Here is a 72,089-nt window from a genome sequence, read left to right on the forward strand (position 1 = left end):
ACCATTTAGTAATAATCACTTTGTCTATAAAATACATTTTAGATCTGAGGAGTCAGCAAGTGCATTATTTAAACCACCTAATGGTATACTATTTGCAAAAGGGTCAGGGTTTATTAAAGCATTATTTTTCATTTAGCACAAAGTTTGAAAGCTGTGAATTTGAAATATTCTTCTCAGCAAGAAAGAATTAAAAAAAAAAAAAACAAAAGGCTTTGTTTAAAAAGGGTGCTTTGGTGTTGGGTGGAATTTTAAAACATGGTGTTGGGTTTGGATTTGATTGGCGACCTCAAGAAATAGGAAAAAAAATCTAGTGTTGGCTTCTAATCAGTAAGTAATTCACACTTTTGGACACCTTCTTAGTTCATCCCTGGTGGATTGCACATCTTTGAACAAAGATTCCTAAGGGCTCATTAGAGCATTATCTTCCTGAAAGTAAAATCGTTTCCCAGATATGAGAGAAGGCACAGACGGAGCACTAGGGAATATTTGATTGGCAAGTAAGTTGCCCAATTGATCAGACTTTAAATGGAGTTGATTGGTATACAGAAAAACGCATTCTATTCATAAATGCATCTGAACCATGAGCTACAATGGGCAACAGAGACAGACTATACTAGCAAAGTAGAGGTTCTTTCCATATATTCTCGGGTAACAATATGAGGAAATAATAACAGAAAAAAATCGATTTCTGATTGTCTTTGACTATATGCCAATCTTTAGGTAGCAAAGTTGACTGGAAATCTTGAACAAGGAAATGTACTTTATTTTACATCCTCAGAAATGTGATGACATGAAATCTATGTTTATAATGGGGCAATGAAAATATATCACCTCTACTAAAGATACTGCTTTGGTATAGGAATACTATTTAGTGGAATCTAATACCTCTGCAGACATGGCCACATGAGAAACAGGTCATCTGACCTATAGAACCTAAGAAGATTTTTTTGGCCTACTGATATTTTCCATGTCCATGGATTGGGTGATGTCCTGTGCCAAAATTGACAGAATGGATTTAATACACACACAAAAATTTATTACTATCCAAATAACACTAAATCTTCTGAGTCTTCTCTCAATAGAACCTCCTACCAAATACCATTTCATTATATATTTCTATTAGAAGTCAAGGGAAAACCTCACTGTTTTCCTAAAGAATCACCTCTGATAGTCTTAATCGTCCATGGCAAGAGTCCTTGACTCTCCATGCCAATTCGTAGAGATTATAAGCATAGTTAATACCTTGGGCAAAAGATACCTCTTTCTTTTTCTCCAGTAATCTTGTTTATTGAGAGCCTTGAGGAGAAGGAAGTGGGGACAAGGTTCAGAAGATTTGTCTAATCATGTTTCTTTGAAAGAAACACTCTAATTCCATTAAATGGAAAGAAAAAGAACAGCCAGTAGAAAATAATATCATGTTTTCTACAAACATGAAGGAGCTAAAGAAAATTAAGTACTTAGCAAAGCATTTGCTATAGTTGGCACTCAACAAATGATAGTTTCCTACTTCCATTTTTCCTTTCCAAGTACAATTGCTAAAACTTGAACAGAGACAACATGTTTCAACTCTCCTGGAAAAAGAAACCAAAAAAAAGTGAAATTCATAACTTTTTGACAGTTATGATCTCATAGAAGACACGAGAAATAATGCAAAAAAAAAAAAAAAGAAAAGAAAAGAAAAGAAAAAAAACCACCAAAAACCACAACCTTATGTGAGACATTATTGTAACAAGCAAAACAAAACGGGCTTAATTCAAAGGTACAGGAACTTGGGTAGCAGTGATACAGTTAATGAAGAATTCATGATAATGAACAAAGATAACACCAGATGCGGCTATACATATAAATAGCGTAACAGAGTGATAGTATGTGACTTTGGAATTAGAAAGACCTGGAAAATTTATTTAATCTCTTTGAGTTTTAGTTTCTTCATCAGTAAAACAAGGATGCCAACTTTTTTTTTTTTTAATTTTTTTTTCAACGTTTTTTATTTATTTTTGGGACAGAGAGAGACAGAGCATGAACGGGGGAGGGGCAGAGAGAGAGGGAGACACAGAATCGGAAACAGGCTCCAGGCTCCGAGCCATCAGCCCAGAGCCTGACGCGGGGCTCGAACTCACGGACCGCGAGATCGTGACCTGGCTGAAGTCGGACGCTTAACCGACTGCGCCACCCAGGCGCCCCAAGGATGCCAACTTTTAAGGTCACTATACGGACTAAATGAGATACTATTGGTAAAAAGCTAGGTAATATCTAGTGAATACTAACAACTCAATTCTCTCTGCTTTCCCTTCATGTTAGGAACATGCACTTCAAATCTCCCAAACTGAACTCTCTCTTCCCAATCTCTACTCTGCAGCTGACCAACCACTTCCAATACCTTATGCCCACTATTGCTTCTACCATTTTCTGGATGTGGAAGTTCTTTTCTCCTACACCTCCAACCTCCTCCAAACTACTGCTTCGTTTTGCAGTCCTAGCTGTCTCTCTCTTCATTATTTGCACATCTCAGACTGAATGGTTGCAGCTTAACTCCAGGACGCCTCTTAAAAGATTTGTCCCCCATTAGCCTACCCAAGACTTGAAGTACATTGTGTCCTGATCCCACTCCTCAACCTGGGCTGCAGTTTCCAGCGGGTCCTGTGTCAGAGATGAACACACCTATGAAAACGACATGCTACATTAACAAATGCTTGACCGTTCTACCCTAAGAGAACTAGGCTAATCTGACGGATTTACAAGCCTGTTTTTCAGAAATAGACTACCCACCGAGAAGACTAGCTAAGACTAGAATACACTGGGAAACTTTCCTGCAACTGAGTAGAAGGGGCCAGGAGTGAACCAAAATAACTTTTGTGACGATGCATCCCCAGAACTCCCCCTGTTCATCAGGTTTATGCTGCCATTTTTTGAACATGTGTCCCATGAAGAGGCAATTTCTGAATGCGCATGTCCAGAAAGGAGGACACCTCCCTCTGTCCTTATTTCCAATTAGCACATTCCATTTAGCCTATATACTCAGGACACCCTGACTCCTTTATCCTTAAACTACACCCACCCCAAACTCTTAGGGGAGGTGGGTTTGAGAAATTTTGTCTTATCTCCTTGCTTGACACCCTGCAATAAAATCAGTTTGCTTATGGCACATTGGGCAACAGCCCCTTGTCCAGTTATACCTACAGTCAGCCTAAGTGTGCTCCTAGGGTCATACCAAACTACTTTCCTCTAGCCTTCCTGTTTCTTTCTCTTGGATTTCTATAGCATTATAAGGTGGTAGATCAAAGGACTGTAATTGTAAAGCAATGAGCAAAGTCTTCCATGATATCTTGGAGAATAAATTAGTAAAATGTGTACTTAACAACTGTTTCCTTTGTGGGCTTTCACATGCTATGCAGCATTGAATAATAACTGGATCCCTAAATATATTGCTGCCCATTTTTATATCAATGCCTTAAATAAAAACATAAAAACAACACTGACAAAATATGTCAATGACACAAAATTACAAAATATGATAAAATAATGTGTGGGCCAAAGTAACAAAACAACATTTAATGAGGATAAATGCTAATGTTATTTGGTTCCAAAAAAATGTTTGTAAACTCATTAATATGAAAAACTAACTGAGCCCAGGGCCATATCAGACAAGTTAATACCCTTAACAAATCTTCAGTCAGCAGTTTTCCATTTTTTAAGTTATCTGGGACAGGTAGCTCACTAATGTCCCAAATAACCTATACTTTTGAAAAAAAAATATAGTAAGACGAGTCTCCCTAATATTGGGTTCATTTTTGCCTTATTTTAACATATATCACTTAGTTTAACTTCTACCTTTGGGTAGCAGCTGTTCAGACACTTGAAGAGAGCTCTCAAAAGAAATAGCTATAACATCATTTCTTCCTTATTCTGCCCTCCCCAATTCCTTTGATAGTCCTTCACAGGACATTTCCTTAAATCCCTTCACTATTCTTGTTTTTCAGCCCAGAAACACTATAGCATATCAATATGGCTCCGAGTGTAGGATGCAGAAATAAATGCGTATTCAAGTGACAGTTTATTTCCCTTGTAACGTAAATGTGTCATATAAAGGGACAGCTTACTCCATCTTCAGAGTTTTTCCTATGTCTGCTGTTACTTAAAAATAATTAGCTCTAGATAAACTGAATGCCAAAGAGACCCACTGTGGGGTGGTATATTTTGTTCTCCTTCATGAGCTTATTGTATTCAAAGCTTGGCCCATTTCAGGGAGCTACTCAATTTTCCCGGGTCTCTCATGTATATAGGAGATATACCTGTCATTAAACTTCTGTTTGTTTTTCTCCTGTTTATCTGTTATTGTGGCGGGTGGGGGGCGGTTCTTGACCAAAAACCAAAAAGGGTAGAGGAAACATTATTCTTCCTCCCCTGCATTTCCTTTAGCCAACTCTGGGATATAGTGGATCATCATTTAAGCAAATTCAAATGGCATTGGTAGAGGTATGATATCTAGACCTTAGCAATTAATATCCCTACTACACACTATCTGGGTTATACCATATCTGGAATATTATTTCCATTCTTAGAAAATAAATATTGTTGCCTTGATGAACCAGTGTGCATTCAGAAAACAGTAGCCAGGAGGATAAGGATGGTCTCAGGACCATGTGACCCGTGGAACTGCTGTTACTACACGGCATCTCAGGTCAGAAAAAGAGGAACTCATCAGAGATGGCGCCCCCAAAATTCTGAAGGATGACACCTGAAAGAGAGTTCTTTATTGTGGTCCTTGCTGACGGCAGAATGAGACAAATGAATGAAAGCTACAGGGAGGCAGAATTTGGAACAGCTTCTTTGAAATGTGGTACATTTGCTGTCACTGCAAATATTCAGGTAGTGGTGGTTTTCTATTTTGCAAGGAATGATATGTTAAGGATTCAGCTATTAGATGCCAGTTTGAGTACATCTCTAATTTCCCTCCAAAAGCTAAGCTACTATGACTACTAGGACCAAAATCCCCCCATCAGTTCAAGAGAAAACCAGGTATACTGGTATTAACTCAGAGATGGAAAAAGAATATGCCTATGCAACACTCCTATGAATCACAGAACAAGGTGTCCTGGACTTGTCTGTACTATTAGCCCATCTCCTCTCCTGGTCCACTTGAATGCTTCCCTCTGGAAAGTCATTTCCTACCAATCTCTCCTGAGACTTTCAGTCACTCTGCCCCATCCCCCCTGGTGTCTGATGCTCCCAGAAGCTTCAGCTGAAGCTACAAGGAAGAGACGTTTAATTCTCTCAATGAATTATCTCACCATTTTAACCTCTGGAGGCCCTTCTGAAATTTTTTGTTATATTAAGTGTTAATTTTTCAATGAAATAGTACATGGCATATAAATCACTAAGAAAAATTATGTGTGTTAATATACATCCATACATGCATTTAATCATGCCTTTACAAACATTTGTGTCAGATGTCACTCTGAAGTCATTTCTCAGAGCACACAAAAAGTAAGAATTTTCATTTCTTCGGGGTTTTTTTTAAGTTTATTTATTTTTCACAGAGAGAGAGAGACAGAGAAAGAGAGAGACAGAGTGTGAGCAGGGGAGGGGCAGAGAGAGAGGGAGACATAGAATCCGAAGCGGGCTCCAGGTTCTAAGCTATTAGCACAGAGCCGGAGGCAAGGCTTGAACCCACAAACTGTGAGACTATGACCTGAGCCAAAGTCAGACACCCAACCGACTGAGCCCCCCAGGTGCCCCTTCTCTGTTCTTATTTAGTAAATTAAAAATTAAATTAGTAAAAATGAAAGTTAGGTATGAAATAATAAAAATGTAAAATTCTAACATGACAAGTTGAGTCAGCCGATAAAGAATAAAGTTCTGAGACACATACATGCATCTGACAGACCTGATTTATAAACATTTTTAAACATTATTTGTTAAAAAAGTATCATAGTTAGTATTTGATGTACCTGTCCCTTTTTGTTTTTTTCTTTTTAAATTATGGATTGCCTGGTGGTAGACAAGTATTGTATTTCTTCTTGCCAGGAAACAAAACCTAAAAAACTGTAATACCAAATGGTTGCTAGATTTATCATTAGACGATGATTTGTTTCCATAAAGTGAGAAAGGCTGTAGTCATTATTATAATTATTTATTATTATTATTATATTATATTATTATTATTTATTATATATATAATTATAATTTCTCTCTCTAACCATCTTAACCATGCCTTGGTATATAATTACTAAGGAGACTATAAAGAGATAAACCTCATAAACAACTCATACAGAGAGAAGCTCTTACGGATGCAGGCCTTTGGTTTCTTGACCATCAATCTCCCCAGAGCATGCACTGGTGAGAAATACTGGAGTGATGAAGTATATAAGGGACCCAGAGAAGTCAGGTGTGATTTTCACACTGCCAGCCCTGCTTCTCTTATTTAAACCAACAACAAAGGAAAAGCATGAAGCATCTCCAGTAACAGGTATGCTCTAGATGAACAATAATTATGCCCCTAGACTTAAATAATGGCAACACCATTACTGACAAATAAGACAATAGGACATGTAACTGGACATAGCTATGACTTGACTATTGTGTAATCTATGAGCTAGTATTTTATTTCTAAGATTATGCATCAACATAGTTCACTCTCAGTTGAATTAGTCCATTTGAATAAATTGTTCCAGAATGCTACCTCGCCAAACTAATTTTGTGCAACGGCATAGATTGCATGCTTTTGATATATTTGAGAAAACAGTGGAGCTAACTGATCGTGGGGTTCCACTAAGCAGAAATATTTCCAGAACAAACACAGCCAAGAGAAATAAGTATGTCTGCCTGATAAGGGACCTGTAACAAACTTGAAGAATGAGAGGCATCAAAGTGAAACTCATCATATTGGCGACAGGTATGGCCGTGCAGGCACTAATGAACCATCTGAAATTACTGGGGATTGGTTATGCATGGGCTGCTTTTGTTCAGAACACAGTCATCCTGGATACCTGTGGCAAAAATTTAGATTTTTTTCAGTATGAGTGATAATCATAAATATTTATATTACTATGAATAATAAGAAAACGGGGGAAAGAAAGGAATATCTCCTAATATTCTGCTCACAGTAAGGTGGAAGCCTGCAGCTTTATTCTCTATACAGCAAGACCAACAAGACAATTTTCTGGAGCTCAATTATAAGTACACTGCATGGGAGTGTAGATTGCCCAGAACATTACGTGGTACATACACTGTATAAAAGTATAGACTGTCCTGAACATTAGTCTCCTCTGCTCTACTTGTCACTTCACTTCTGCTCCTTCTCTTGTCTGCTCCAGATCCTGAATGCTTCTGATGTGTGGCAGAATCAGTTCCTAATGTATTTCAAAGCCAGAAGCACCTATCTGTTCAGTGAAGCACATTACAATGTCCTTAGAGCCCTTCACTGCCTCTCCATTCCCTTCTGAAACCGTCACCAAATATTCCTTCTATCTCTGGACTCTTCAGCTCCAATTTGCTTCGCTAATTTCATCCCAAGACAAAGACAGGTCACGATCTAGTGGTTAGAGCACGAGGTGTGGCAGGGGCTTGCTTGGTGTCTCTGTTTCCCGCGGAGGGGACTGATTCACCGCGCGGCCCTGGGTGAGTTACTTAGTCTCCATTGCCCCACGTGAACCTGAATCTTAATAATACCTACCTCACCAGGGGTTATGAGAATTCATTAATAAACTATCATTATCGGTCTTCATTATGCACCTGCGTGTAACCCAAAACAATCCCTCTTGTCCTAATTGAGCAGTAGAGTGTGTGTTTTTTCCCGTGGTTTTATTTTTTATGTGTGGGGAGGGACCATCGCGTGTTCTCTCCACTCCTGCTCAAGACAGCTATTAGGGCCAGACTGCTTTTCTGGGTAATTTGGCTTAGTGGAATTTTTTTAAGTCATACCGCAACCTAGATGTTGACACTGAGAAATTAAAATGATGATTATTAGGCTGGGTTCCCATCCATCGCAAAGTGAAAGGCTCATTTTTCTCTCTTCAAAACTGCCAGCTAGCTGGCCCCTTTGCTTCTCAAAGCAGGAAAGTTTTAAAGAACCGAGGAACATTACCCAAGCCACAGTGCAATAACTCTAATAAACTGCACCTGTGGATGACTCTCTGGTTTATTTATATACTGTATCACAGGTCATTAACAGAAAATAACCCACTGAGATACAACATTCTTGTTTACAGTGAGGTTCTGGTGGTGACAGCAGGAATATAAAACACAAAATCAACAGGGAACACTGAACTAATAAAAAGACAAGGGTCTATAAAGCATAGAAAAAAACAAAGCCAACTGTGCAGGCAAAAATAAAATAAAATAAACTTCCATCATAAAACAATCAAAAGCTACGGTATATTTATAGAGACAGGGGAACCCAAAGACCCACTGAGCTGGAATATTTATGGGTGTCAGATTGAAAGTCAGGAAATCTGTGTGCAGTTGGGAGTGAAAGCTTGATCAGTTGGAGATATCCTTAGAAAAACAGATTTGTTTCACCTTTTCTTTTTTTCTTTTTTTCTTTTTTTTTTTTTTTTTTTTTTTGGTTGTCCTTAGCAAACTTTCCAACCAATAAGCCTTCAGATATCTGAGTTATTAGGCTCTGGAATTAACGTTCCAAAAAGTTAATGTATGATGAGTTTAGAAAATGCTTGCTAGCATAAATTCTTATGCTAAAAAGTAAAATTTTGACCACATTATGACTATTATACCACTTCTCTACCTTGATATTGTTAACAGCGGAGTCTTTCTTTACAAGCAGTTGATCACTTCTGGTAGTATAATTTCAAGTGCTATTGAGGCCATTTACCTCAATAAAGCTTCCCTACTCCCAAATCATACATAGTATTTGAAATTCTATCATTTTCTATATAATGCCACCTCCCTCTACCGCTCATCTCTTAAATGATAATATTTTTAAGATGAATAACGCAAAGTTCACAGCAAAGGCTATTACAATAACTATTTAGGTGGTTCTGGAAGAAAAGGAGAAAATAAAGGAAGGAAGGGAGGGAGGGGGAATGGAGGAGAGTTGGACTCTGAAAAGCACAGGTTTTACTTCGCAGTTATCCTTGACTAGTTTAACCATAGCCCTTGCAATGCAGGTATAGCTGCAGTGATGCAAACAGCACATTAATTTAATCGAATTATCTAGAGAGTTGCTGCATAACAATTCTTAATCACCTTGATAACAGACCTGAAGTTAGTCTTGTTGCTTCCAGATTTGTATAGTTTTGCGTCTTCAAGACAAGAACCTAGTTTTTAAACAAATATTTTCTACTGCCTGCAAAACAAAAACAAATGGAAGGAATAAAACGGGCCCTGGTTCCTGGGAGCTTGTCATCTATTTAGAAGCTAAACTCCATGAAGGCAGAGACTCTATCTCCAGCACTTGAAATATGGTCAGACACATGGTAAATGGTCAAGAAATATGCACGAGAGGAAGGAAGGGAAGAAGCACAGATGAGAAATGACATGAGCGCTACAGAAATCTAAAGACAAAGAGAATGTCTGCACATAAAGAGTCTAGGTAAGTGTCACATATGATGGCTCAATAAGTGATAGCTGTTCACTTTTTCCAATGGAAGCTGATGTTACTGAATATTTGTGTAGAATGTAGCAAACTTTCTGGTTTAACAAAAGAAGGTTGGGTTAGGATATATAAAGATTAGCAAGGGAAAGCAATCAAAGTAGAGCCAAATCACCCGATCTTGGGAACCATGAGGCCAAAAATGCATAGTACTCTGTGTGGGTAAGTTTTGTTACTACCTGCAAAATGATCACAGATCAGCCATCTCCAATACCAGAAGTTTCTATAACATGCCACTTTTAAGATCTTCAGTTAATAAGAGCCACAGATACTGAAAATAGGCCAATCCTTATGAATTTATAAATTATTCACATGTGCCTCTGGATCCTAATTAAGCAAGAATGACCCCAGCTTTGTAGGATTAGAAGGGGTAGTTCATGCTGACTTGTAGTCTTTTCTTCACAGTCAGTTTTGAAAATAACAAACCAAGACGGTGTCAATTTAAACAAAAAAGACTCAGAAACCTACTTCAGTGTACCAGGATGTAGATTCTGTCAGGGAGCTCACCAGTGGAAGCTGGGAAATTGCAAGAACCCAATGTATTTGAACAAATGGAACAACCAGTTCAAATTGTTTTCCTTTACACAGGCAGAAACGGAAGCCCAGAGAACTCACGTGACTTGCTCGGAGTCACAGAGCTTATTTGTGGCAATGTTAGGCCAACTCTTCTGATTCTTGGCCCTGTATTTGATCTGTTTTCCTTTGTTTATTTTGGTTCATAGTGATTCCATTAAAGGAACTGGACCCACTAGCAGCTGCTCTCTAGATATTTTCTGATTTGAGTCTTTAGCCACGAGACATACATCTCTATCCTTGTTTCTAGTGAGAGATTGAACCGGCATCCATGTGCTTGTTTCTGAGAAGGAAATCATTTTGAGTTGAAACACAGCCAGACTGAGGAAGTCCTGCTGAGTCTGAAGGAAGTTCACTCATCCTTTGCAAATGCTCTGGAAGGAAGAAAAAATAATTCTTCTCTTTGCAGTTTTAGCTAGCAAATATTGGGCAACAATCCATTGGATTATTTCCTATGCACCTGTATGTAAATAATCCGAATGGAACTGATTAACATTTAAATGCTAAGTTACTGAAGTATCCAGGGGGAAATTGATTAGATTAACTTGATTTGGTGCCAATATGGTAAGTGCCTTAATGTTTTAAACAAATCGAGGCAGCAATCTGTGATGATTTTGAAACATTACATTTTTTAAGGTCCTCATTTTGAAATCTAGAAGAAAGTAACCAATTACAAACAGTTTGTTTTCCTTCTCCTTAGTGTCAAATAAATTTTTAGGCTTATTTTTATAGTCACGGCAATACTAGCCATGGGTCATCACTGTGTTCCTCTAGTGGGTTATTTCTAACCCAAATGGCTTTTTTTTCATCATTTGAAGAAACCAAATGCCTTTGGGGCTCAATGTGCTCAGAAAATATGTAAATGATGGCTTTTCCCTGTCAATCCAGGAGTGACAATTCAGTAAGCCCTTCATCCACATCATCTGTAGCATAATAGCATTTTAATTTAGAGTGAACCTTTTTGCTTAGCTCATATGTATCTTGTGCATTTTAAGAGAAACTATTTACAGAGAAGTACAAAAGTCCCTAGAGATGCAACGTCTCATTTTCAATTCCGTTGGCAGGAATACTAATTACATTATCACATATTCAGCAGCATTCAGCAAAGTTATTTATTCATTCATCCTTAAGACCTGGGATGTGTACCAGGTCAGTTTCAATAGCAGTACCTTCAGAATCTCTGCTGATGGTCCACACAGATAATTAGGTATAGAGTTGTGGGAAAAATCTCACCCCAAAAAGCTCAGCCTGGGAGATTTGCCTGCTTCCTCGTTCTTTGAGTGAAAGAGGAAATCCAATAGTTGCTAGAAATGAAGAAACATTTATCACCCAACTCGCTCATCTCCACAGGTTCTGGTTTCTTAATTGAAGTTGGATTTTAGCTCTTAGAATAGCAAGTGAAATTGCTGACAATTAATACTGAAGTCAGGGTGAATGGTATTCTGAGAAGATTGTCCTCACTATGGTAAAAATATTCAGAATTTATGTATGGAACAATTTTGCTCCTCACATGACTTTGAAAGTGAAAATTTCCTGTTTAACACCACAGGCCTTTGAAAACTTTCATAATCATTCCTTAACAATGATTTATACTGCACACATCTTTAAGAATCTTGCTTCATTGAGATGTTGAAGACACTAGAAGAATGTAAATGTGTTTATTTTATTACAGGTGTCGGATTTTTTCTGGGAACGTTAACTCAAAGATGTAGAGAAAAAGAGTACCTGACCCAAAGACTAGACCTTGGAAGAAGATAGTTCTGTAACACGCAAACAACACGGCCCCCAAATTGTCCCAATTTGATCCCCCAAACTAATGGTAGCTTTGCTACCCTATGCCAGATCTGCAGGAGTGCAAAACTGCCTTCTGGTCCATCTACTCAAAAGGTGAAGAAAAGGAAGGATCTCATGGACCACAAAACAAATTCCTGGTGAGATCATTAGAGTTTGCTTTTGGATAAGGTTTGGATTTTCTATGTTTTTGTCCCAAGGGATTTTGTGAATGATTTTGGACTAGATGCAACATCTGGGCAAGATCCCATCCCATCCTGTGTCTGAGCACCCCTTCCCTTTATTATTGAAGATTCTGTCTTCAGTCCCTACCACAGGGCCTAGAGGAAATTCAGACGAAGGAGAGGAGTTTCATTTTCAAGGTGTTGCTGCACATTCAATGTCAAAAAGCAACTGGAAGCCCAATTAGAAACCTAACTTTTTGCACATCTTTAATGTCACTTTCCCTTGAAATAGAAGATAAAAATGGGTAGGCAGAAGAAACCCCCTGGGAAATATTTCTAAAACCTAAATGCTACAGAAAATTGTAACATTACAAACCTATTCCTTAGAGATTTAAGATTCTCAATAAAGATTCCAGAATGCCAAAGATTTCTTGGTAGCAGCAGATGAGAATGGAAAGATTCCCCACCCCCCATTTTCTGAGTTCCTCAATGGTTATTTTCATTAATAGTGATTCTGGGGTCAAAATTTCAGCTTTCTTATTACAAGCAAAAAGGCCAAAGATAATTTGGCTTGGGCAAAGAATACAGTCAACCTATCCTTATAAATATTCCTAACTTTTATACTGGTTTTCTTTTCTGGCTTCCTTTAGTGCATTCCTCCATTGTAAATGTAACAACTCACACAACACTGAGTATGAGATGAGTAAGCTATATTCTCTCAAGCTGCTGAAGACAGGAGGATATTTATGTAGGCATACAGAGGTTTCTCTTCTGGAAACAGAATCTCTTACCAATACTGCAGTGGGGCCAAAAACATAGTGCTGGAAAATGAAAGAGTATAAAACCTGTGTTAGAGAATGGCACAGGACAAAGCAAGTAGGCATGCCATTCCTGGGATAGTAGGGGCTGACAAGATTTGAAAACTTATGTAGAAGAAACAAAACATTCTTTTCATAAAATAATCAATAAATACTTGATATATAAAGTCAACTTTTAGTGACTGCAAATGGTTGCCTAAAATGTGCAAGTAGCGATAATGGTCAAAAATGGTGCCTGAGCAAAGACTCGTATGATGTAACATCTAGTATGGAGATGGACAAAGGAAGAGGAGAACTTAGACATGACAAAAACAGGACATGCCGGACTGAACTCACACTGAGTTCACTCACTTGAACAGAACTGCCTAATGGTACCTCCGATTCTTTAATGAGGAATGATTAAAAATAAATAAATATATCTTTTCGAATCTGCTGCATATGACTATGTTTGAGTTAACAATGAAACATTTATAGTACTTATTCTATGGTATGAATTAAGACATGCTGACGGATCATTTCTCTGTTTGAAACCCCACAGCTATCTGGATTGGCAGGGACCCCTGATTATTGCAGGGAAGGTTCTGGTGTTGCAATTACGCAAACAAGGAAAGTTCACTTTCCAGAGGGTCCTGTATTATATGTTTCTATTTATTTTATGATACCAGCCAGAGAGAATCATGTGAACCATGAAAGGCTGATCTTTTTAGCTGATAACTCTCCTTACAGAGTAATTCTACAGAAACGAATTCCAGCAGTAATTCTTTTGACCACGTACTTGTCTTTTGAATTATTTATTTTTAACATTGTCTAAGTTCATTTGAGACGGAACTATTTAGTGAAGGTATGGTGTGTATGTTTATGTGTGTCACTGTGTATGGATATGAGAGACAGAAATACCCTATTAATATCAGGCAATTGAGCTCTGTAGGTACCATTCCAGGAGAAGCTGAAGTAAGAAAATAGTAGCCACATTTTGGATTTGGACTTTTTTTTTTACTATTTTGCCTTGGCAGTAGGTAAGAGAAAGAGGGGTTATATCTAATGTGACCTCTGGATTAAGTATTTTTCAATGGCATTCTTATATTTGCTTTAAGAAGTCATTCTGGAACATCATGGTTAAGTATGTGGAGTAGAGCATCATCAGGGTAGTTTCTTAGATGGAATTTGGGCTCCCAAGTGAAATTTACCTTTGAGAATCTCTTCACTCACCTAGTATCATACCCTTTCTCTCAATAAGTCCAGCACAACCAATTTTTCTTCCACTAGAATAACAGATCTCTATTTCCTTGTCTGGGCATCAGATGAAATCATTTACACTCACTTTTAAGGGCCCTGTTGGATAGGGATGTGCTCTTTAATCACAAGAAAGAAACATACTCACAACATGAAATGCTTGCATCAGGAAAGGGCTAAGGGGACTATGTTCTCATGACACACTCCCATGTGGACATTTCCACATCAAGTAGAATGCCGGGTGAGATATGGGTAATTATGAAATTGATTATTGTGTATGCACGCACACACCCACACACGTGTCCATTGTCTTTAACTGAGCATGTAGAGTAAGTACGCTGTGTGAGTGCAACCCCAGCATAATGGATTCAGTTTGGTCACTTCAATGGTCAGACTTTTGTAGAGACTGTTCTCCAATTGAGTATTGGTTTCTGAACCACACAGACATTGCCTAATGTTTATTCAAACTTATCAAGCCTAGAATATTCTTTAAACTTCTTCTTATGGTAGCCCCCACTGTTCCACCTGCTGAGACTCAAACAAACACCAGTGTGTCTTAGGAATGTTTGTTGTTGCTGCTGCAGTTAGATGTTTCCTCAGGGACCCTAGGAATAGCAACAACCTAGGAAACTCCATCAACGTTATAGCTACCTGCTTGAGCTTTGGTTAATCTTCTAGAACTTGGAGCTGAGGTACAGGGAGTGGGTGGTAACACACCTGAAAATTTAATTTGGAAGAGATCAGAACACTCTTTCTCAGTCTTACCAGTAAAGCTCCTGGCTTGCCGCACCCTTCCAAACATGCCCAATCCTATTCAAAATAAGATCTGACATAGTGCTATGTTCATAGAACACTTTCTCACTGTTTCAGAGGTTCTCACTTTAAAAAAAAGATGCCGCCAGGCTTGAATCCACTTGAATTATCTAAAAACAATTACAGGAGCTTTTATCTAAGCAAATTTTTTTACGTGTCCATTAAATCTTATCATTAGTGGCCTTGATGGTAATGTAGTCTAAGCTAGAGCTTGTAAATAGGAAAGGGTTCATTGTCTAAACAGGCCCTCGTGGGGAAATTGTCCCTTCATAACTGATGACTGATAGAATTCAGTGAACTAGAGCTTAATATGAGTGTTCTGGCCTCTTTGTGGTATAATCTGATAGTGCGTATGTACTACAGGGCTCCTGACAGTTACGCTAAGCGATGTCACTCATTTATATTAAAAAATAACAATGGTAACTTTTCATTTTTACTTTTTCTGGATGGCTGCAAAACTAACAACCACATTTGCATTTGACCTGAACGATGATTACATAAAGAACAGTTTGTAAGACTCAATAACCTTTAGAAGTTAATAGACATTAAATGATGTGCAAACAAAGAATGAAGACTACAGATGCATTCCAGAAGGAATAATGCAAGAAGCAAGCACAAAATGGACAAGTTAATCTTGAGGAAGTACTGTTTCCCTCAGATAAAAAGAAGGATGAGGAAGTGGAGGAGTAGAGGGAGGAGATGGGATGAGTCGCTAGGGAAGGAGGAGGAGGAAGAAGAGAACGTGATTAGGCCTGTGTTTGAACCTGAGTTACATCGCACTGAGATTTTCCTGGGAAAAAAATGTAGACACTTTAGTATTTTTACATTTGGAAAAGAGAGATGAATAAGGGAACTGTGCTAATCTGAGGGAAACCATCTGAGCAAGCCATCTTGGTTTTCATACAAGCCATAGACAATTTGGTGAGGAGGACTATGCAGCCAGGTGGCGCTGGAACGAGATAACAATTCCAACTTCGCCTGATGTGTGGCCAGTAAGTCACTTTGCTGCTGCGTCTTTGTTTCCTCACCTATAAAATGTACCTCCATCTTCCTCACAGTTTGATTATGCCCAAAGTGGAGTGTGTAGAGCCAAGTAGTTTACAAATTGTTGTTTTTTTAGTAAATCACGTTTGATGGAATAGAAATGGATCCTGCTTCCTACTCCGCCACCGGTGAGAAGTTGGATCTGAGGCAATTTCTTACTTCCCTAGGCAGGTGGAGAGGAGGGGGCGCGCCAGACAAGATAATCCATGGGGCTTTTTCCAGTTCAGAGCCCTGATTATATAATACAGAAACTATAGGCCGGAATCTATTTCAACTATTTCTCACAGCAACTGATTCATTTCTCCAAAGAAAAATTTCTAAAGAGGCTGTTGGCGGCCGGAAAGAGTTAATGTAGATTTTGAAACAGCCTAGTGACAGCCTCAGAATAGTGATATTTGGTTGACTATGACAAAGAATCTGATCTCCCCTTATTTGTAGTGCCAGAGTGGCATTGCATAAGCTGTCAAGCCCCAAGCACCAGAAGCCTATCACCAAATATTAATTTACCTGTTGTGTGCATCTAATAACTGACAGTTCTGAATCCCATATCATTTTTGGTGGCCTTCCCACTGACATGTTCTTTGATTAAGAAAATAGTCAGCCAGAAAGCCAGTGTGTCCCTAATGTGGCCACCTCGGCTTAGCCTCCTTATTATGCTGGAATATTTTCCTCCAAATTAGATTTCCTGTCTTCATAGTGGCAGTTTACATGAATTTAATACATTACAAAATGTGCAGTCCCCTTGAGATTCTGTGATAGATTGTGGTATTCGGAACCCATATTTCCATGGGAAATAAAAGCCTAGGCCATGGCCAAATATTTTATCAGCTTAGCATTATCTTGAGATAATGGCACTATTAATGCTTGTCACCCCGGTCTGCATTCCAGGGCTTCTGTTGACTCTTTTCTTGCATCTGGACAAGGTGATGAAGGTGTTAGAGCTATGAGTTCTACCAGCAATAACCAACCCAGATAGTAGCCTTTGTTCTGTGCTGTCTGCCATATAATCACGCACAGTGAGCCCCTCTGTTAGTTTCCCCTCACTGATACTGAATCTGACGACCAATTATGCTATATGGAAAGGGATTGCTATGTATTACAGCTTGGCTGTGATGGCTGGTGATACAGAATCAAGGGCTGCAGCAAGGCTGTGAGCTCCTATAGAATGGCTGGAAGAAGGGCAATAGCGAGAGTAAAGGCAAAATACATAACCCCTAACTCAGCAAAATGAAATCTAAATTCCTGGGGTCATCCAGTTACCAGCTAGGAAACATCAGAAGCTCCCAGATTACACAGAAGTGGGCAATGGGAAGTAAAGCTTTCATTGCCTTCCTCAGCTCCATTTAACTACATAGAGAATATAGCAAACGGAATCAGTAACTATAGAAACACATACACTTATGTTAACTCTTTTGCCTTCTTCGGTATCCATCTTCATTGTATTCTAGTTATTTGTGCAGGAGTTGAATTCCTACACGTGGAAGGTTGTTTTTGATTTCCCAATTACACTAGTCTCTTTTCTTGTTTCACATTTTTCTAAGACGAGGCTGTGTCTGGGCAGAATACATTGCTCCCTAAGGATTCAGAAAGTGGTATCTCGGTACACATTCTACTTTTCCCTGGTGTACAAATTCTGGTGCCTTAATAGTCGCCAGTTAACCTCTGTCAGGAAGCGGTGCTCTATATAGTGACTAAAACCCAAAACTGACTTTTTTTGCAGCTAGTAATATTCCAGTCATAGTCCACAAACAGTGGCCACATACACATGGCAGTATTCAGGCACAACGAGAGTGTTCTATTACTCCGATTTAACAAAAAGCATGAAAGAGCTAAAATCAAAGTGTTGTTAGACTCATAAGCAATGACTTAGAGTTGGCTTTTATAATTTGCCATGTGAAAGGTAAATTTAGGGCCAGAGTAAGTGCACTTTATAACTGCAGTGAGTCCAAATAATTTCTCTCATGTGTCCTGGGCAGTCTCACATGACTTCAACTAGAATCATACTTCCATTTTCCGGAAAAAAAAATGTTCATAGATATTGTCAACCTTAATAGTTGTACAATTTGCATGAGTTTAAGAGAATTGCTTTACAGGAGGACAGCAAAATCGATACTGCCCTGTTCACAGTGAAAATTTCTTTGCTTGGAATTAGAAGCAAGGAAGGAGGAAGATACAGCAGTACTAAAACCTCATAGCAAACTATCGCTTATAGTACATATTGGAAATCTTGTGAAAGATTTTCTAGTTCACTTTATGAGTAACAGACGAGAACATGTCACGTTCTTCAATAACCATCTAGCTTATGATATGACACAGGTTGCTAGGTCAGTGACTTGGGGAGCAGAGATCTGCATGGAAGAAGTTCACTGAGGGGACCCGCCTAAGATAAACATAGGGGGTGGCGTGGTAAAGAAAGTAGGATTAGGTAGAAGAAAAAGTTGACCTGTAATGTAGTCCTGCCTCAGCCATTCCTATTGAGAGCTCTTGAGTTGGAATGCCACTCACGGTAGTCCCAACAGGGACCCATCACCAGATATGGGTTGCTCCTGGGAAGAAGGCGTCCTCTTAGGTGAGCCCGCTGTCTTCAGCTGGGGACAAGTCCCACAGAAGAACACAGCTAATGCTCTCAACCATCCACACTCCCAGATCCTATGAGAATGAGTGCCTTAGTCCTGGAAGGGGAATCCAAACAGTATATCACAGCACACACTACAGGAACTGTGTATATGAGAAGAAGATAGTATAGTGGATTGGGAATCACATGGGCTTCAAATTCAGACAGGTCTAAATTCAGAGACAGTATTAGACAGTGATGAATTATTATCATCTTGGCCAAATTATTTAACCTCTAGAAGTTTCTGCTTCTTTAGCTGAAAACTGGAAAATAAGAATATCTTCCTTATATAATATCTATAAAATATGTGTGTATATGTGTGTGTGTATGTATATGCACTGTGTCTGCAACATTAGATACACAGTAAATGTTTGCTCTATGCTTCTCCCCACTTCTTCCAAACAAGAAAACTTAGTTGGCTAACTATTTCCTGAGCATCCACTACCCTCTCACCATTAGGCTAGCAATGTCAGAGGATAAAAATAAGTATCAGACATGGTCCCTGCCCTAAGAGTGCTTACCACCTAGTTAGAACAAGTCAGACTAGCATACATAAAATAGTCGCAAAGAGTAACAAAGTTACTGACTAACGTATTAAATGTATGGTTATAGGAGAAGATCAAGGACAGCTAGACTAATCCAGAAATAAATAACGAATGAAAATGCTTCACTAAAGAAATCATTCTTGAGCTGAACTTTAAAGGATAGGTTACATTTACATGCTTGGCAGAAGCAAAGGATTCTAAATGAGGGAAGTCTTGCTGAAAACGGATGAGGAAGAGCAGAGCTTTCTCGGACTTGAGTGTCGTTGCATGTACGGAACTCCGCAATTTTGAATAGCCATCCATAAACTGTCACCCCTGAAGTTCAGCTTAATTCCTCTAGAGATGCTGTAAATCTGTCTCTCTTTAACCTATTAAAACAACATTGGGCTAGTGAAAACTGAGACTTCGTGTGAGAAAGAGAAGCCAATGTTTATTTTTTATGGTCACACATTGATCCTTGGCTTCTGTTGACCTTCATAATATACCCTACTCCCCCATCAAATAAGTCACTCGTCCACTGAAACGGGCTTATGCAACTACTAAAATACTTAGCTTTAGGCTGAATTGTATTAGCATGAATTGTGTGCAGGTAAGTGCTCTATCTATGTCCTCTATGTTTCGTACTGATCTGCTACTGTCCATACATGAAGAGCAGGGACATGTATTTTTTTATTTTTGTATTCCAAGCATCTAGCACAAAATGATTAATTGGGATGAGATAAAATGAATTTGATGACCATGAATAGATTAGCCTAATCAGAACATGTTGGAAAGTAAAGGATAAAAGATCAGTCGACAAAATTAGGAAAAGCCTTGGGAAGTAGGTAGAGTAGCTTATATTCAAAGCAATAGTGATTGTGATTTTGGATCAGAAGAGCTACATAATCAAATTTTTTAATATGAAATAGTCTAATAGCATGTTATGAGATAGAGGAGACAGCCAGAAGCAGTAGGAGAAAACTGAGATAATTTCATTAGTAATTGGATGAAGAAGTGTAATAAAGCAAAGACACCTCCTAGCTGAGCAATCACAACATAAGGAAATTCAGAAGTCATAGACACAAACCTGAGCATTGAAATCAGTAGAATAACTGTGCTCTCCAAGGATAAGAATTAGAAGAGGAAAACTCAAAACTAAGAACTAAGCCTTGGGGAATGCTCACAACTGGTCAAACAGGCAGGAAGAAAGATCCGATACTGTGTGGAAACAAAAAAGAAAGGAGTGGTTCCACATGGGTAGAGGCAGCCATGCACACCAAGTATTACCAAAAGGTCTAAGGTAGTCCAAAAGCCACTGGACTTACTAAGAAGGAAATTCTAGACGTCCTTTGAGAAAACTGTGTTTCAGGTTAGCAATGGATTAGAATGTGGGTTGCTAAAGGCTGAGTGAAGGACCAGGGGGGAAAGATATGGAGGTGATGTACATTTATTGTGATGGTTCATTTTATGTGTCAACTTGGCTATAGTACCCAGTTGTTTGGTCAGACACTTGTCTACATGCTGCTGTAGATGTTTTCAATGTTATCAATGTTTAAATCAGTAGATTTTGAAGAAAGCAGATTGTCTTCTTTAGTGTGAATGAGCCTCGTCTAATCAGTCAAAAGCCCTAAAAGAAAAGACTGAGGTCCCTTAAGGAAGAAGAATTCTGTCCCCAGTCTGTCTTTAGACTCTAGACTGAAACATTACAAGCATTAACTATGTGAGAAATTTTTAAATGAAAAAGAGGAAAGAGAAAAACAGTGAGCAGAAAATCAAAATACTGTTTCCGAGGTAAAGAAGACACATTTGAGAGCAACATGACTTCCAACTGCACGTTGCAACTACACATTGTTGCCTAGACCCCCGTCAGCAATTAAGAACGAAAAATGACTCGGGGCGCCTGGGTGGCGCAGTCGGTTAAGCGTCCGACTTCAGCCAGGTCACGATCTCGCGGTCCGTGAGTTCGAGCCCCGCGTCAGGCTCTGGGCTGATGGCTCGGAGCCTGGAGTCTGTTTCCGATTCTGTGTCTCCCTCTCTCTCTGCCCCTCCCCCGTTCATGCTCTGTCTCTCTCTGTCCCAAAAATAAATAAAAAACGTTGAAAAAAAAATTTTAAAAAAAGAACGAAAAATGACTTCATCCAATGAGACCAGATTGTCCATTAATCCATCCAAAACAAGGACCATATTCAGATCAGTTCAGGCGAACGTTTGGGACCACTCTCACCACAGGGCTTTTGTGACTAATTCTTTAAACAAAATGGGTACACCTAGAGCTGTCATCTTTCACTCTCTGTCATCCATCACACCTCTAAGATCAGGAACAAGACAAAGATGCCCACTCTTGCCACTTATATTCAATATAGTATTGGAAGCCCAAGACAGAACAATTAGGCAAGTAAAAGAAATAAAAAGCATTCAAATTGGAAGGAAGGAAAAAGAAGGAAGAAGTAATACTGTATCTATTTGCACATGGCATGGTATTATATATAGAAAACCCTAAAGACACCACCAAAAGACTGTTAAATCTAATAAATGAATTCAGTACAGTTTAAGGAACAAAATCAATACGCAGAAACCTGTTGCATTTCTATACACTAATAATGAACCATCAGAAAGGGAAATTAAGAAAACAATCCCATATACAATTGTATAAAAAATACCTAGGAATAAATTTAACCAAAGAGGTGAAAGATCTGTACACTGAAAACTATAAAACACTGACGAAACACATTGAAGATGACACCAAAAAATGGAAAGATATTCTGTGCTCATGGATTGGAAGAATTCATAGTTAAAATGTCCATACTACCCAAAGCAATCAGCAGATTCAGTGTAATCCCTATCAAAAATCCAGTGACATTTTTCACAGAAATAAAGCAACCTTAAAATTTGTATGGAACCCTAAAAGTCCCTGAATAATCAAAGCAATATTAAGAAAGAGGAACAAAACTAGAGGTATCACGATCCAAGATTTCAAGATGAAATACAAATATGTAGCAATCAAAGCAGCATGGTACTGGCACAAAAACAGACACATAGATCAATGAAACAGAAAAGAGAGCCCAGAAATAAGCCCACACTCATATGGTCAATCTACAACAAAGGAGACAAAAATATACAATGGGGAAAAGACAGTCTTTTTAATAATGGTTTTGGGAAAACTGGACAGCCACATGCAAAAAAATGAAACTGGACCACTATCTTACACTAAATACACTAAAATTCACTCAAAATTTAGTCTAAAGAAAGACTTGAATGTAAGGCCTGAAACTATAAAACTCTTAGAAGAAAACATAGGCAGTAAGCTCCTTGATATTGGTTTTAGTGATGATTTTTAAAATTTGACACACAGGAAAAGGCAAAGGCAACAAAAGCAAAAACAGACATCAGACTAAAAAGTTTCTGCACAGCATAGGAAACTCTCAACAAAATGAAAGGGCAACCTGATCAATGGGAAAAAAAATATTTGTAAATCATATATCTGATAAGAAGTTAATATCCAAAATGTATAAAGAACTCATGCAACTCAATAACATAAAACGATCTGATTAAAAAATGGTCAGAGTACCTCAATAGACATTTTTCCAAAGAAGACACACACATAGCCAATAGGTACATGAAAAGACCTTCAACATGACTGATCATCAGGTAAATGCAAATCAAAACCACAATGAGATATCACCTCATACCTGTTAGAGTGGCTATTATTGAAAAGAAAAGAAATAATTGTTGGCAAAGATGTGGGGAAAAAAATCCTGTGCACTCTTGGTGGGAATATAGATTGATACAGCCACTATGGAAAACAGTATGGAGGCTCCTCAAAAAACTAAAAAAAAAAAAAAAAAAAAAAAAATCAAATTCCAATATGATCCAGCGATTCCACATTTGGGTATCTGGAGACAATGAAAACACTAACTTGAAAAGATACAGACATCCCCATGTTCATTGCTTCATTATTTACAATAGCCAAGACATGGAACATCCCAAGTGACTATCCTTGAATGAATGGATAAAGAAGAGGTCACACACACACATAAATATTATTCAGCCATAAAAAAAGAACAAAACTTTGTCATTTGCAACAACATGGATGGACTTTAAGGCATTGTGCTAAGTGAAATCAGTCAGACAGAGAAAGAAAAATAATATTTAATTTCACTTATATGTGGAACCTTAAAATAAAAGCTCATAGGATTGGTAGTTGCCAGAGCAGAGTGGTGAGGGATGGGCAAAATGTATAAAGGAAGTCAAAAGGTACAAACTTCCAGTTATTAAATAAATAAGTCATGGGGATATAATGTGCAGTATGGCAACTATAGTTAATAATACTGTATTGCATATTTGAAAGTTGCTAAGAGAATAAGTCTTAAAGGTTTATAAGAAAAAATTCTTAACTATGTATAGTGATGGATGTTAAGTAGAGTTACTGTGATCATTTCACAATATATACAAATTTTAAATCATTATGTTGTAAACCTGAAACTAAAACAATGTTGTATGTCAACTTTAGCTCAATTTTTTTAACGTTCATGTATTTATTTTTGAGAGAGAGAGAGAACAAGAGGGGCAGGGGCAGAGAGAGAGAGGGAGATACAGAATCTGAAGCAGGCTTCAGGCTCTGAACTGTCAGTGTGGAGCCCAACACAAGGCTCAAACTCACAAACCATGAGATCGTGACTTGAGCTGAAGTCGGATGCTTAACCAACTGAGCCACCCAGGTGCTTCTTACCTCAACTTTTTTAAAGGACCAAAATTGATTTCAGTGAAGTAGATTATGCCTAAATCCATCTAAGACAAAGGCCACATCCAGATCAGTCCAGCCCAAGGCTATGGATCACTCTCACCATGGTGCTTCTGTGACTGATTCTTTAGACAAAGCCTATACAGCGAAATCTACCATGTTTCACTCCCTGTCATCCACTGTCATCTTGTTGTGTACTCAATTTCTGTATTCTTATCTTCCACTGTGCTATCTGACATTACATACTGTTACTCAAATCATGTTCAGATTAGGCATCATTGCGATGTAGTCCTGAGTACCTTATACTTTCTGCATTTTAACAGCTATTATGCTATGCTGTTATTGCATTTTGCTTATATGTACATATATATGTATACATATATATACATACATACACATGTACATATGTACATATATGTATATACATACATATATACATATATATATATATATATATACATATATCTCACCAGATTTTAAACTCCATGAGACCAGAGATAGCATTAGCAGCACCCGAATAAGCACTGAGCAGATGTTTATGATGGAATAAATGAATGAATGAATGAATGAATGAGTAAAGTCTTAATACAGAAATCAATACTCATGAGTCAAGTTCTAACAGGAAAAAGATTACACTCATATCAGGAAAACTCGAGGACAACTTTGGTTTGTTTTTACAAAAGAATGAATCACAATGGTGTAGACAGGACATGGAAAATTACAAAGGGACAATGCAGGAATCTGGGAGTCTCAAGGGAAGATTCGTTGCCACTGTGAGGCTCAAAGCAAAAGTAAAGAAGAGGTTAGTAGAATCTGGAAAGAAAGAGACTTAGAGGCAGAACAGGTCAACCTGTATGTAGTAGTGATTATTAATTAATGGACAGCCAGTTGGAGACTACCTCCCAGAGGAGGAACCAGAGGAATAAATATCTTGATCTCTTTCTCCACCTCCCTCTGGTATTTTCTTGGGGCTCTCCATTGGCTGGAAAGGCCAGAAGGCCTAAGAACCTCCTATTCACAGCCCTTACAGGTCAACTCATGAGGCAGTTAACAAGATAGGAAAAAGTCAAGAATGGAGCTAGAGGGAAATGAGATATCCATGCAGCCTAACATTTACAATTGAGATCTGGATCTTTCCAACCATGTCTTCTAATATTCAGCTCATTGAATGTAATCTCCCAAAACTGTTTCCTCGTGTATCTTGCTAAAAATACCTCTACCTTTCTCCCCACAAATAAATGGATTAATCTTTAAAGGCCTTACCTTCAAATGCAGTCACGTTGTGAATTAGAGCTTCAACATATAAATTTGGAGGGAGGTGTCCAATTCAGTCAATAACATACATAATCTCATTTAATTTTCACAATCCGTGAGAGATATCTCCATTTTACAGAAGATTAGAATTCACTTTATTTTTCTTTGTCCTTATAGATAAGACATCATAGAATCAGAATTTAAACTTCAATCTGTCTTATTCCAAAACCTATTTTTTTTTAACCACTCCCCACTATTGCTATGAGTTGTGTGGCTATCCTATGAGGCTCCTGTATGGGAAGGGGCCACGTCCTACTTAGTTTTCAACTGCAGCACTTACATAGTGTCTGCTCTATAAGAAACATTCCATAATGTTCCTAGAATTAAATATGAATGATGCAGAGAAAACAAACAAAACAGGCTTATAGTTTCAAAGCACATTTATCAACCATAAATAATAGAAAAATACAAAATATAAAACAAGGGAAAAGCAGGCCAAAGCTCAGTACAAGAAACAGTCATTTCTTTCCCTAGATATGCAATAGGTTTACTTTGATCCACTTCTCTCAGCTGGATTCAAGTTAATATTTCTTTTCTACTCACTATTTTGCTAAGAGCTATGAGATCAGCTTCTTTTTTTTTTTTTTTTTTTTGAGTTTGAAACAGCTAGTTTTCTTTTCCTGGAACAGTCTTCTCCTGAAGCAAAAACCTCTCTTTTGGAGCAAAGCCTCCTTCCTGGGGTTCTTTGTTCTGCCAGTGCTAAGCACCTTTGAGCTTCCCTCTGGAACAGGTCTGGAACCAGTACCTATCCCTTCTTTTGAACAGCCGAGCCAGTTGTCTCTCATCTTGATTGCCTTTGCTATGCTAGAAGCCTGTGTAGTCGTGTGCATCTGTCTCAGCTCATTTCAATAATCCCTCTATACAGCAAAAGCTGGTTGAATACCTAGGAATGTTGACTTTTTTACAGATGAATTGTTTTGATTTAGAACTAATATCTTACTAAAAAGTGAATCACTTTACTATAAGCAAGTTGACTTCACAAGCAATGACGATTTAAGAATGAGCTTCAGTGATAAGTAGAGAATGAACCCAATGGTCATAACCTATTAAGATGTGGAAAGGATTTGAGACATCTTCAGACCAACTGCCTATCTAATTAAGAAAGACCAATATAACAAACTGGGAGTTAGGTGACCAGAATGAAAACCTTGCATATTATGAAAGAAAAGCCTGGTTCTGTTCTGTGTTAGACAGCTCTGTCACCAGAGCTGCCTTGAATTAAACCAAATTCCACTCGTTTTGAAATTGGATTATTTATTATTTTACGTGTCGTCCTTGCCCAAGAACCATGCTAATCTTCTCTGTAGCATTCCAATATTCGTACACGTGCTGCCAAAGTGAACACGCTTCATTACCTTAAATAATACTTCCTGACCCTGTGTTCAATTCACAGACCCTATGGTAGGTGCTAGAATTTCTTCTACTCATTCATCTACCAAAATAATATGCAATAATAACTCCCCCTACTTGTCTATATTGTCCATTGAGACTTCCAAAAACTGAAGTTGCATCAGAAGAAGGCAGAGAGTCCATCAGTGAGAAAGGGGAATAACTTTCACAGGATGGAAATAGAAAGCCATAGAATAGCACATTGAAAAGGGACAGGAAGAGAGAAGACATTTGGGTGTAGGTGGTCATGGCTTGGGTTGGGTGTGAACCACAGTATGGGGGAAGGGGGTGGTAATAGGCAGATGCAATAAACAAAATAAATTTTCTCAAAAGGTACAGATAAACTACAAAAGTAGAATACAGGTCGGAATGGAAGGCAAAATAAATCCCTACTTAATTGTAGATCTTGAAATAGAAACATTTGATAACTCTTCTCTACCTCTCTTTTTCACACAATAACCATATTCCATTTGGTCTGTAGGGCTACATCTACAGAACTCCCTGTCGCTTGCTCCTCCCTTCAACTCACCCAAGCAGCACATTCTGTGGATACTGGTGGCATCTCAAAGTAGCAGGACCAGCAGAGTGGATACACTATACCATACTGCCTGCTGGCCCCACCAAGACTGCCTTTTCCCATGATCATATAGCTTTGTTCCCTCTATTCAGTTATCATCCCTGCCCCCTTTCATAACAGAATTCGATACAAAAAGAAAAAAAAATACAAAACTAGTGTTTCAAAACCAAAGTCATTATTTTGGGTGAAATTTGTATCCTAGATACTGGATCATCCCCCACTACATGAAAATATACTGGAGTACTGCCAGTCTTTCCCATTATCTACAGTTCTGTTATAGTCTATCTTTATCTATTGACTGTTTAAAACAAAATCTCCTAACTCTATTGCCCTCATCTAGAAATTCAAACACCTGTAAACGTATTAAAAATATGCCCATGTGTCTATTGTCCTTTCTCCAATTTCTTAATCCACATTTTCCTCTCAACCTACTCCATTCAAACCATTCTGATGAGCCATTTTCACTGAGGTTGCAAATGACACAGATGAATGCTCCTTGATTTTCTTTAATTTATATTTAATTCCTTTTAAATGTAATAAATACTACTGCTATAACATTTAAAAATGAGCAGAGGATCTAAAATGAACTTCCCTCCCTACCTCTAACACTAGCACTCAGTTCTCCCCGTAAATTGCTAGTTTATAGGTATACATCTAGAGATATTTAATATGCATACAAGCATTTCTTTTTAAATTTTTTTCAAGCGGTAGCATGCAGTCTTCTGCTCATTTTTTTTTCATTTACCATATCTTGGATATCATCCCATATCAACACATAAAACTTCCTATCCTTCTTTGCCTCTCATTGTGTGCTTTTACATTTTTTTATTTAATTGTTCCCTACCGATGGACATTTTGGTGTTTTTAATCTTTCACTTACAAATGATGCTACAATAAATAACTACACATATCTCATTTCATCCATAGTGGAGTTTACAGGATAATTTTTTTAAGTAGGCTCTATGCCCCATATGGAGCCCAGCACGGGGCTTGAACTCAGAACTCTACGATCAAGACCTGAGTTGAGATCAAGAGTTAAACGCTTACCCAACTAAGCCATGAGTCACCCCACAGGATAAATTTTTGAATGGGATTTTTAAGTCAAAGAATACGTGTATTTTTAAATCTTTGCTATATATTACTAAATTGCCCTTTATATAAGTTATAATTTATAGTTTCCCAACATAGTTATCAATGCAGTGGTTTATTAGAGCTGTACACTTAATTATTTACTTACATAGCTCCTTTCAAAATACTATATGAATAGTGATTTAGTATAGAGAATGATTTTCTGCTATCCCATTTCCTCTGTCCTTAACCTTTAATTTTAGCAAATTAAAAAAATCTTCCTTAGCATTAAGCTTTTAACTATTAAATGACTTTATACTTCTGTTACCAGATTTATCAGTTCTAAGTGTATATTTTGATCCATTATTATAAAAGACAAAGAAACAACCAAACTTATTCTTTCTTTCTTATACACACTCCCCTTTTCTTCCTAACTTTTTTTAGTTACATGATTTATTGTCAAGATTTACAAAAGTTGTATTATATTCTATAACCATAACTTACACAATGGTTTGCACATTAGTCCTAAAATCTGAATACTTAGTCTTCCAATGGCAAACCCTGCAATCAGAGCCTTACGGTTCTAGTGTCTTAGTCCTACACCCCTAACATTCTTCACTAACCTTTCTGCTTAGCTTGTCTATTCATCTCTTATCAACCTCTAATAGTATGTTCAAGAAGGCCTCATGGTAATTATATTATCTGAGCTCTTGCATGTTCAAAAATGTTTACTGCCTTTTAGGAAATAGACATTGCTTTGCTAATTTCTGGTGTTGACTATTGCCATAGAAAGTCCAATTATAATCCCAGCCATCATAAAATACAGAGTGACTTAGGCCAGATTGTTTACTTGCTTGCATAAATAAATAAATAGAGTAATTAATTAGTGAACAAATGAGTGAGTGAAGGAAGCAAAGAAAGGAAAGAAAGAAAGAAAGAAAGAAAGAAAGAAAGAAAGAAAAGAAAAGAAAAGAAAAGAAAAGAAAAGAAAAGAAAAGAAAAGAAAAGAAAAGAAAAGAAAAGAAAAGAAAGAGAAAGCTAACTACTGATATTCACATGTATTGGGGAATACAAACTGTGGAACGGTTTTTGTTGCTTTGGCTGCTTTTGATGTTAAAAAGTACATACTCTTATATCCTGCTTCCACAAAAATGGCATACATTAAATAGATCATTCAAAGCCAAAGAGCAAATATTAAGCAATGAGTACTCATTTAATATTTTAAAAACAAAAACAAACACCAAATTCCATTCCCCAAAATTCTGGCTATTAAACGAATTGATGTATAATTAGGGATTCCTGTTGCAAAGATTTCATAAGCAAGTTGTCCTATGCAATGAGTCTGCCCTGAGCCTTACATAAGGTTACATTTTTCTTCCACTGAAAATCAGAGATTGCTAAACATTTCTAACATCTACCAATTTTCTTTCCTTCCCTAAGTCGTATGTTGTATTACTTTATTTTGTTTTAATGAGCCAAAAGAGTTCTTTCCTTCAGTCACAAAAGGGGTTGTTTTGCACTCTATCATGTTTAAAACACATTCAATGTGCCTTCAGTGTGAATGGACTCACTGTTCTTCTAGACATAATTATTGGATACCTAACTAATATTCTCTGATGAGATGTAAGTCAACTGTAAAATCTTCAGCGAGACTTTGCATACTGATGTTAGCTAATTTTACTGAGTACTAAGTGTCTGGAATTGCACTAAGATCTTTAACACATTTTTTAGTTGAATCATTTAGTGCATATAATCCCAACAGCAAAACTGGGGTAGAATACTCACATTTTTCAGAGGAGGAAATTGAGTCCCAGAAAGGTTAAGTAACTTGTGTAGGCTCACAGCCAGAGAGGGGCAGAGCCATGATGTGAAGCAAAGCATTCTGATTCTAGAACCCAAGCACTTTACCACTGTTGTTAACACAACCATCCAGTTGATGTCTGGGCTAAGGGTTATTAATATGCCTTTCATAGTGTCTGCATTTGATATCAATGAGAGAGGTATGTTTGGGCTTATCATTAGGCACACAGATTACCTTATTCTGGCTCATATTAGCAACATCAAGACAATGATTAATCCAGTAAAATTGGTGCATGGGAGTCAAGACAGTTTAGGGCTTGCAGCTGTTCGATTTTTTTTTTTTTTTTACTTTTCAATCCATTGTTTTGGCATCGTGTTAATATCCTTAGAGATATTGTTAAGGCATAAAAGGTGGGCATGCACACGCACACATCCCCCCCCCCCCGCCCACAGACTTTTGAGAATGGTATTATAAATTCCAGATATGTGCAAAGCTCTTTTTATGTTTCAGATTATGTAGAAGGCAAGACTGGGAGTATAACCTGATGGTTTGCTTGCTTTTCCTCTCACCTGTGCTCCTTGGGAAGCAATAGTAATAGCATCATTATCACATCCTCGTGCTTTTCAACGTAGGGTGTGATAAAGTTGCAGTGAGTGCAATTTCTTCTGAGAGAATAAAAGTTTTGCTTTTTCCCTGGTAATGTGCAAAGACAAATAAAAGCAAAACAAAACAGAAAAGAAACTTGAGTGAGCTGCTCTGAAAAATATGCTCCAATAGAGAAAACTTAAAAAAAAAAAAAAACCAAAACATTGTTATCAGGCAAAAATAACACATTTGAATTAATATTTATGTATGTTTTCCTAGTTTTCTGGCTTATGCTCCTTCATGTACCTTGCAGGAAGTTAAAGAAACAACTATAAATCATAAATAAGGAATAAAACAAACTCTATGAAAGTCTCTGATTACTCCATTACTGAAATCCAGCTTAGCAATCATTCCTTTCCTTCCCAGTATATTTCTATAAACAATCCAAAACAAACCTGTAGGATTTGTAGAATGCTTTTAATATAAATGAAAGTGGAACCACGCACAGAACTGGCGAGAAATTAATTCACATTTCTCTCTAGCAAAACAAAAAACAAAAAACAAAAAAAACAGTATACTGGGAAAACAACATATTCCTAACGAGCAAAACCAAGGAAGACTCTTAAATAACTTGATATCCTTTGTATCGCAGGGTGCTTCTGTAGGCTATGACCCAAAGTGAAAGCTAATGGGCTAAGAAATTTAATAATTTTTTCTACCACTGATTCTTATATGAACTGAGGGATGTCATTTTGCTTTGTTTGTTGTTGTTGTTTGTTTGTTTGTTTTAATGATAAAAGTGAACAGATGAGCATGAGCCAGCCTAGCTCAAAGAATGACAAAAACGAATCTACCAGAAACCAAAATGCTTAGTTTGGGCTGAGAAATGCACTTTGAAAATAACCTAGGAGAGCTACAGAGCTTTCATATTGTAACCAGAACTCTCGAAGATCATTCAATAGAACCCAGTTCTTTCATTCATCCATATACATTTGGTCAAAACTACGATTTTATTACTCCTACTTCTCCTAGGAAATCTGGATCCCCATACCCCTTATGTTGGAGAATCTTCTAGACATCGTTACCTCTATGCAAATCTTCTGTGACTAACCCCACACACATCTCATCCATTATGGATATTCATGCTCCAAATTTAATTCAAAAAAAAATCAAGCGATTTGTAAATCATAACTCTGGATTATAACTTTATAAAGACCTGATCTAGTGTTAATTAAAGATTATATATAATTTTAAGTATATTCAAAATGCATAAGAACACCTGATAATGCAAGATAATCCTCATGCTTATTGTAGAAATATAATTTCAAATAAATTCCAGTCATTGCCAAAAATATATTTTTGAAATAAGTGGATATTGGCTCTATTTTTGAGAAAGAAGTTAAGGCTTCCCAAGTGAGTTCACAGCAAGGTGGAAAGTAATATCTATTTTTCTCAAATGTGTTAGACAAGGCCACCAGAAACTATGTTAGGGGCTAAAATTAGCCATTGTAATAAAGCATAAGGCAATACTGTTATACACTGTCACTGTGTTTCAATATGCAATATGTTTTGATGGAATGCAGTAGTTTTTATAAGTTGGAGTCACTCAAACAGCTCCTTTTTTTCTTGGTCCATCTATGTGATGCTTAACAACCAGGTTTATAGCCTTAGCATTAAAAAATTTTTTTTCCTAAACGTTTATTCATTTTTGAGACAGACAGAGACAGCATGAGCAGGGAAAGTACAGAGAGAAAGGGAGACACAGAATCTGAAGTGGGCTCCAGGCTCTGAGCTGTCAGCAGAGACCAATGCAGTGCTCGAACCCACAAAGCACGAGGTCATGACCTGAGCCGAAGTCGGATACTTAACCGACCGAGCCATCCAGGCGCCCCAGCCTTAGCATTTTTTAATGGAGTGTTTTGGTATAGTACAGGCATAGGGTTCATATAATTATTATGGAAAGTCAACCATAAGGTATAAAGCATACATTATTATATAATTAATATGCCATGGGCTTTTCCACTGAATTTAAGTCAGTTTTATACATAAGAATTAATGAATATCCCTTTAATTAAAAATAACTGTAAGGCATGATCAATTAGTCAAAACAACTATATCAACACAGAAGTTTCAAATCAAAGTGGCAAGTTTAATTTATTGCACAATAGAGGCAAAGAAGAATGCACAGTAAGGAATAATTCCAAAATCCCACATCAAAATAACTGAAATTAAGTTCATCACAGGAGTGGCTATGGGAGAAAATGTCATCATTAATGTCCTCCTGGAGAATTTTTAAAAACAATAAATACACTCATCTGTTGAATTTAGTGCTGGTCTTATCTAGAAATTAAATTGTCCTAAGTTCCAGCTTCCTTCTCTGTTAGTTGAAAGTACATTGCTGTTATGATTAACGATGAACCCTAGAAACCCATCTTGTCCACAAACCCCTGTGGCACACCACAGAGTTATTGCAAGAGGTTTATGAATTCCTGTGTCCACCAGTTTCGTGGACTAAACAAATCACATACACATATCTATTATTACTTTTTCAAATACAGTTAGTGTTGAGAGTTTAACTAAATTAATCCATGATATTGCTGCCTGGACATCCATTTTGTTTGGCCAACTAGTCTGCAGGGACTTTAAACTGACATTAGCCTCTCCTGCAAACTCATGCCTTGGATAGCAGCTTTAGAGTCACAAGCAAATAGAAGTTCCTAATGTGATTTCAACTGTCTTTCCTACCTCCCAGTGCCTATATGCCTCCTGCATTCCTTAAATAATACCCCCCTGGGGACTTACCAAAACACAACTCTTTGGTTACAACTGATCAATCCAGCCCTAGCTGAGAAGCCCCAAAGTACCCTACCCATTCACACGAATAAAGGCATGGACCCCAGGTCCTGCCTTCTCTCTTTACTCTGCCTTCGTGTCCCCATGCAGTCCCTCGAGTTGTCCTTCCTCCAGGGCTTGTGAGTAATAAACTTTTCTGCCTCAATTTCTCTTGTGGTCTGTTACTGAACTGCAACCTACTGGCCAGCATTCTGTGCTCCACTTAGTAAAAGTTAATTTAACCAAGTCATGAGAGTCGTTGGTGTGTTTAATCAAACACAGTTCATTAAGCATGTCTCACAAAGTCAGTGCCCCCGGAAATTCCATGGGTTCCCCTATATTTCCCAGCCTCCATCCAGATAGATTAGTGCTATGTAACTAAGCCAAGCCAATGGACTATAAGAAGGCATGACAGAGGTCACTTCAGGGCCAGCCGAAGCAGTTAGGCGTCCCGATGCCTACCCCGTTCCTCATTGCTCTTCCCACAGTCATCTTAGAGTCCGTGTCGTCTACAAGACATAGCCACAAGATGTAGGAGGACCACCTGACCCATACTAGTCTCTGTATGAGTGAGAAGGTAACTGTCTTATGTCAGCCAGAGAAGGTTTCAGATTTGTCTGCTATAAGAGCTAGTATTAATTATGCCGACTGATGGCTAAGTGAAATAAGCCAGTCACCAAAGTAAAAATTTTATGTTATTCCATTTATGTGAGGTACCTGGAGTCACCAAATCTATAGAGACGGAAAGGAACATGGTTGTTGGTAGGTGCTGGAGGCAGGAGGGAATGGGGAATTGTTTCATGGGTCTAGAGTTTCATGTTTGTAAGATAAAAAGAGTTCTAAAGATTGGTTGCACAGCATTGTAAATGTACTTACTACTACTGAGCTGTGCACTTAAAAATGGTTAAGATAGTGGGGTGCCTGGGTGGCTCAGATAAGTAAGCATCTGACTTCAGCTCAGGTCATGATCTCACAGCTTGTGAGTTCAAGCGCCATATAGGGATCTGTGCTGATAGCTCAGAGCCTGAAGCCTGCTTCAGATTCTGTGTCTCCCTCTCTCTCTGCCCCTCCCCTGCTCTCTCTCTCTCTCTCTCTCTCTCTCTCTCTCTCTTGCTGTCAAAAATAAATCAACATTTAAAAACATTGTTAAGATGGTGAATTCTATGTTATGTATATTTTACCATAGTTAAAAATAAAAAATAAAGAAGGAAACAAGGTTTCAGGGTGAAAAATTATTGTTTTTTTAATAAAAAAATAAAGAAAAGAAAAAATATTACAAAAACTAGGCCTCAGTTGCACAGAACGGCAAGGTGATTCCCTCAAGAGCCTTCCAAAAGAGTTTAGAATTGTGTCCACGTAATTGGAATAAGAATAGAACAGCTTTACCTAAAATGACTGTCTAGGTCCATTAGATGTCTGAAGAAAAAGTGCTTCCTGGCCAGATATTCCATTTTTGGAAATCACAATGTCCTTTAGCAGTTAAAAACTCTGAGAAATCTTGTGGAGAAAGGAAAAAAAAAACTTTTAATTTGTGTAAGCCCTTTAATTTGTGTAAGCCAGCCTTCCTTAATCATTTAGCTAATGATTTTTTTTGTACAATACCTAATACTATCTGAAATGCCTATATTTCTACACAACACTCTTTTCAAAATGCTGAAACACCATCTTCAAACTGATACGTTAAGCTATTATGTTTGCTTACCAAGTGTCTCATTTTTTTTTTTACACATCTTGATAACTATGCCTTGAGGACCAACTGCTATCTGTCCTGATCAAGACTAATCCAGCATCACCGGAGTAGAACAAAAAGTTGTTCCTGGATCATAAACAATGAGTGTAAACACACATAAAAGTATGCGTGCGCGCACACACACACACACACACAGAGCCACATTTAATTGAATACTTACTATGAGCCTAACACTACGCAAATAATGCATTACATATACCTTACCTCAGTTAATCATCATCACTGCAGTCCTATGATAAAGCACTTTTTTTCCCCCCAGGATTTTGAGGATGAGGAAACTGAGGCTCTAAGATATTACGGACTGTGCCCAAGGTCACGTGATTAGCAAATGGGTGAAAGTCAAATCAAACCAGAGCTAAAAGACTCCAACACCAAGCCCTGAGCAATTATGTTAAATTGTAGAGCACTTTCCTCTAAGTGTAAGATCTGAATCTATCATGTGCTTCATTCTAAAAAAACGAAAAACAAAAAACAAAAAAACCCTCACTGTGAGGGAAAACAGGAAACAGAAACAAACAAGAACAAGAATAAAACCAAAACCCACAACCCCAAAACAAATATGTGGGCTTCTAGGTTTCCAAAAAGTACAGCTTTTATTTAAAAATTCTTTAAACATAGTTAATAGCCTGCAAAGACCTAAAAGCTGGAGAGAAATGGTTTAAGAACAAAAAACAAAAAACTCCTGTTTATAGCATAGGGTGTGAAATGGTAGCGCACTGGGTTAAGAGCTAGGCTAGAAAGTGGGAGACCTAGATTCGAGTTCAGTATCTGTTCTCAGATTCTGTTCAGAATCTGTCCTCATCTAACTGGCTGTCATTTGGCAACATCCATTGACATTTCCATGCTTTAATTTCCTCATACAAAAAGTGTGGATAGAGGCCAAACCAGCTGATCTCTAAGGGTCAAAGACCCAAACATACACAAACTTACTGTAATGCTATGAATATGCTTGGTGGAAGAAGAGAGGAGGGGAGTCTTTACAACTTGGACAATTTATTTGCCCTAAATTCAATCCATGTCAACTTTCTAAACTGAGGGAGAAGCTACCCTTTCTGCACTTGTGGACCTGTGCGTACCCTGGTTGTTTCATTTTGGTATAAGTTCACAAACACAAATGAATGCAGGGAACAACAGCTTGCTAAGGAGAAGGCAGAGGAGGTCTGAGGAAGTCTGTTCTTCTCCTGCCTCTTGCTTTGTTGTGCTATTGACACCTAGGATTCAGCTGCAAAAGGAGCCCTCTCTTCATCCAGACTCCTCTCCTCTATGGGTGGGCATCTAGGATGTTGATACATTTTCCCTCCCTTAAAATCAGAAGAGGGGGAATAGGATTAAATATGGAAGCCAGAATATAGGACCCAGAAAGAAAAAGAGGCAGGTACCTAGTCTCTTGTTTCTAAGTTTCATCTAGAATCATTATGAATATCAGAAAAGCAAGAGAAAAGAGGTATATATCTCCCCTGCCACCTCTGCACTTGTCCTGCTGACGTTAAAAGGAGTAAGAGAGAAAAAGAGACCAATTGAGATAGGTCACACTCCTATGTCATCATCACAGGGTCTCTACTGAGATCAAAGATATGCATACACACACACACACACACACACACAAAAACAAACAAGAAAAACAGGATCCAAATGAGATATTATGTGCCACAAAAAGTAACTGGCATTGGATAAAAGTGTAGGCACCCAGCTTAAGCTTCTGGTCCCAAATTACCTTGTATATTAAAAAAAAGTATCAATCTAAGTAGCATTTGGATGAAAAAAAATGTCATTACTGTATATAAGCACCTGTCAGGGAGTAGATGAATATTCTCCTTTACTCTCAAAATGTCACTGCAAATATTAGCCCTGTTTATTGTGAGTTTTCCCCACCCTATTCCCCTTCTTTCTATAGCCCTGTAATAAAAATTCACCTGGTAACTATCCTCTCCCAAGTTTCTACTCTCTGACATTTGGTGCTTTCACGCCTCTAAGTGAAGTACAGCCTTAATAATGCGCGGGGGGGGGGGGGGGGGGGGCTATAGGCGTTCCTTACTTGAGTTGCTATACTGTGTCTGTCTGTCTCTCTCACTCTCTCCCCTTCTCTATCTCTGTCATTCTCTGTCTGTCTGCCTCGCTCTTTACTTCTGTCTCTCATTCCCCCCTCTCTACCCAACCCCTTCAGCCTGGACTCTTCCCAGTCCTAGGTTTGTCGCTAAGCTTCCGTCACTACCTAGGAAGGAATACCCAAACCTTCACGTTCTCACAATTGTAGATTGTGTCATGTCAGATGATCGTTGCTTTCCCACAGTTGCTCACCAACTGCTTTCCACTTATGTAAATGAGGCTGTCTTTGCTCACTGTTCCACTCTCTGACAGTCATGTCACCACATAAGTCAGCTGGAAGGTAACCACTTACAAGTCACGAGGCCAATCGGGTTAGCTAGGATATTTGTTTTTGTTTTTGCATCTTCCTCTGCACTTCCTCACAAGAGAAATGGGAATCTGCACTAGAAAAAGACATGTTTGAGCAGGGAACAAGCATTCTCAATTAGCTCCAAGTCACCCTACTTGTCCGCCTTTATGGTGCATTCTCTCCTTTTCTCCTCCCACTTGACGTAGTCTTTAAGCAATTTCACACTGCTGCTTTCCGATAAACCAGCCATGGAAAATAAACTCACACAGCAGGGTATGTATATGTTCTGGTATAAAAGAAAGTTTTAGGGACCCCGTAGCCACCAATAAGTCATTTCTAAAATGCAAGTCTTTATACAAGACATTCACATTCTTTCTTCAAACCCTGCTTTATTTATTTCATGAGGCTCTTCTCAAGAACTGGTTTCTCAAGTCTTAGGTAAGAACATCTTGAGAGTAAAACATCAGAAACTCTCCAAAAAGGAGCTGATACTTACTATCTTACTTAAGGTCAAGTAAGGAAGATTTGAATGAGGCTGAACCAATAGAGGCAATTACTTTTGCTCTTCTCTCTTAGGTGTTACAACTGTGGGTCACTTGGTGAACTCTTCTGGCCTTCATGGTTTCTCTTGTTTTATGAAGTTTATAGCTCCAAAGTGTCACATCCTAGGGAGAGTTTAGACTCCCAATGAGAGAAACAAGATCATCACCAACATTATGGACTAGATATACTCTATCAGTTGTCTTTTATGTATAATAATGCTTCGGGGCATATGTCTTTGTCTTGCAGTATGCAGTTACTATAATTGGAATTGTATTCTATATCTAAATAGGACAATTGAAGCATAGCTATTGACAGAGGAAAATGAATTTCCTCACCCATATGCCATTCAAGGACACCATTCTTTGGTGGCACAGTGCGGGACTCTGAGGACATAAAGACAAAGCAGAAATGAGACTCATCCATTTAATGCTGCTTAGTACAGATATAGAATGTCTCCCAGATAATGAAATAACAAAGAAATGCTTTGCAATATATTGTCCAAAAAAGAGAATGAGATTAAGAAATAAAATAGAAGAAAAGAAGGGAAAAATAAGAGATAAAGAAAATATAGAAGATAAGGAACAAAGTACTAAAGAGAGAAAAAAGAAAGAAGGGGAGAGAATAAAGGAGAAAGGTGGGGGAAGGGGAAAAAGAAAAGGTCTCTGTGTAAGTCTTTCCATATATCACATGCCAATTAATATTTTGAATTTGAAAATGTAGCATCATGCTTTCTGAAAGTACACATGGCTATAAAAACAAGAACCGCCTTTGCTTCTTTCGACCTGAATGAGTCTTATGCCTTGGAGAATACATCAATTCTTTTAGAGCCTTCTCTTTGTTGTCCCTTTGGTCCATGAAACCGACAACTTCAATCTCATAAAAAGGTCATCACAGCTAAAAAGCTACTATGCTGGGACTTATTTAGAATTTTGGTTCTAGGTACTTTCATAGTAAGCATCTTTACCTTAGACATCATTGCCGTAAGCATTTTACTGCCTAGTCAATTGTCTAGAAGGCAGTTTGGCCATAAAAGAAAAGAGTGACATTCATTAAAAGTTTCATTATAAAACATGAAAACTAAACTGTCAAAAATGGCTTTATTGTGAAATATAAAATATTTGAATAAATTTAAAATGTATATAGATTTATGGCAATGCTGAGCAAATAAGTGGTTTTATTTTCGACAATGCAGGATGGGGTGCTGACCCCCCTTACAGTCAAAAATCTGTGTGTAACTTCTGATTCCCCCCAAACTTAACTGCTAATAGCCTATTGTCGACCAGAAGCCATGCTGAAAACATAACCAATTACGATGTATTTTGTAGGTTTATATGTCTTATCTATATCCTTACAATAAAGTGAGAGAAAATGAGGTGATTTTAAGAAAATCATAAAGGAGACAAAATACATTTATAGTACTGTATTACATTAATTAAAAAAAATTCACATATAAGTGGATCCATGCAGTTCAAAGTTGTGTTGTTCAAGGACTCAACCCTGCTAGGATGCATATTTGTTACTGAGCTTTGTATTGAATTGTGAAGACTTTCTATGCTGTTGTTGTTGGCATATTGTCATATGCCAATGATAGACAATTCAAAGTTCTATGGGAAATGTAAGTTCAAAACTCTGTGCCACTACGTGGGCCATTATGAGGGCTAAGACTTATATAAAAATGAAAGTACTATGTCATGGAGAAATGAAACCAAACTGTCAATCAATTGATGAAACCAAACTGTCAAACAGTTATTTTATATATATGTATGTGTGTGTATATACATATACATACATGTATGTATATATGTATATGTATATATGTGTACATATGTATATGTGTATGTGTATACATATATACATATATATGTAGTGTGTGTGTGTGGCAAAAATTGCCTTATGACCAATTTCTTATCCTGCAAAATGTTTGTGGCAAAAATACTTGTGGCAAAGACATCTATAGCAAAGACGCTTATGGCAAAAATGTTGTACACACAGAAAGCTATAAAATTTCTTGGGAGGACTCTACTTTTTCTGCAGTCATCCTCAGTACACTATTTGTAGAATTAGTGGCAAATCTGAGAAAGAAAATAAATTATTGGAGAAATTTAGATGTAATTTAGGGATAGCATAATGAGTCTACCATAGTCAAATTTGTCTAGAAATAGAATGGGTAACTCTAATCTTGTTCATTTCAAGATATCCTTAGATGATCTAATCGTTTAATGTTCAGTGCACTCATAAATACCTAATCTTAAAATGCTGAAAAGTTAAAAGTTCTTTTAGCTGAAAATTTCATAATTTCAAGCATTCCCAGATTTGCTGCTAATTCTACAAACAGCATGTGTATACTGAATGTGACAGCAGAGGGAGAAGAATTCTGAGTGGCTACTATTTACTTATGTTGTGCCTTACAGGGCATGCAATAAATTCTCAATAAATGCTCCTCATTATTATATCATATTGGGCTCACTTCCAAAAACAAGATCAGGAGAATTTTTTAAATGCACACATTTAATAATTGATACAAATCACTAGAAAATAAAAATATACAAGAACTAAAAATTAGTATCGTGGTCACAATTATGGCTTGTGATTTTTTATAACAGGTTCTTTCTAGAGTTGCACAATGATTAAGAATACAAACAAGGTCAGACATAGTCGGATGTGAAAACAGCCCTGCTACTAGTCACACACCGTTAAGCATGTTAAATAATTTCTTGAATTCTCCAGGCCTTTTCTGTTTCGATGGGTACTGAGAATAATTATATGATACAGCATTACTTAATTTTGTAAATGTTCAATTAGATTATTTCTGTAAGATCCTCAGTTTAATATCTTCTATACGGTGAGAGCTCATAAATATTATGTAATCTTATTGTTTTTTTGTTCCTTTTCCCTTGTCTTTGTTTAGCTTCTAATGATATATATCTTTATAATAAAAAAAAACAGAACATTTCTAATAAACTCTAGGACAGATACTTTTGACATTCTTCATATTAATAAGCTCTTGAGTTTATCAGACAAGTCTGACAGCAAGGCTTTCTATTCCTCTAAGGCATGCTGTTGGAACCACAGGAAGCTGCTGTGAAATTTTCAACAATATAAAAGACAATCAAAACTGGAAACTCTTAACTTTGGGGGAAGTATTAACATATCTCAGAGTTTGTGTCTAAGAGACAATAAAGTAAAAAGAGCACAACTTTAGATTCATACAGTCGGATTTTTAAATCCCAATTTCGTCACCATATATGTGGCCTTGAAATATCAGTGAAACCTATTTTCTCACCAGCAAGATGTGGAAGATAATTATATCTCATGGATTCACACTCAGATTAAATGAGAGAATCAATGCAGTAAATATAAGTTCTTATAAAGTGTCTAGCACTTAGTAGATGTTCAATAAAAGGTAGTATAATATTTTTATATCCAAGAAAGACCATACCAAGTATAGTCATAAATGTACCCTAGAGATTAGAAAGCACATTTCAAACTATTTGGAGCAAAAGTAGATATGGTCCCATGATCATGCCTAAAAGAATAAAAATTTAAAGCATAAAAAAGATAAAACCATTCCCAATTTGTTACAAAAAAAAGTCAGAACAACTAAAGATAATATGGCAAAACCAGAAAAGTCTGGTAGGATTCCACTTTTTTAATGTGCCAACAATCCATTTACTAGGATATAACTAAATATGGATAGAAAATTATGGTCACATACTTAAAAATAGTAATGTTGAAAATACCAAAGTTAGAATGAACTTAGACTAGCAAAAATAATAAAACTAGGAGTGTACAATGAATGATGTGAGAATCTGTATATAGAGTTTGTTGCAAACCTAAAAGTAAACAACTACAAGATAGCAAACTGCCTGGATAAAATAAATTGTTCAATGGCAGAAAACTGATCTTGATCTCTTTAATAAAGGCAAATGACATTTGAACTTAGGAGATTAGAACATACAACATAGGATTTTTTTAAATTTTATTTATTTCTGAGAAAGGGGGAAGAGTCAGAGAGAGAGAGAGAGAGAGAGAGAGAGAGAGAGAGAGAGAGAGATCCCAAGCAAGCTCTGTGCTATCAGTATGGAGCTGGACTCAGGGCTCAAATTCATAGACCACGAGATCATGACCTGGGATGAAATCAAGAGTCAGAGGCCTAAACGACTGAGCCACCCAGGTGCCCCCAACATAAGAATTTTTAAACTTCCCACATTGTAGTGAAGAATTGAACAGAGCCTCAGAGAAATGTGGGACACCAATTGGCTAACTAACATAAGTGTAATGGGAGTCCCAGTTCATGAATTCTGCTTGTTTTCAGCCATTATTTTTAAAATATTTTTTCTGCTCCTCTCTCCCTACTTTCCTTCTGCTGCTCCCATTATGCATATGTTCATGAACTTAATAGTATGCCACATTTTTCTAGGCTCTGTTCATTTTTCCTCATTCTTTTTCCTCTGTTCTCCAGATTGCATCATTTCTATTCATCTGTCTTCAAGTTTGCTGATTGTTTTCTTTTTTTTGTCAACTCAAATCTTCCGTTGAGTCCCTTCAGTGAATATTTTCATTTTTATTACTTGTTTTTCAATTTTTGAATTCTCATTTCTTTTTTGTGAAGAAAGCATCTTTTTAAAATTTAAATTCAAATTAGTTAACATATAGTGTAACCATATGTAACTATATATCACTTACATATGACACCCAGTGTTCATCCCAACAAGTGCCCTCCTTAATGCCCATCACCCACTTAGCCCATCTCTTCATCCACCAGCAACCTTCAGTTTGTTCTCTGTATTTAAGAGTCTCTTACGTTTTGCCTCCCTGTTTTTATCTTATTTTTCCTTCCCTTCCCCTATGTTCATCTGTTTTGTTTCTTAAATTCTATTTGGTTATTTTTATATCTTAATTGATGTCTATTTGATGAGATGTTGTCATTATACCTTACTCTAATTTTTTGAAATATGTTTTCCTTTAGATCCTTGATCATGTTTATAATAGCTGCTTTAGTGTATTTGTCTTCCAAACCCAACATCTGGGCTCTGAGGTACTTTTTATTGTTCTGTTGTCTGCCTTTTTTTCCTCTGTATAAGTCACACCGTTCTATTTTTTTAAATGTGTTTTTTTTCCTCGAAAATTAGACCTTTCAGATAATATACTATAGCAATTATAAATGATACTTCCGAGGTTTGTTGTTGTTTGCTGGTCTGTTGGTTTGTTTTTTAGTGCCAGGCCTGGATTAGATCAGTGAAATCTATTTCCCCACAAAATGTGTCTCTGACATCACTCCAAAAAGGACACAGACTTCAGCACACAGTCCTCCTCAAAACACCACAGATGTTTATGGCTTTAACCAGACTATCTTTCTTTCACTATCTTTTCCCCTGACCTCTTCATTAAGATTCTGAATAGTTTGCCTTTATTGATATTACATACAACTATTAGCCTCCACTAATTGTTAGCTGATTGCTTGATTGTTTTTGACAATGTGCTGGGGCATAAATTGTCCCACGGTCTGGTCTAGGTGAAATTTGGCCACTTTGAAAGACTGGTATTGCCAGTCTGAGTCTTACTTTGACGATCCCCTGGAAAGAACCTCTGTGCTAAGAAGCAGAGGCTGGGTCAGATGAGAAACTCTCTCTTCATTGGCTGTCCCACTTAGATTCTCCCTATGGAATAAGAGGCGTGCATATGCATAGCTAGGGGAAACTGGTGTCACCACTGGCTGCTGCCACCATGAAGTATGGATCTTCTGCAGCACAAAGCCAGGGAGTATAGGGCTGGCTGGGTGTTCACAGTTGCCAAAATTACCCACAATAGGTCTTTTGCCCTACAAATCTGGGAAAATGGGAACTACCACCAACTTGCTGAGCACACCTGAGCAGCTTCCTTTGACACAGAGCAGCAGGAAAGTGGGGTGCTTTTTCCATCAACTTCTCTTCCCATATCTTCCTGACTAGAGTTCTGCTGGAGGATAGGCATGGCTTGGCTGTCTTTAGTCTCTCAATGCAGGTCTATCACAGGACATAGCTGTGGAAAATATCATCTGCCATAATTCACTGGCTGCCCAAACCACTCAGAATAGCTCCAATCACCCTAGGGGACTAGCAGAGATGGGAGCTTCCACCTGGCCACTGAGCCAGCTGAAATAGTTCAATATGGCAGAGCTGTTGGAGAGGGGTACAACTGTAGCTTGAATGCCATGGCACCTCATTGTTCTTATTGAGTTTCTGTACATTTTGTTGAATAAATGCTCCCAAATATGCTGTGAGCCCTTTGACCAACCTCCAAGAGACTTCAAACGATTACTGTTGCTAATTTTGACCAGCTTAAAAGATGTTTGTCTGGAGAGAGCTTTCCCTGGGCACCTCATACCACTATTCTGGAAGCCAGTCTCCAATTCTGTCCATGTTTTATTACATATGATGATATTACGTTGATAGGTACACACAAGTTAGTGGGAGCTATGTTTTATCAGGTTGTTCCTTTAAACATTATATGCAAAACCACTTCATTCTTATGCTGGTTTTCATTTAAGGTCTTTTTTTATTAAAATCTAAATATTGCCATACCTCTTTATTTTAGTTTATATATGAATGATAATTCCTTTCCTATCATTTTATTTTAGCCTTTTTTTATAATTTGTTTTCAATTTCATTTCTTTTAAACTCTTGATCTTTTGAGTATATGAATTGTTATTAAACTATTTTCTTCCTGTTTTTGAAATTATATAATCCAATTATATTCTTTTAAGTGATCCTTTTTTTTAAAAAACAAAGCACATGCAGTTAAAACCATAAATTAATCTAACATGTATCTATCTTCTTTCTGAATGCAGTAAGAAATCCCAACAGTGTAACCATTCAATGAACAAGCTCATTCCTGTTCTACTTATTGTTGCTAGATATTAGAATTCTATTTAAAAGTGTTAGTAATGTTTTGATTAGCATTCTTCTTTTACAGACTATGATTAATTAACTTTACTGTTTTTTTATCAGATATCTTGGTTTTCTATTTTCCTTCTAAGTTCTTGCATTTAATAGCTATTTTATTGTTCCTAATTGATAAAATCCACTTTGTATATGTTATGGATCTTTTTCCAACCACTTTATATTGTATTTACATATGCCTAAGTGCTGGAATGAAATGTGCACATTTTCCAAGTTGAATTGACTGGGAATGATCTAAAGTGTTCTAAAAGGTAGTCTGGACTCTGCTTAAATGTCAAAATTATAGTATATGGCATGGAAATCTGGAAATGGCCACAGAATTTTTTTACCTAAGGATGCACTACTTGTGACTCATGACTCTTCTGACCTGAACTCTAGCTTGCCGAATGTTATTGAAATGTATCATTGTAGCAGTTTTTTTGGTATCCATTCACCAAAAGAGGATTCCCTGGGTACTTTAAATAAATCTAAAGGGTATATGTACAAATCTGAATGCAGTATGTTTCCTGCATTGAATATCCGAAAGGTAAGTTTCTTGTTTCACTTCCAAAATATAATTGTTGTTTAACTGGGTATAAAAAAAATATGTTGAAAGTAATTTCCTCCCAGAGACTGGTTTTTATTGCCTTCTGTCACCTGTTGAAGCTAATAAGAAGTCTGTCATTGGCCTCAGTGACTTCTCTATTTTTTTTCTGTAGAACTGTGCAGTCCAATACAGTAATCACTGGTTATGTGTGGCCAGTTAAATTATAATTAACATTCTTTAAATAAAACTTAGTACCTCAGTAGTTACACTAGTCACATCTCAAGTATTTAAGCCACATGTGCTAGTGGCTGTCATATTAGACAACAAAGATCTAATATCTCTATCAAGGCAGAAAGTTCTATTAGTGCTACTCTACACACAATTCAAATGTCCCCCCTTTACCTCTGATATTCTTTAATTTCACTATAATGTGTCTGATGTGGGTTTGTTTTTATTTATCTTGGGTTATCCTAAAAAATTTTCTGGGGCGCCTGGGTGGCTCAGTTGGTTGAGCATCCGGCTGCGGCTCAGGTCATGATCTCGCGGTTTGTGAGTTCGAGCCTGCTTCGGATTCTGTGTCTCCCTTTCTCTCTCTCTGCCCCTCCCCTGCTTGTGCTCTGTCTCTCTCCGTCTCTCAAAAATGAATAAATGTAAAACAAAAAAAATTTTTTTTAATTTTCTGAGGGTCTTTAAATTTTAAAAATTCTAAAAGTTTTTCCTTAAACAAGGCATATAAAAATATTTCTTCATTCTCTTTTGAAACTTTCTAGTGTAGTGTGTGTGTGTGTGTGTGTGTGTGTGTGTGTGTGTGTGTATGTTTTCAATCTACACTTCTCATTTGGAAGTTTTTTCCCCCTCCCCTCTGTGCTTAAATAACCTGAAATAATCAGTTAGTCTTCAACTGTATTTAGAGTTTATCCTTTGTATTTATTTTTAAAGCTTCAAATATTGTGCTTTTTATTTCCATGAGTCACAGTCTTCTTTTCTTTCCAACTCTATTATTTCATTTCTTCCTGTTTTTGTTTGAAAATGTCTTTTTTTAAAAGGTATTACAAAATGATGTATCTATTTTAATATCCTAAAATAATCATTTCAAAGGCTGTGTCAAACCATAATAAATTAATTTCACCAAAAGTGATTTTCTTTTTCTTTCTTTTTTTTTTTTTTTTTTTTACTTTCTCTCATGTGCTTAATAGGATTACATGGGTTTAAAGACTACCTACATTTTAGATTTGGGAGTTAACAATCATTTTAAATGGGATTTGTTTTGTTTTGTTTTGTTTTCTCTAGTTTATTTAGCTATCACCACCATAATGTTCAGTAAAATAAACTACTGCAGTCTCAGTGGTTTAAAACAACAATCATTTACTCTCCCACTTGGATCTACAGGTCAACAGTGGGAGACTTGGATCGAAGAAGTGTTTAGCTGGGCTTGGCTCCATGTCTGCTTTACATTTCTTTGATCCTCATGTTTTCGTGGCCATGAAGGAAACTCAAGGATAGTTTTTACAAGCGCAGTTCATGCTTCTGCTGACATCCTGTAGGCTTAAAATACCACAGAGCCAAGCCCAATATATGGGAGATGAAGAACTTCTTACATGGTGGGAGGGAGAAATAAATATTTTTGAAGGAGAATCTACCAGTTTGTTTTGTTCTTGTTTTTGTTTGTCTTTTCCTTTGCATCTGGAGTTTTGCAACCGCTTCTGCCTAGGGTGCTGGGTCCCTCTTCTATATTTAAGTTTTAAAATGGCAACTGGGGAATCCTGCTCCAGGTAATGTTTATTGGTTATATCAGCAGATCCGGCCAGTGAGCCAGTGAAATGGCTTGAAGCCATTTCTCATCCTGAAGCTCTTTCTCTTCCTGCCTCCCTAAGCCCAAAGCCTCCTATAAAGCCACAACCCCAAGCAGTAAGTCGGCAATGTTTCAGCCTCCTTTCATAAGCAGTAGTACATCCCAGACTCCAGACTCCACTTGCGGTGGCACATTTCATCCCTATTAAACTTTCAGATACTGCTGCCTACATCTGTCCTGAACACCAGAAGGTCCAAATTTTATCCTAACTCATCACCTTATACAGCTGTTCAATTTCATACAGAGAGAATTGGGCAGAACATTTGAGACAAGCTAGGTCTTTACTATTTCACCTAGTATTAGACTGTGTGTCTAAAGAACAGAGGAAGAGAGTTGTGTTGGAGCTGAACTACTATGCTATCCTCATTGAAACTCTCCCACTTTTTAAAAACCCTAATCTTATTTGATTTACTACTTATAACATCTCCCTAAGATAGAGATGCTCAGACTAGAGGGCATGCTCACTAAATAGTAAGACTATGACTCCAACAGAGCTGAGTGTTGGCTCTAAAAGGTTTATAATGTCGCCGTATGATTTGTCATCAGTCCCAGTACAATGACAGCCTTCCTAGCAGGCTTGCTCTCCTATTCTTCACTGAAAAATACATTTTAGAACATAAAACAATATTCTTTAATAATGGTCTTTAATAATATGTAAAATTTTGTGGCTTAATTTTAATACGAATTACAAAATATACACATACTCCACGTTATCCAAATATTGTACTTAACTATACTGTCAGGTTATGTAATTTCACTACCTTTATGTGCATGTATGTATATGGTTGTATGTATGTGCCAAAGGAAGGCCAAGTGAACTTGAGGGATGGTGTATGAAGTAAATTTTCGAAGTAATTTGAATAGAAGCTGTAGACGAATCAAAGCATCACAAGTCATATGGTTCTATCAGTACGCCAAACTCAAAAGGACATATGCATAGAATTAATCCTGTTTTGTAATTACTAGTAGTTCATTAGCAGTCAGAATAAGAGAGGTAGTCAATGAATTCCCTTTCTATTTCTTTGTTGTTGTTGTTGTTGTTGTTGTTGTTGTTGTTTTTACTTTAAGTGTATTTATTTATAGGGGAGGATGGGCACCGAGAGACAGAGAGGGAGAGAGGATCTAAAGCAGGCTCCATCCACAGTGTCAGCATGGAGTCCAACACAGAGTGGGCGTTCTCAATGTGGGTGGGGCTCCAATGCAATCCAGAGTCAGATGTTTCACTGAGTGAGCCCCCCAGGCCCTTCCTTTTCTATTTCTGTCTCTGATTCTAGCAATAAGCAAATTAGAAATTTATCTAATTTTTTTTTTTTTAATGTAGGCTGCACACCCATGGTGGAGTGGAACACAGGGCCTGAACTCACCACCCTGAGATCAGGACCTGAGCTGAGATTAAGAGTCAGACACTTAACCGACTGAGCCGCCCCTCTAATTTCATTTCTAATAATATCAAAAAGATAACCAAACCATATCTTAACATGAACAAGAATGCTTTACAATGTTATTAAGTGACGTATCTTTAAAACCACTATTCAAAAATCTCTCAAAGGTGGATTTGGAGGTAGGAAAGAGCTGTAACTGCTAAATTTTTTTAAACAAATGTGTAATATTAATGCCACCTTGTTCAACATGTTTATTCAAATAGTAATCCTCTGGTTTAGAATGATGGTAACCAAGACTTAAAAACATTTACAGAAAACACAGATTAAGTGTTTTCAGTCAAGATGCCACACTGAGAAAATACAAAAAGCTTCCTTTGTCTCACATCAAACACACAGACATTCATTCCACTTAAAATATTTGAAAAGTTATGAAAAATTTATAGCCAAGTTCAAAAGCAAAAAAAAAAAAAAAAACACGAAATCTTCAGTTGATAGAAATGAAGAAATTCGACAGTCATGGTGGATCTGGATTTGATGCAGTGCACTGCACAGAATGATGTAGAACACGTACGTCTTTTAGCAGCTAGAATCTCAATGCCTATGAAGTCAGCCATTTCTAGACCACGGGCTCTGAGCATTTTGGTGAGGTAGATTCCGGCTTACTGCATTGTTCTAAGAGGTAGAAAAATGCTGCCATTGGTTGAAAGGTGATTAGCAAATTTCCACCCAAAAGACCAAAATCATAGCCTCCAGCAAAATTGTGCAGCACAAAGGAAGAAACAGAATCACTTATCAACCTCTGAAATTATACTACCCAATAATTCAGGTCCTGAACATATACGGTCAACTTCACATAACTGATACTTACAGAATATTCCACCCACAACAGAAGAAAACATAGTCTTCAATGGCATAAGGGACATGTTTCAACATAAACAATATGCTAGGCTATAAAACAAGTCTCAGTAAATGTAAAAGGATTTAAAACATATAAAGTATATTTTCTGACCACAATAAATCAAATAAAAAATCAATAACAGAAGTATCTACTGATAATTCCCAAATATTTGGAAACTAAGTAATTTATTTTTAAATAGTAAATAGGACCAAGAAGGAACCAAAATGAAAAATAAGCATTATGAACTAAACAAAAATAAAGACCTATCAAAATTGTGAAATTCTGGTATAAGCAGTACTGAGGAGATGATAGTTCTCAAATCCAATATCTTAGCTTCCACCTTACAAAATTAGAAGCAGGGGGAAAATGAAACCCAAAGTAAACAAAAGAAGGGAAATAATAAAGATCAAGTTAATGAAACTTGAACTATGAAACAAATGAAAGAAGAAACGGAAAAAGAATAGAAACCATCAATGAAACCAGAAGCTGGTTCTTGGAGAAGATCAATAAAATTGATAACCCTTTAACCACAATGATCATGAAAAGAGAGAGAGAGAGAGAAGACACAAATTGCCAGTATTTAGAAATGAGATTAAAGGCATCACTACAGATTGTGTAGATATTAAAATAATAATAAGGGCTTATTATATACAACTTCCTGACAATAAATTTTACAATTTGGATGAATGGACACTTTCCATGGAAGACACAAATGACCAAACCTTCTAGAAGTAGAAATAGAAAATGTGAGTCATCCAATATCTATTAAAAGACATTGAATTTATAGTTTAAAACCTTCCCACTAGGAAAATTCCCGGCTCAGATAGCTCCACTGGTGAATTTGACCAAATATCTAGAGAAGAAATTTTACACAAACTGTTCCAGAAAGGGGAAAGGAAGGGAATATTTCCAAACTTCTTCTATGAGGTCAGCATTACCCAAATGCTAAATCAGAGGCATTATAATAAAACCACATATAAATGTCTCTCTTGAACACTGATGAAAATGTTCTTAAAAGAAGTTCAGCAAATGAAATCCAACAATATATACAAAGTATATTATGATTCCATTAGTTTTCTATTGCTGCATAACAAATTATCACAAACCTAGGGGCTTAAAACAATACAAATTTATTATCTCACAATATATGTAAGTCAGGAGTCCAGACATGGGTGGCCTGGGTCCTCTGCTCAGTTCTTACAAGAGAGACATTAAGGTGTCCAGGGCTGCAATCTCATCTAAGGTCCGTAGTCTTCTTCCAAATTCATTTGGGTCATTGGCAAAATTAATTTCCTGTGGTTATAAAACCCCATTTTCTTGCTAGCTGTTGGCTGAGGTCACACTCTGCTCTCAGAAGCTGCCCTAAGGTCCTAGCAGCACAGCTCTCTCAAGGGTTGGCAACTGATTTGTAAAAGCCAACAGAAAGGGACGCTTGGGTGCCTCAGTCAGTTGAGTGTCTGATTCTTGACTTTGGCTCAGGTCATGATCCCAGAGTCATGGGATCAAGCCCCACATGGGATCGAGCTCCATGTTGAGGCTGATGCTCACACTCAGTATGGAGCCTGCTTGGGATCTCTCTCCCTGTGCTCCTCTCCCGCAATCACATGCTCACTCTCTCTTTCTCTCAAAAAAAAAAAGAAAAAAAAAAAAGAAGCCAAAAGGCAAATTGTTCTCAAGACAGCTACAACGATGTTTTTTTATATACTCTAACATAATCTAGGGAGTGATTATCTCATCATTTTCAGAGATCCCCCCAATACTCAAGAGTAGGTTGTTCGTGCTAAGAGGTAGGGATCTCAGGAACCATCTTAGAATTCTGCCTATCACAGTAAACAAGTTGGGTTTATCCCGGAATTACGAGAATTACAAGATGAGTTTAACATTCAAAATATATGAATGTGAAAGTATATATTCACTATATAAACATACCTTAAAAAAAGAACATATTATCATCTCAACAGATGTAGAACAAGATATTTAATAAAATCCAATGATCATTCCTGATATTTCAAAAATCTCAGGGGCATCTGGGTGGCTCAGTGGTTAATCATCTGACTTCAGCTCAGGTCATGATCTCACAGTTCATGGGTTCGAGCCCCATGTCAAGCTCTGTGCTGACAGCTTGGAGGCTGGAGCCTGCTTCAGATTCTGTGTCTCCCTCTCTCTCTGCCCCTCTCCCCTCCTCTCTCTCTCTCTCTCTCTCTCTCTCTCTCTCTCTCAAAAATAAAAATAAATATTTTAAAAAAAAATTTAAATCTCAGAAAACTTGGTATAGAGGAAACTTCTTCAATCTGACACAGGGCATTAACAAAAAACCTGCAACTAACATCATACTTAATGGTGAAAGATTGAATTTTTACCCTCTAAGTTCAGATTACAAAGATGTCTGTTGCCACACTCCTATTCAGTATTTTACCAGAATTTTTTGCAAGATCAATAAGACTTTCAAAATAAATAAAAGACAAATAGATTGAAAAGAAAGAATTAAATCTATCTACAGGTGAAATTATCATCTGTATAAAATATGGAAGGATCTTTAGCAAAAGCTACTACAAGAAATAAGTTTGTCTTCCATGGTTGCAGGGTACATGATCAATTGCAACAGTTAATTATGTTTCTGTGTACTAACAACAAATACTTGACAATGGAAAATAAATGCCATTTATATGGCACCTTCAAAATCTCAAATATTTAGCAATATATCTGACAAAATACGTGTAATAGCTATACAATGACAACTACAAAATACTGCTGAGAGAAATAAAAGGAGACAAAAATAAAAGGAGAGACATGTATTAGTTAAATGGATTAGAAGGCTCAATATCATTAAGATGTCAATTCTCTCGATATTGATTATGTATTCCATACAGTACCAATCAAAATCCCAGAAGACACTTTTGGAAAAGCTGACAAACTTATTCCACAGTTCACATGGAAAAGTAAAAGACCTCTAATAGCTAAAGCAACTTTAAAGAAGAAAACAGGATTGGAGGATTAACACCACCTGATCTCAAGACCTATTTTAAAGATGTCTACCAAAACAGTGTGACATTGATGTTAAGAGGAATAATGGTATGGTATAGAACCAGTGGTTGGTATAGAAATAATCAATGGTAGAGAACAAAGTCACAGATATTATATATCTAAGTATATACCATTATTATCTGATTTCATATATGTATATATATATATATATATACATATATATATATATGAATTTTTGACAAATGTTCAAAGGTAATTCAGCCGAAAGAGGAATAATGGTACTGTATAGAAATAATCAATGGTAGAGAACAAAGTCTTAGATATTCTACTTCTATGTATAACTCCATGTGTATATTGTTATTATCTGTTTCATATATATATTCATATATATGTGTGTAAGTTTTGACACAAGTTCAAAGGCATTTCAGCTGAGAGAGGATGGTCTTTTCATTAAATGGTATTGGAACAATTTTATATTCATATGTAAAAAAATTTTTTTCACACCACAAAAATGAACTGAAAATGGATCACAGACCTAAATGTAAAATGTAAAGCTATGAAACCTCTAAAAGAAAACATAAGGGAAAATCTTTATGAACTTTGGTTAGGCAGAGATTTCATAGATATCTCATAAAAAATATAATCTATAAAATAAAATTGGTACGTTGGACTTCCTCAAAATTAAAAACTTTTGCCCTTTGAGAGAGACATTTACAGAGAATGAAAAGACAAGTCACAAACTTATAGAAAATACTTGTTTCTAGACAATAAGAAAGAAAACTACCAAAGTTATTCACGAGGCTAATCTATCTTTGATATTAAAACTGGACAAGAAAGAACTGTACAAGGATAGAAAATAAAGGGCCAGACATGTGATTTCGTAGTCTAAGTGCAAACATTCCAATGAACTGTTAGCAAAGTCACTCTAACAAGACAGAGAAAATGAATAGTGATGTGTTGTGGCCATCACATTAATATACTGAAAAAGAAAAAAGTACGACATCACCATTCAATTAAATTCCATATTCCCTCACAAATCAATACATCTGTATGTAAACTCACATACATACACATACACACACACATACACATATGCTTTACAACTTAAAAACGGCAGGAGATATCTTTAACCTGATAAAAAGATATTTATCAAAACTTTAGGGGCTCCTGGATGGCTCAGTTGATTAAGCATCCAACTTCAGCTCAGGTCATGATCTCAGGGCTTGTGAGTTCAAGCCCCACGTAGGGCTCTGTACTGACAGCTCAGAGCCTGGAGCCTGCTTCGGATTCTGTGTCTCCCTCTCTCTCTGCCCCTCCCCCGCTCACGCTCTGTCTCTGTCTCTCTCTCACAAATAAACAAACATTAACATTTTTTTTTTTTAATGTAAAGCAAACTTTGTGCACTCATGAAGCATTGGAAGCATTCCCATTAAAGTTGGGTACAAGACAACGATATCCATTTCTGCTCTTAAGGAAAAAAAAGATGAAATTAAAAGTACACACTAAAGTAATATTTCTACTATTAAGTATAATACCACTGCTTTGTAATTTAAAATTTTCCTCATCTCTTGAAATTCATGTCGTTAACTTTATTTCTCCTTTGAACGACGTGTAAATTTTTATTTTTATATCTGTATATGTGTTATGCATATAAATGTTTTCACATATTTTATTAGTAATTATAAAAACCAAAGTTAACATTGAGGATAAACAACTTTTCCCTTCAAAAACTTGGCTAATATAATCGTTAAGTTTAAAAACACCATTCTAGAGGGATCATCTATAGTGATATTCCCCAGGCTCCTGCCTTTTTCATGCTCTGCTCAATATTTGTATCAATATTTAATATTCAATGAATAATTTAGATGAAGACATGAAAATCGTGTTGATGACATTTATGTATATTCTCAAGTTGGCAGGGAGAGCTAATACTGAATGAAGTCAGAAGAATTTTTAAAACCTCTTTTAGCTAGAATTCTGCGTTTAAATCTCAACAATGAGAATAACCTATATAATTTTAAAATTTTGTGTTTGGGTTCACAAAATAACTATTTGGTTAACATAATCTAATGAAATATAATACCTGGACTGACAGAAGTTCATATGCAAAAACTTTTAAAAGAGCTGAACATATGCTCAATAAAGTCCATTAAGAGTCCAGGGTTGATAGAAACCTAGAAACTGTATCACAAATAATAGCTGGCCATGTCTCAACCTGGACAAGAAAAAACTTAGAAGGGGATATGCTAGCTCGCATCATATATCTCAAGAACCTTCTTAGGAAGCAGAGTTTTTTTGAAGCAATGTTATATATTATTATTCACAAAAATAAATCATTGACTCATGAATGTCTTGAGGCTAGAAGAAATCATGCTGAACCTCATGCATGTTGGCCAATGATCTGGTGTTTCTTTCTTACGCTCTATCAGAATGTGCCATAGACAGAAAGTACATCTATTGTTTTGACTGAGTTGCACCATCAGTTCATTTTTACCACTTAGAATGATTCAGCAGGTTTAAGGACACAATCCACCCCATCTTTAAAGAAGGTGGGGGGAGTCCCTCAATATAAGTCAGTTAATCCAGATAGTCAAATTATCAAATAAGAACTCATTAGCGCCTGATTTTGTGACTCATCAGTTCGGCTCACGTGGTTCAATTGCTCATGGGACAATGGGTATGAAAATTCTCTGAACAGGTAACCTAGGAATTATGGTCCCTTAATGGAGACGCAGGAGCACTAGGGTAAGGAAGGGGAGACCACTGAGAAGACCAGAGAGTTGAAAAAACAAGTGCTTAGGGTTTAATGTTGCCAAGCTTAATGCAAATTTTGTAGCCAGGAAAAAAAAAAAGTCACGAATTGTATAATTTTGTCAACTAGTCTCATAGCTGATGTCAATCAAAAGAAAGGAAAGAAGATATATTAGGGAAGGCGGGGGTGGAGGAATGTTCTCCAATTGTCTTATTCTCTGCATTTTCAAGCACAGAATAAAGCATTCCCTTCCTAACAAACCTCACTGGTCTTGCGTGAGAGTCTTTCTCAGATTACTTAGTAAAGGCCCGGTGTTCAGGACTGCACTTCACATCTTGTGGCCAATAAATACAGTCATTTCAATGTTCTATTTTCTTGGTAATGCAAGGTGGCTAAGAAGAAAGAATGTCATCAGGCCTAGAGCAAGCAATCTACCACCCTTCATTCCCATCCCATTAGCTACATAATGATGTTTATTATGTTACTTTTATGATCTTATAAGCTTTATTATTCCCATTTCATCATATAAAATTGAGGCAATGTACTGTACTTACATTTTGTTTACCTCATTTTTCTAGTTAGATATTATAAATGTTCCTGTTCGGATAATAACTAGGTTCTGAGGCCTGCTGGGTGATTTTGCCCTTTTCTATGACCTGATTGGAAGATGGGAGATGAAAGGAGATTGATTTAAAATAGAAGAATGCACCTGGTATGTAGAAAGGGGGTGGGGGTGGGGGTGGGGGGGTAGGATTCTTATTTAAAAAAAAAATTCATTCTTTTCTTGTGCTTGTCTTTACTATCCAACATGCTATACATAGAAACCATTCAAAACATAAAAATCTCTTCAAAACACCAGTCCCTATAGCCCAGGTGACTCTTTAAGATCTAAAAAATATGGTAATTCTAGAAAAAAATTAAAGACTCTAATGGAGACTAAAATACTCCACTTTGCAAAACAAAGGTTGAGGGTATTAGACTGAGTAAAAATGTAACAAATCTACATAATTCTTTCTATCCTAGGAAGTGTTACCCTCCACTGAAAGGAGAAGCTATTAAGTCCTTAAACTCAGAGGGTTTTCATTGTTTTTCATCAAAAGTAAATATATGTAAAGGAAAAAGCAGGATGCTTAACTGAGAGCTATACCATTTGTTCCTGGTTAATTGTATTGCTGATTCCATCAGCATCATTAGGCACCTTCAAAAGTACTGTGGCATCGAGCCCACTGTGGTCTCACAAATGACTAAGAGGAAAGTCACAAGTAAAGGCTGAGGGATAGGCTGGCCTCGCTGTGTAAAGCTGGAGAAAGACAATGATAATAATACCACAGTTCCAAGATACTGAACACTGATTATCTTTTTTTTTTACTTTTTATTTTTTGTCTTGTTTTAGATTTAGGTTTTTTTTTCTTCAAATATTGCAGGTCGTTTAGAAACACTTTTCCTGCCCTAACAAGTGACCGCTGCTAACTTCTATCCACTTATTCTGTAACCCTGTTGAGGAAAGCCCTTCAGAAGAGATAACCATAGCTTTTAGCATATTAGACACCACACAGACCTTAACGCTGTGCCACTACTTACATAGGAATATCCTGTTCCAAACAAAACACATTTCTAGAAGTTGAATGTAAATTTGGCTTTTGGACAAGTAGCCATATCTTAAACAGCATAAGGAATTTGTTTTTTGTTATTTTTAATAGGGTGAATCTTTTGATAATAAATTTAACTTCCTGTATTCACATGTTCATTATTTTTGTTTTGTCTAGTATTTTTTTTTTTTTTTTTTAAATTTTTTTTTCAACGTTTTTTATTTATTTTTGGACAGAGAGAGACAGAGCATGAACGGGGGAGGGGCAGAGAGAGAGGGAGACACAGAATCGGAAACAGGCTCCAGGCTCCGAGCCATCAGCCCAGAGCCTGACGCGGGGCTCGAACTCACAGACCGCGAGATGGTGACCTGGCTGAAGTCGGACGCTTAACCGACTGCGCCACCCAGGCGCCCCTTGTCTAGTATTTTTTAAGCCAACATTGGTTTTTCAGAATTTTGTCAAAGTAGAATATGTGGCAGGAAACCGGTGAGAAGATACGGCCTTCATTTCATTCGTTTCACCAACTACGTTGGGCGACTCATTTTACCTACTGGGCCTCAGCTTTCCTAAATGTCAAATAATCATCAAGTCCCTTTCAGCTCTAGAATTCCAACATTTGTAGTACTGAGAAAAACAAAGTAAAAAAGAAATCGCTAACCTCTACTGAGCTGCCATATACAGTAGTGCAATTATTTACCACCAGGGGGCGCCATTCACGTTGGAGAAAATATCCTAGCAAAGGATGCCTGAAGTGCCTCGAGGGCAGGATGCCTTTTCCTCAATCGCCATATGGACTAGCTATGAACCTCCCAAGTTCCTTAGTCCTTTGCTCTTGAGTAACAGCAAGAAAAATTTCTTAAGAATGTACACCGTGCCCACCATTTCAAAGCAAACCAAGCTTGCAAAAGATAATTTTGGCATACAGAAATCAGTTGCATCTGACATGACTTCTATTTCACTAGAAGAGTTTATAAGGCATGGATCGTGAAGATTAGATAACAGGTATATCCACAGTAACAGGTGCAAAGTGAGCACTCAAGACTTGCCCCCCAAATGTTCTGGAATTCAAGAGACCACTGAGGTTCTTTCACTACCCTGTAAAAGGGACAAGTTTCCCCTAAAAATGATCAGAATTGAATTTCCTGCCAGAGAGGTATGTGGGGACTCAGGGATTAACTGACTCACTAAATACATGAAGGTGGTATTTCTTTTACCTGCATTTTGTGGAGTAAATATCATGTTTGCTGAATGTATGAATGGTTCCTAACAACACATGGACACTGCCTGTGTACCCCCCTTGGTCACTGAGAGCCGTGACTAAGCAGAGGACAGGTGGGGCAACACGTGCCAAAATCCCATGATGGAGACCTTCCTTTCCCTTTGAGGGCATCTCCTACTACTGAGAGAAAGAAAGATGTAGGGTACTGAAAAATTGGCTTGTGAGAAACCTTCCTACCTTCGGGCACAATAACACTGGTTCTATGAGGTAGAAGAAAGAAATTTGTGCCGTCTGGGTGCCTTGCAATTTCCTTGGAACTGGGTTCCAAATGTCTGTTATGTGAATAAAGTCAAATTAATTAAGATGCCATCCAATGATGCATAAATCACAAACGGAAAGGGTACGGAAAAACACCCCTTTCTATGCCCTCTGTTCCCCCATCTTGGAGGCCAAACTCTGCCCTTGAATGAGCACAAACACCTCATATCTAAATGACTCACTGTCAGATGCTGGCTGTAAGTCTATTAGACTATCATAATGTCATCTTTGTTTTTGGCAGTGTTTGAAAGCACCTCGCACAGCTTTATTTGAACACTGTTTTCATACCTAAAAGCTTGAATCTGTAAAACAAACACACAAACATTTATAGACATCTTTATATCACTTCAAATTGTTATGATTAGTGTACACACTTTGAATATTATTACTTAAACAACCTCCAGCTGATGTTAAAAAGTAACACTTTGGAACAAGGCATTCTCCAAATGTTCTATTAAGGATGCTGTTTATTTATATCAGTGTATAGAAAAGTACAGCTGTACAAAACATAAATCAATGTCAAAAGTAAAAGGCATTAAAATTCATAAGGTTCATTTTCCGACATCCAGAGCAAACTGTAGCTGAGAGTTTGTCACAGACTTAACATCAGCAATAAAATTATATAACTGCTGATGTCACATTCTTTGAGGTACACTCAAAGGCATCTAAAATTTTATAGCTTAGTTGGGCTTATTTTAAAAATGAACATATATTACTCTTAATTTTGTTTCTTATGATACCTAGAAGACCTGAATATAAAAACAGCATCAGAGGGGAAATAACTTGCAGTCCACAGAGTTTTAACCAACACGAAAAAATATTTGCATGTGCTCTGTCTTGCTATTGATCAGGAAACCACAGGAATTAGTGTCGGTTTAACGCCTATTAAGGGAAACAGTGTTTTCCATAGCAGAATGAAGAAGGGTTATTGCTAAGTAAGGAAGAACTAAAAACCAGTCATGCAGCTACTAATACTCATTCACAGTTAGGTGGTTTTCTGCTTTGGTGTTCACGTTTTTAAAGCTCTCGTGCCATTTGCTTCTGGTGATCTATGAGATTTTGACTCCTATCTGAATACCCACTGGATTTGGGAGCACGTACATTTGTTGTATTGTCTGGACACCTTATTTTCTATCCGCTTTCAATTTCCTTGAGGGCAAGAAGCGCACGGCCACATGTGCATGTCCCCAAGAATCAGGGACAAACTTGCTCGCTACGCTTGCCCTACGTGATGGAACAGCAGCCTGCAATTCGTTACGAGGAAGGGAGAGATCGAGGTGACTCAGCCCATTTTTCCATCCCAAGTTGGAGTAATAGCCCTCCTTGTTTATACAGTCCTTACTGTGGACCAGACGCAGTTCTAAGCAAGTTAACTCCGAGAAACTCATTTAGCCGCCTCAGCAGTCCGAGGAGTTCGGGATTCTTATGACCCTCATGTTACAGAAGAGGAAGCTGGTGGGTTGCACAGCTGAGGTTTGAGCAGACAGTGCAGCTCAAGAGTCTGTACCAGCTACACCAGCTCTCAGAGACTCACATGTGCACAGTAACGCTACCGGCTGGGGTATCCCCTCCCCTTATCCTTCCCTAAGAAAAATGTTCCCCACAGCCTGTAATCTATTAAGAGGTACATGCCTTTGCACCAGAAATAATTCAGAATAGCTTTTCCTTTGGAGGATACATGTATCATACCCTCCATATCCTGGGACTCCTAGTAGTCTTATGAGAGGTTTCATGCAAACACACATATGTACACACATTCTTGGAAAACTGCGTTTACGTGGTAAAATTTTAGATCATACGTGCGAAATCGTGCCTGCTGCACACAGAACCTGAATTCAAATGCCTTTCTTAAGAACAGGAGAGAGAACAGAGTCTTGTGAGAAAGGGAGGCGATTCATCCACAGTCGTTACGTAATTAGCCAAAGCTGCTTTTCAATTGTTTTCCATGGAGCACGTACCATTCACAACATCCATTTCTGTGCTTATTAATGGAGCCAAAATGCCCCATTTTGCATTCTCCTTTGCTCACGTCTTCATGGAGACGACGAGGGTGGGGAGCCTGCACAAAGCCTGCTTGCCAGGTACCCAGGCGCGTCCCCGGCTGCCTCACCAGCAGGAGATGGCTGTGGGGGTCACTCTCCTCCTCCACGACCGACCGGCCTGCAGGACCGGTCCCTGATTCCCGCATCAGAGACGCGGCGAGGGGAATGCAGCCTGGTCTGACTGAGAACAGCACTGTGAATGCAGATGTGTGTAAAATGGCTGACTCTGTACAAGAGTAAATGAGAACCTTTCCAGCTTTCCATTTAGTCGCACGATCAGGAGGGTCACCCCAAATAGAGAACGGAGGTGGTTTTCCAGCTGAGAGAGGCAAAGTTGGGAGGTGGGGGAAGGTGACTCTGGCAGCAAGGACCTTGCTTTTTTCATCTTCTTTGCAAAAGAAGAGAGCTCCGACTAATACCCCACATGAATAGATGCCTTAGGAAATAATTTTTATTAATAGCTGAATATTTTTACTTTCATCCGCGTGCACCCAAATATTGAGTTTATGATATTTAGTTGCACGCATATATCACTGTGTCAAAGGAAAGGGGGAAATCCAGCCTTAATAAAAAATGATTTATTAACTTCTCCACGTCCTATAAATTTAATATGCTAAGGGTTCTTGCTCTCATTGCAGATTATTTCTTTTCGAGGCAGAGTTCGGAATATGAGCTCATCCTATTTCTGAATAATGTATTGGTAAATACTAACAAAATGAAGCCTCTCTGATGCACACACTCCACAGAAACACGATTGGGGTGACACACGTCACTTAGCCATGCTATTTCGTTTGTGTCCCTTCACCCTCAGCTCAGCGCTTTCCTCAAGAGAAACGGCTGAAGCTGCTTTCTATTGCTCTATAATGTTAAGCATTGATGGATTCATTTTCTGAACATAAAATAACATGACAATGATTTTTCGTCCCTCTGCTTCTAAAATCATGCGGCTTGTTCTTAGTTGCTTTTTGTTCCTGTTGTTGTTGGTAGGATGCAAATTAATTTCATTCTCTTTTTTTGGTCATAATCATAATACTAACAACAAAGTATCATCTGTGTACAGTTTTTCTTTTTCATAATTGCACATAAAATCCATCCTACTTGGAAACTGCAGAGAGTACAAGAATCACTATAAATTCTGGCCTCAGGGAATCTACGCTTCCTCCAAGATTGAAGGTAGAAATATTCAGAGGCCATGCTACTCAAACAAGACCCAACCATTTTTTGTGGTTAGTTTTTTTCCTTTTCTTTTCTGCAGAATATTACCTAAAGGTAGCTCTAAGCACTAAGGGATTGAGGCTTCTATTTAGTCTGTAAGTGAACTAACAGGTTTTTCTACCTGTGGGTATCAACTTGGTATTTCAGTTAGCTAAGCAGCTTTGGACCTAGAATAAAACATTTAAGGGACCAGGCAAAATGTAGGAAGTGAGAACTCTGCAGGCTATGGCCTTTATTTGTTTGCTTACTATGCTGTGTTTTTAGAACAGTGTTAGATTTGCAAAAATGGAAAAGATCGTATGGACAGTTCCCATACACCCCTCACCCACTTGCCCGTGTGCCTTCTCTGTTAGTAAAAACTATGCATTATATATTTTTCTGTTTTCCTACCATGCCTAGATGTGTCTATTCCTACTGTGCCCCAATAATTATTGGAGATAGAGAAACAAATATTTCATATTTTAAGTGGGGAAGTGAAACTTATAGCACTGCCCTACTAACGCCATCTCAATGTGGCTTACACGGGCAAGAAAGCGTTTGAGTGGGGGCACAGCCCAAGGGAAGCTGGAAAGTGGCCAACCTCTGATGGATTTGACCCTCTAGGGAAGACTCCCAGTTGGGGACAGGAGGCATCTCTGCCGTTACACCAACACCACAGCCTTTGCTCGTTGTGTTAAATCTGGAACTGTTTCTAAAGCTCAAGGAGAGAGGGGCATGGTGGAAAGAGTTGTTTACTATCATCAAATGCTTAAGCCTCTGATCTTTGAAATAAAGCGTTAGGCTAATCTATCTTTAAAATCTCTTCTTTGCCATAATATTGTTTGAGGCAGAAGTAAAAGAGGTGTTTTATATGAAAGAAAAAAAATTTATCAGTCTGGATCCCTGGTCCTATGCATTATGAAAAAAAAACAAAAAAACAAAAAAAACCCAGAAGATCGAAAATATAGAACTTAGGCTAAGCCATATTTATTCCAAGATGATAAAAAAAAAAATGGAGGAGTTTCAAGCATCTTTGAAGGTTTTTTGCGAAATATCCTGGTTTATGTGTAGGAGACATAAATTTAAACTTCCCCTTGCCTTTTCTTCCACCTTCCTAAAGACATAGCTCTGAATAATAATAGCCTAAGGGTATTCTATTTCCCCCTTGCCATTCCTCTATCTTCTTTTCCTATTAGGCTAATAAACAAATTCTGAAACTTTTGTTCCTGTCTCCCCAGACCCTGACTATACAGTAGAGAGCACTTGAAAAAGACCTAACTGACTAACTTAAAGTTACCCTGAGGATGTTTGTCCACTTTTCTTTTATTTTGTCCTTAGATTGGTTTTAGGAATCTGTAGTCTACACTTCCACAATATAGTTAGGGGCAGCAGAGGTACTGTATGTATGATTTGTACTTGTACCTATTTCCCAATTCCATCTGTTTTTAATATATTCTCTCGATAAAATTTTATCCCTTCTTTCCAGTCAGGTTTTTGCCTGATTTGATAGAGAGTCCCTCTGGCTCATGTTGAAATTGAAATGTATGATATCTTATTGTTTGCCTATATACCCAGCTGTCCAGGCACTGAGTTTACTTTTATAAATGAAATATTGAAAACAAACACAGAGCACTGGGGATGCAGTTGCAAGGGACAGGATCAACATAACTACATTAGAGATGGTCAACATAAGACTGGAAACTTCTATATCTCAGGTGGCAGATCCAAGGGCTTCCCTGAACATATATCTATAGTAACATTTGTCTCATTGTATGAACTTTTCACAGGCTCTAGGCACCAGATCATCAGTGTCAGAAAGTATCCCAGCAGTGTTGCATAGAAATAAAAATAGATTTTGCGGCTAGCTCTGGATTTAATACAGGCTCTTTCACTTATAAGCTACTTGACTTTGGTAAGTCATTTAACCTACCTGAACCGAGATTTTCTGGCCTGAATTTTAATGCTTGCCTCATGGAAACATGGTCAAGATGAAACCAAACAACCCACTGAAGAGTTTGTAGAAGTGGGCAATATCATAGGCCCTAGTGCTACAGTGGTGAAAGAAAGACACTGTGCCCACCCTCATGGACTTTACAGCCCAGTAAGAAGGCATAGCCCATAATTAAGCAATTACAATACAGTATGAGAGACCAGTGGGAACATATAGGAGGGACAAATAACCCAGGCAGGAGTGATTAGGAAGGGAAGCTGGAGAAAGACAGTGACGTCTAAGCTCTTAATTAAAATATAGGCAAGGAATACCCATGTATGTATACAGAGCCTAGCAATTGCTTGGCGCATTTTAAGAGTTCAGTGAATTGCATTTCTCTTCCCCTTCCCTCCTGCTATGTCCCCTGAACCCTTCCAAACAGACTCAGCATAATCAGTTTCATTAATTGATTTAAAAATGTTTTACTGAGCACCTGGTACATGCTTGGCTTAGTGCTACTAACTAGGGACACATCCGTGAAAAAGGGAGAGGCTATGTCTTTCAGCAGTTTATTGTCTAATGGACTCAGCTGAATATATCAAACCCCAAAGACCACTGTCATTCATTCTGGAACGGGTAAATAGGATTCATCTAGAGGGCTCTTTAAAAAGAACTCGAAGGGACTGAAACTTTTGAGAGCCACTCCAGGAAACACCAGCGCTGGAACACGACTTAATGCACTGACAACATAGATTTTTATCTATGCTTTTAAATGATTTCCTTTAAACAAAACAAAACAAACAAAAAAAGCAAAAAAGAAAAAAAAGTTAGAAGACTTAGAAATAGCAGTGTCCTAGACATCATTGTTTTCTTGGCAAACGTAAGGAAAATTCATTCATTTCTTAGAACCATACCCAATTCTAGAGGGAGAGAAATTAAATAACAAGACCAGAGTGGTGGGTGATGTTTTTATGATCAAGTCTGTCTTTTATTTTATAAAAGAGAAAGATCCTGCTTTTTTCATTTGGAGGAATACCTATTCTAATTTCCTAGGCATATTAATTTGCTGCAATTCACTGCAGAAGCTAATTCTTATTTTTTGGAATTAATTGAGCTGAAAGCTGGACTCATGACAGCCCATCCCTTCCGTGGCCAGCACAGAAGCTGAGGACAGACGGCCATTTCAACTTTACTAGCCTGACATCCTGCATAATCAATGCACGTCAGCCACAAAGACTGGCTGCCTGTGCTCGTGCCCATTTGCAAGTTGGCTGAGCGCCCACTCACAAATTGGGATGCCAGTTCCACTAGGGCACACAAGTGTCAACAAAAGATCACTTCAAACAAGAAGCCTGCTCAGTTTTGCAAGAGCCATCATTTTGTTAGGGGAAAAAAAGGAAAAGGTTTAAGGTGGTTAATCCCATATTGCTGACAAATGGCTATTTACAACCCATCATACCTTTGGCCTCGAGGGACGTTTTATTTAATGACTTAATGCAATCTTCTCTATCCTTTAAATTTGACTTTCAATCTCTGCATTTTAAATGAGGCAAAGAGGAGACAGTATGTCAATCCTGAGAGGAGAGTCACTGGAAATGTCCATCCTCTTCTTTCCCATTACATGCATCAGAGATGGGAAGAGTAAGCAAAGCATTATCATGTGCATAATGTCTCTAGACACTAATTAGAATGGTGAATAGTGCACCTAACAAAATGCAAATACATTCTTTAATATTTAATTAATTCAGCAAATATTAGTTAAGCGCCAGACACCCAGTAGGGATTGGTCTCAATGCCCGGAGTCTCTTCTCTTCCAATGAAGCTTACACACTTGCTGTCATATTAATCAATCTCACTAAAACATGGTTCCCATCTTATTAATTCTGCCATCAAAATGCTCTTAAGGTTTGCCAGTGACCACTGGATGGTTTCAAACATTTACATGGCAGTGAAGAAACCTCATATCCTGGCTAAAATCAACAGGGTTTGTTTGTTTGTTTGTTTGTTTCTCATAAATTCATATAGATTCTCATAAAGGCTAAATTGGTGATCCCAAAATGTTCTCCATTGTGCAGACCTCATTACATCTACGTCTTTATCTATTTTCACCATCTCTAAGTGTTGACACTCTCCTCACTTCAGTAAGGATCAAATGTTCCCTCAGACCCAACCAACTTTCTTCAAGTCCTTCCAGGTAATGGCAAGGACCAGATTCTTTTATTAAAAAACACCCCATTTAATCTTCAGTTCACACTTGAAAAGTTTTTATATGTAAAAACAGTTTTTATGCAAAACCAAGGTGAGAGAAGCTAAGGACTTGCAAGGCTGAAGCCTTAATTCAGGTTCTATAAACTCACGATCTTCTATCCTCATGGTACCTTACCTGTCGTTATCCCTGCCCACAATATGTCCTTCCTCTGAGCGTCTGTAACATGTAATCCATGCCATTCTTGAGATTTTAATTGCTTTATAACTTGCATTATTCAAAAATTCATGAAAGATTTAGTAAGCAATTCAGTAATTTTAATGGAAACTGAAGATGGTAATAACGGAGAGAAAAGAGAATAAAGGAAAGGAAAAGAAGAGTACGAGTTTTCTTCTCCCAATGGGTCTGTCAGAAGAACTGTACTGAGTACCTTCAGAAAGGTCACCTTGGATCCTTACAAAAAAACCTCAAACCCAAGCAGTATTATCTTCAAACTGTAGATAAAGAAACTGAGATCCAAAAAGGTTTAAGTGACTTTCCTAAGATGGCAAGCCAGTTATTAGGTGGTGATTCAAACCTACTCATTTTTTTCATTCATTCTACAAAATAGTTGAGTACCTACTGTATGCCCAGAGCTTCTCTAAGTATTCTGTATCCATATCAAGCAACATCAACAAAAATCCCAGCCCATGAGGAACTTGCATTCTCATGAGGAGACACAGGTAGTAAGATTAATTAAAAGCTGAAATACTATACTGCATAGGATGTTAAAAGATGGGATAGGAGTTGGGTATTAAAGCAGAGTAAGGGAAATCAGAACTATCAGGAGTGGAGACTGCAATTCTAAATAGCATAGTCAGTGTAGGCTCCACTGAGAAGGAGAAGTTTGAGAAAATACACGAAGAACTGAGTAGATAAGGGGAAGGATATTTCAGGCAGAACGACAAGTCACCGCAAAGGTCCAACATGGGAGCAACTGTACCCAAAGACAGGATGAACAAAAATGACACAACCTGGAAAGCTTTTCATTTGCAGAGAGAAAATGTGTTTCTTCCACATCTAAAACAAAACAAAACAAAGCCCGGAAAACCTTCCTGAAACGATAGGTAGCGTTTGAGAGCCACGTGTGAAGTGCAACTGTAAGTAATTCACATATATTTATAATCATTGCTTACAAGACACAGTAAGGTAGATACTACTGTGATTCCCGCTTCTGAGATGAGGAAAATGTAGTATGGAGGGGTTAAGTATGTTGCTCATGGCCATGCAGATTGTAAGAACCGCAGCCATGTATGAACCAGGCAGTCTGGCGTCAGAGCCTTGCTCTGAACTATAGTTGCAGTCATTAGTTTTCACTACTAAAGATTGTTCCGTTTTATGACTATATCACGATATATTTTTTACTCTCTCGTTGATGGGTAGTTTGAATGTTTCCAGCTTTATCATTATTATATATGATGCCATTGTGACATTTTTGTATATCTGTATGGCATTAAATGTGAAAGTTTCTCTAGGGTAGGTACTAGAAAGTAAGACTGCTATGACACAGACTATGTGCCAACAATATTGTGCAGAGCCCTTTTCGAATGCAAGACAAGGAGACAAGCACATTGGCATGTAATTCCCCACCCTTGCCCTAGAATTAGTTTGGTTTTGGTTTTATTATTAATATAACCGTCAATTCTTTAATATTTTATATTTTTCCGTAATTATTCACCATTGCATTTAGTGTTCTATCACTGTTGCAAAATTATATAACTCGATTTGGAAAAGAATTTACTGCTCACTGCTGTTTTACCATAATGTAGAATTGAAATAGAGAATATTTTAAAAAACTGAATGAGATAAATAAAAGTGGCTCATATAGGATATTATGAATATTACAAATAATATAGTTTATCTGCACAATTAGGTATTTTGCACTGCCAGAATAATATTTTCTTTTATTTAATAAGGAATAATTCTGGTAGAGAGTGCAATTCAGAATATCAACTTCTATAATCCTAATTTATAAATTATGTATATGTTATTTATAACAATCACAATTATATTATATGTAATATACATCACATATAATTATATACTTATGTTATAATTTCTATGATTTATACAAAAACACATAAATACACATACATATATTCTTATAAAAACTTTATAACTTTCTTATTAGATTTACATTTTAAAAGGACATTTGTATCTACATATGTCTACATATACAAATGTAAATGACTTGTAGCAAATGGATTATAAAAAGAGCCAGAGTTTCCCATCCTGCCTTTTGCAATGTGTCTTTGGAACTTCTGCCACCAAGAAGTCGAGTTGGTTTTCCTACACTCTGATATGTCCTTTGACTAACGGAATCCAGAAGAAATGAAACCGTGCCAGTTGCAACCTAACCCTCGTGAGTCCTAGAACGTTTCTCCTTTCCCCTTGGAAGGCTACTTTTGCCAGGAAAACAATACAGCTGGGTTAGCCCACTGGGGGACAAGAGATAAGATGGAACAGAGACAAGTCATACAAACTGAAGCCATCCTAGATCAGCCAGACTCCAGGATGCCCCAGCTGCCCCCAGATGCCCATCTGCTAATGATAGTTACAAAAATGAACCTAAACGCTGTCCAGACCGGAAGTAGTGCCCAGCTGGCCTGTAAACCAGGAGCATTAATGATTACGTTAAGCCATTGAGTTTTGAGATTTTAGCATGTTTAACGAATGCAGGAATTTCCTTGACTGTTAGAATGATTTTTGTATCATATATGTTCTTTCTTATTTGTTTATATTTTCATCAATGAGCGTTTATTACATTTTTTGAGCCAAGCATAATGAAATTCTGCAAAGATACATCTTGGGTGACTTGCCCCTGTTCCTTCCAGTTCTCAAGAAACAGAAGACAGAGCTATCAGCGGCAGAGAGAATCACAGAACCAGTATGTGAGCAACAGTAGCTGAAGGAGAATGCAGAATGAAGAAGGGTGCAATTTGACTCCAGATCAAAACACCGACGGATCCAGTCTAGTTTTGTCACTATAGCTATTCAGAAAAAAAAAGTGTATAAACTTATATCATTACAGCACAAGGAATGCACTTGAGTCCACAGGAGGGTGCAAACAGCCCTCGGCATCATCTTTCCAACATTAGAGAGTCCTTCCCGCTAGGTGTCCAAACATCCTCTTTGATTTATCTTCTTATTATGGACTGAATGTCCGGGTGTCCCAAAAATTCATGTTGCAATCCGAATCCCCAGTGTGATGGTATTAAGAGGTGGGGCCTTTGGGAAGTGAGAAGGTCATGAGGGTAGAAGCATCATAAATGGGCTTAGGGCCTCATAAGAAAAGACACTAGACAAATGATTGCTCTCTCTACCACTTGAGGATAAAATGAGCAACCTAGAAAAGGGTTCTCACCAGCATTCACCCATGCTGGCACCTTGACCTCTGACTTTCAGCCTGTAGTACTGTGAGAAATGTTTATTTTCATACACCACCTGGCCTATGGTATTCTGTTCTGGCAGCCTGAACTATGACACTTCTTGCGTTTCTTCCACGCTACCCCTTTGGGTGTCCCAGCTTTAGTCTGCTGCTATACTGTGTGCTCAACACTCAGTTTTCCTTTCACTCTCTGGCCCTTGAACTCAAGCTAGGAAGTCCAGTAGTCTTGTAGCCTTGCATTTTTTAAAATAAATGTAGCTTGCAGGTGGACAGACTTCTCTTGCTGCTACTGTTTGCCACTCCTAGTATACTTGTGAAGCAGTATTACTGAACGACTCTCACCACATTTAGAGAAAGGTTAAGGCGGGGAAGGGGGGAATAAAAAGAGAAGAGAAACCAAGTATCTCTCTTGTGGGAATGGTTAATGTGGTCAAGAGAGCAGAGCACCACATTCTGCCATGCCTATAACAGAAAGACCTGAGACATGTTCTTTCCTGAGTAGGGATGAATTCTATATGCATTCTTATCTGTTTCTCTTGTTTGTGCCTACAGGCAACATCATGAAAATGGGCACACGCTCTTTGAGAGAGTCATCGTTTACATTTTTGATGTCCAAAAGTTGGTCTAGTCCCAGAGGGGAGGGAATCCCTACCCATAGGGCTATGTCAAGGGCTATTCAAAACCAAATACAGCCACTGGGTAAACTTCAGATTCATACAGCAGAAAGAGAAAAGCAGAATGCATATGGACAGAAAGAGAAAACAGACATCTGGAAAGGCATCTTCTACTGTGACAAGCACCCTTTAGTGATAACTGGATGCAAAAGAAAACTTGAGAGTTCCAGTTCAAGATGGCGACGTAGGAGGATCCTGAGCTCACCTCCTCCCACAGACGCACTGAATGTACAGCTACATATGGAACAATTTCCTCTGAAAGAAATCCAAAAACTAGCTGAGTGACTCCTACACATTGGGTGGATGAGCCCACATCCAAACCGGTATTAGAGGCTGAGACACAATCTTGCCATAAGCCCCACCCCTGGTGTGGTGGCCCACAATCATGAGAGAAGTCAAAACTGCAAGGAACAAAGGGTTTTAACCCTACAACAGGCACCCCATATTCTAAGATTTTCACTTGGGGGACAAGCCCCCAAAACATCTAGTTTTGAAAGCCAAGAGGTCTTGCATCCACAAGACTCACAAGGCCAAAGTGAGAAAGGGATCTCAAAGGGCCCCACGTGCAGATTCGCCTATCTACCACCCAGGGCCCAGTGCAGAGGCAGCCAACTGAAAAACACACAGTCTTTCTATGAAAGAGACCTGTTTATTTGTTTTTAAGCCGCATCTGAGGAACAGGCATCTAAGTTAACACAAATCTAGGGACAGAGGCTGGTGGGCACCATTTTTGAGCGCTCCCTCTGTCTCATTCCGAGTCATAGGCATCTCTGGAAAGGAGCCTATGAACGCATCTGGTGCTCTGGTGTTTGTGGTTGCTGCCCAGTGTGCAGATCTCATGGCTGCTCCCATTGCGTATGTGAACTCTAAAAAGGTGTAGAATTTAAAAAAAATAATAATAATAAGAGTTGTGCCGAAAAGGAAAAAAAAAAAGTAATTTGAGAGATGGAACATCTGAAAGGACTGGAAGATGGCGTGCATTAAGAGCTGGATAGCTACAAAGAAGGAACTAATCAGTGGGAATGACCTCACCTCTTTTAGGGCTGTTTAATGGGAAAAGAGATTTCAAAGAACTTCTGGACTCTCTCCAAGCAGGTGTACCACAAGACAGACAAATACAAGATCCAATGCCACCACCAAAATGGGGAGCTGTTGTTTATACGTGTGTTCTTTATACTATTCTCTCTGGTGTGTTTGAAAATTTTCACAATATGTAAATGAAAAATAAGTAAGTCCTAGATCTAACAACAATAAAGAAAATCGATCAATTTCAAAATGTTTTCCACGGGGCATCAGATTGGCAAATGTAGTCCTCAAATCCCCACTGCAGCTATAATTTATGTATTCAAAATAATATGGTGCTCCTTGGTGGCTCAGTTAGTTGAGCATCCGACTACAGCTCAGGTCACGACCTCGCTCTTGGGTTCGAGCCCTGCGTCAGGCTCTGTACTGATGGCTCAGAGCCTGGAGCCCGCTTCGGATTCTGTGTCTCCCCACCCCACCCCCGCTCTCTCTCTCTCTCTCTCTCTCTCTGTCCCTCCCCTGCTCTCGCTCTATCTCAAAAAAAATAAACATTGAAAGAAAATTTTAAAAATAATACACATTGGGTAATATATAAGCAACTCCCACTTTAAGCGGGCTGTGGTACAACCACGTTGCCTTTTCTTTTCTGTGTTACTGGAGACTCTTGATATGTATCCAGTTGTAAGCCTGCTTTCCAGAGGCCTTCTCATCATCTCACCTTGAAATAATCAGTTGCAATTGGGGTGTCAAGAATAAGTGAAACTGTATGTCTCAGCATCCTGATTCACAGGATGCCCAGAAGTGGCCCTAGAGGGGAAAATGGCAGGAGATAAAATTATAGAAAGCGTACTTTATTTCCAGGAGTACCTGGAGTTTCTTTTATACATTTTAGGATATTTTCTGAAAATATATTCATATTTTTTCCATAAAAAAAATATTCTCAACACTACTG

The 72,089-nt window shown here is 37.7% G+C and overlaps 1 non-coding gene across 1 annotated transcript; it reads right to left on the bottom strand.

The window, feature by feature from the left end:
• Nucleotides 1–26,478: 26,478 nt before the first annotated feature.
• LOC131518365 (U6 spliceosomal RNA) lies at nucleotides 26,479–26,584 on the bottom strand. Its single transcript, XR_009265053.1, has one exon. It is a non-coding gene; the product is annotated as a U6 spliceosomal RNA (small nuclear RNA).
• Nucleotides 26,585–72,089: the final 45,505 nt, after the last annotated feature.

Source organism: Neofelis nebulosa, chromosome 7, assembly GCF_028018385.1.
Source record: "Neofelis nebulosa isolate mNeoNeb1 chromosome 7, mNeoNeb1.pri, whole genome shotgun sequence".
NCBI classification, from domain to species: domain Eukaryota; kingdom Metazoa; phylum Chordata; class Mammalia; order Carnivora; family Felidae; genus Neofelis; species Neofelis nebulosa.